Here is a 72,089-nt window from a genome sequence, read left to right on the forward strand (position 1 = left end):
ACTTTTTATATTTTATGTACAGTATGTCATATATATTTACTGTACTTTTTCAAAATTCATTTACAGTATATAAAATGTATTTGGTGTACTTTCAGTTAATATTATATGTACAATATATGAAATATCTTTACTGTACTTTTTGATATTTTCTGTACAGTATATAAGATATATTTGGTGTCCTTTTGATATTTTATGTAAATTATATAATACATATTTGGTGTAGTTTCTGATATTTTACATAGGGTGCGTCGTATATATTGACTGTCCTTTTTGATATTTTATTTACAGTATATAATATACATTTGGTGTAATTTTTGATATTTTATGTACAGTATATTAAATATAATTACTGTAGTATTTGATAGTGTATTTACAGTATATATAACACATATTTGGTGTACTTTTTGATATTTTATGTACAGTATGTCATATATATTTACTGTACTTTTTGATATTTTATTTACAGTATATAAAATGTATTTGGTGTACTTTCAGTTAATATTATATGTACAATATATGAAATATATTTACTGTACTTTTTGATATTTTATGTGGAGTATATAAAATATATTTGGTGTCCTTTTGATATTTTATGTAAATTATATAATTCATATTTGGTGTAGTTTTTGATATTTTACATAGGGTGTGTCATATATATTGACTGTCTTTTTGATATTTTATTTACAGTATATAATATACATTTGGTGTAATTTTTGATATTTTAGGTACAGTATATTAAATATAATTACTGTAGTTTTTGATAGTTTATTTACAGTATATATAACACATATTTGGAGCACTTTTTGATATTTTATGTACAGTATGTCATATATATTTACTGTACTTTTTCAAACTTTATTTACAGTATATAAAATGTTTTTGGTGTACTTTCAGTTAATATTATATGTACAATATATGAAATATATTTACTGTACTTTTTGATATTTTCTGTACAGTATATAAGATATAGTTGGTGTCCTTTTGATATTTTATGTAAATTATATAATTCATATTTGGTGTAGTTTTTGATATTTTACATAGGGTGTGTCATATATATTGACTGTCTTTTTGATATTTTATTTACAGTATATAATATACATTTGGTGTAATTTTTGATATTTTAGGTACAGTATATTAAATATAATTACTGTAGTTTTTGATAGTTTATTTACAGTATATATAACACATATTTGGAGAACTTTTTGATATTTTATGTACAGTATGTCATATATATTTACTGTACTTTTTCAAACTTTATTTACAGTATATAAAATGTTTTTGGTGTACTTTCAGTTAATATTATATGTACAATATATGAAATATATTTACTGTACTTTTTGATATTTTCTGTACAGTATATAAGATATATTTGGTGTCCTTTTGATATTTTATGTAAATTATATAATTCATATTTGGTGTAGTTTTTGATATTTTACATAGGGTGTGTCATATATATTGACTGTCTTTTTCATATTTTATTTACAGTATATAATATACATTTGGTGTAATTTTTGATATTTTATGTACACTATATTAAATATAATTACTGTAGTTTTTGATAGTTTATTTACAGTATATATAACACATATTTGGAGCACTTTTTGATATTTTATGTACAGTATGTAATATATATTTACTGTACTTTTTCAAACTTTATTTACAGTATATAAAATGTATTTGGTGTACTTTCAGTTAATATTATATGTACAATATATGAAATATATTTACTGTACTTTTTGATATATTATGTACAGCATATAAGATATATTTGGTGTCCTTTTGATATTTTATGTAAATTATATAATACATATTTGGTGTAGTTTCTGATATTTTACATAGGGTGCGTCGTATATATTGACTGTGCTTTTTGATATTTTATTTACAGTATATAATATACATTTGGTGTAATTTTTGATATTTTATGTACAGTATATTAAATATAATTACTGTAGTATTTGATAGTTTATTTACAGTATATATAACACATATTTGGTGTACTTTTTGATATTTTATGTACAATATGTAATATATATTTACTGTACTTTTTGATATTTTATTTACAGTATATAAAATGTATTTGGTGTACTTTCAGTTAATATTATATGTACAATATATGAAATATATTTACTGTACTTTTTGATATTTTATGTAGAGTATATATGATATATTTGGTGTCCTTTTGATATTTTATGTAAATTATATAATTCATATTTGGTGTAGTTTTTGATATTTTACATAGGGTGTGTCATATATATTGACTGTCTTTTTGATATTTTATTTACAGTATATAATATACATTTGGTGTAATTTTTGATATTTTATGTACAGTATATTAAATGTAACTTTTTCAAACTTTATTTACAGTATATAAAATGTATTTGGTGTACTTTCAGTTAATATTATATGTACAATATATGAAATATATTTACTGTACTTTTTGATATTTTATGTAGAGTATATAAGATATATTTGGTGTCCTTTTGATATTTTATGAAAATTATATAATTCATATTTGGTGTAGTTTTTGATATTTTACATAGGGTGTGTCATATATATTGACTGTCTTTTTGATATTTTATTTACAGTATATAATATACATTTGGTGTAATTTTTGATATTTTAGGTACAGTATATTAAATATAATTACTGTAGTTTTTGATAGTTTATTTACAGTATATATAACACATATTTGGAGCACTTTTTGATATTTTATGTACAGTATGTAATATATATTTACTGTACTTTTTCAAACTTTATTTACAGTATATAAAATGTATTTGGTGTATTTTAGTTAATATTATATGTACAATATATGAAATATATTTACTGTACTTTTTGATATTTTATGTACAGTATATAAGATATATTTGGTGTCCTTTTGATATTTTATGTAAATTATATAATACATATTTGGTGTAGTTTCTGATATTTTACATAGGGTGCGTCGTATATATTGACTGTCCTTTTTGATATTTTATTTGCAGTATATAATATTCATTTGGTGTAATTTTTAATATTTTATGTACAGTATATTAAATATAATTACTGTAGTATATGATAGTTTATTTACAGTATATATAACACATATTTGGTGTACTTTTTGATATTTTATGTACAGTATGTAATATATATTTACTGTACTTTTTGATATTTTATTTACAGTATATAAAATGTATTTGGTGTACTTTCAGTTAATATTATATGTACAATATATGAAATATATTTACTGTACTTTTTCATATTTTATGTACAGTATATAAGATATATTTGGTGTCCTTTTGATATTTTATGTAAATTATATAATTCATATTTGGTGTAGTTTTTGATATTTTACATAGGGTGTGTCATATATATTGACTGTCTTTTTGATATTTTATTTACAGTATATAATATACATTTGGTGTAATTTTTGATATTTTATGTACAGTATATTAAATATAATTACTGTAGTTTTTGATAGTTTATTTACAGTATATATAACACATATTTGCTGCACTTTTTGATATTTTATGTACAGTATGTCATATATCTTTACTGTACTTTTTCAAATTTTATTTACAGTATATAAAATGTTTTTGGTGTACTTTTAGTTAATATTATATGTACAATATATGAAATATATTTACTGTACTTTTTGATATTTTCTGTACAGTATATAAGATATATTAGGTGTCCTTTTGATATTTTATGTAAATTATATAATACATATTTGGTGTAGTTTTTGATATTTTACATAGGGTGTGTCATATATATTGACTGTCCTTTTTGATATTTTATTTACAGTATATAATATACTTTTGGTGTAATTTTTGATATTTTATGTACAGTATATTAAATATAATTACTGTAGTTTTTGATAGTTTATTTACAGTATATATTACACATATTTGGTGTACTTTTTGATATTTTATGTACAGTATGTAATATATATTTACTGTACTTTTTCAAACTTTATTTACAGTATATAAAATGTATTTGGTGTACTTTTAGTTAATATTATATGTATAATATATGAAATATATTTACTGTACTTTTTGATATTTTCTGTACAGTATATAAGATATATTTGGTGTCCTTTTGATATTTTACGTAAATTATATAATACATATTTGGTGTAGTTTCTGATATTTTACCTAGGGTGCGTCGTATATATTGACTGTCCTTTTTGATATTTTATTTACAGTATATAATATACATTTGGTGTAATTTTTGATATTTTATGTACAGTATATTAAATATAATTACTGTAGTATTTGATAGTTTATTTACAGTATATATAACACATATTTGGTGTACTTTTTGATATTTTATGTACAATATGTAATATATATTTACTGTACTTTTTGATATTTTATTTACAGTATATAAAATGTATTTGGTGTACTTTCAGTTAATATTATATGTACAATATATGAAATATATTTACTGTACTTTTTGATATTTTATGTAGAGTATATATGATATATTTGGTGTCCTTTTGATATTTTATGTAAATTATATAATTCATATTTGGTGTAGTTTTTGATATTTTACATAGGGTGTGTCATATATATTGACTGTCTTTTTGATATTTTATTTACAGTATATAATATACATTTGGTGTAATTTTTGATATTTTATGTACAGTATATTAAATGTAACTTTTTCAAACTTTATTTACAGTATATAAAATGTATTTGGTGTACTTTCAGTTAATATTATATGTACAATATATGAAATATATTTACTGTACTTTTTGATATTTTATGTAGAGTATATAAGATATATTTGGTGTCCTTTTGATATTTTATGAAAATTATATAATTCATATTTGGTGTAGTTTTTGATATTTTACATAGGGTGTGTCATATATATTGACTGTCTTTTTGATATTTTATTTACAGTATATAATATACATTTTGTGTAATTTTTGATATTTTAGGTACAGTATATTAAATATAATTACTGTAGTTTTTGATAGTTTATTTACAGTATATATAACACATATTTGGAGCACTTTTTGATATTTTATGTACAGTATGTAATATATATTTACTGTACTTTTTCAAACTTTATTTACAGTATATAAAATGTATTTGGTGTATTTTAGTTAATATTATATGTACAATATATGAAATATATTTACTGTACTTTTTGATATTTTATGTACAGTATATAAGATATATTTGGTGTCCTTTTGATATTTTATGTAAATTATATAATACATATTTGGTGTAGTTTCTGATATTTTACATAGGGTGCGTCGTATATATTGACTGTCCTTTTTGATATTTTATTTGCAGTATATAATATTCATTTGGTGTAATTTTTAATATTTTATGTACAGTATATTAAATATAATTACTGTAGTATATGATAGTTTATTTACAGTATATATAACACATATTTGGTGTACTTTTTGATATTTTATGTACAGTATGTAATATATATTTACTGTACTTTTTGATATTTTATTTACAGTATATAAAATGTATTTGGTGTACTTTCAGTTAATATTATATGTACAATATATGAAATATATTTACTGTACTTTTTCATATTTTATGTACAGTATATAAGATATATTTGGTGTCCTTTTGATATTTTATGTAAATTATATAATTCATATTTGGTGTAGTTTTTGATATTTTACATAGGGTGTGTCATATATATTGACTGTCTTTTTGATATTTTATTTACAGTATATAATATACATTTGGTGTAATTTTTGATATTTTATGTACAGTATATTAAATATAATTACTGTAGTTTTTGATAGTTTATTTACAGTATATATAACACATATTTGCTGCACTTTTTGATATTTTATGTACAGTATGTCATATATCTTTACTGTACTTTTTCAAATTTTATTTACAGTATATAAAATGTTTTTGGTGTACTTTTAGTTAATATTATATGTACAATATATGAAATATATTTACTGTACTTTTTGATATTTTCTGTACAGTATATAAGATATATTAGGTGTCCTTTTGATATTTTATGTAAATTATATAATACATATTTGGTGTAGTTTTTGATATTTTACATAGGGTGTGTCATATATATTGACTGTCCTTTTTGATATTTTATTTACAGTATATAATATACTTTTGGTGTAATTTTTGATATTTTATGTACAGTATATTAAATATAATTACTGTAGTTTTTGATAGTTTATTTACAGTATATATTACACATATTTGGTGTACTTTTTGATATTTTATGTACAGTATGTAATATATATTTACTGTACTTTTTCAAACTTTATTTACAGTATATAAAATGTATTTGGTGTACTTTTAGTTAATATTATATGTATAATATATGAAATATATTTACTGTACTTTTTGATATTTTCTGTACAGTATATAAGATATATTTGGTGTCCTTTTGATATTTTACGTAAATTATATAATACATATTTGGTGTAGTTTCTGATATTTTACCTAGGGTGCGTCGTATATATTGACTGTCCTTTTTGATATTTTATTTACAGTATATAATATACATTTGGTGTAATTTTTGATATTTTATGTACAGTATATTAAATATAATTACTGTAGTATTTGATAGTTTATTTACAGTATATATAACACATATTTGGTGTACTTTTTGATATTTTATGTACAGTATGTCATATATATTTACTGTACTTTTTGATATTTTATTTACAGTATATAAAATGTATTTGGTGTACTTTCAGTTAATATTATATGTACAATATATGAAATATATTTACTGTACTTTTTGATATTTTATGTGGAGTATATAAAATATATTTGGTGTCCTTTTGATATTTTATGTAAATTATATAATTCATATTTGGTGTAGTTTTTGATATTTTACATAGGGTGTGTCATATATATTGACTGTCTTTTTGATATTTTATTTACAGTATATAATATACATTTGGTGTAATTTTTGATATTTTAGGTACAGTATATTAAATATAATTACTGTAGTTTTTGATAGTTTATTTACAGTATATATAAGACATATTTGGAGCACTTTTTGATATTTTATGTACAGTATGTCATATATATTTACTGTACTTTTTCAAACTTTATTTACAGTATATAAAATGTTTTTGTTGTAATTTCAGTTAATATTATATGTACAATATATGAAATATATTTAATGTACTTTTTGATATTTTCTGTACAGTATATAAGATATATTTGGTGTTCTTTTGATATTTTATGTAAATTATATAATTCATAGTTGGTGTAGTTTTTGATATTTTACATAGGGTGTGTCATATATATTGACTGTCTTTTTGATATTTTATTTACAGCATATAATATACATTTGTTGTAATTTTTGATATTTTATGTACAGTATATTAAATATAATTACTGTAGTATTTGATAGTTTATTTACAGTATATATAACACATATTTGGTGTACTTTTTGATATTTTATGTACAGTATGTAATATATATTTACTGTACTTTTTGATATTTTATTTACAGTATATAAAATGTATTTGGTGTACTTTCAGTTAATATTATATGTACAATATATGAAATATATTTACTGTACTTTTTGATATTTTATGTAGAGTATATATGATATATTTGGTGTCCTTTTGATATTTTATGTAAATTATATAATTCATATTTGGTGTAGTTTTTGATATTTTACATAGGGTGTGTCATATATATTGACTGTCTTTTTGATATTTTATTTACAGTATATAATATACATTTGGTGTAATTTTTGATATTTTATGTACAGTATATTAAATGTAACTTTTTCAAACTTTATTTACAGTATATAAAATGTATTTGGTGTACTTTCAGTTAATATTATATGTACAATATATGAAATATATTTACTGTACTTTTTGATATTTTATGTAGAGTATATAAGATATATTTGGTGTCCTTTTGATATTTTATGTAAATTATATAATTCATATTTGGTGTAGTTTTTGATATTTTACATAGGGTGTGTCATATATATTGACTGTCTTTTTCATATTTTATTTACAGTATATAATATACATTTGGTGTAATTTTTGATATTTTATGTACAGTATATTAAATATAATTACTGTAGATTTTGATAGTTTATTTACAGTATATATAACACATATTTGGAGCACTTTTTGATATTTTATGTACAGTATGTAATATATATTTACTGTACTTTTTCAAACTTTATTTACAGTATATAAAATGTATTTGGTGTACTTTCAGTTAATATTATATGTACAATATATGAAATATATTTACTGTACTTTTTGATATTTTATGTACAGTATATAAGATATATTTGGTGTCCTTTTGATATTTTATGTAAATTATATAATACATATTTGGTGTAGTTTTTGATATTTTACATAGGGTGTGTCATATATATTGACTGTCTTTTTGATATTTTATTTACAGTATATAATATACATTTGGTGTAATTTTTGATATTTTATGTACAGTATATTAAATATAATTACTGTAGTATTTGATAGTTTATTTACAGTATATATAACACATATTTGGTGTACTTTTTGATATTTTATGTACAATATGTAATATATATTTACTGTATTTTTGATATTTTATTTACAGTATATAAAATGTATTTGGTGTACTTTCAGTTAATATTATATGTACAATATATGAAATATATTTACTGTACTTTTTGATATTTTATGTAGAGTATATAAGATATATTTGGTGTCCTTTTGATATTTTATGTAAATTATAAAATTCATAGTTGGTGTAGTTTTTGATATTTTACATAGGGTGTGTCATATATATTGACTGTCTTTTTCATATTTTATTTACAGTATATAATATACATTTGGTGTAATTTTTGATATTTTATGTACAGTATATTAAATATAATTACTGTAGTATTTGATAGTTTATTTACAGTATATATAACACATATTTGGTGTACTTTTTGATATTTTATGTACAGTATGTAATATATATTTACTGTACTTTTTGAAATTTTATTTACAGTATATAAAATGTATTTGGTGTACTTTCAGTTAATATTATATGTACAATATATGAAATATATTTACTGTACTTTTTGATATTTTATGTAGAGTATATATGATATATTTGGTGTCCTTTTGATATTTTATGTAAATTATATAATTCATATTTGGTGTAGTTTTTGATATTTTACATAGGGTGTGTCATATATATTGACTGTCTTTTTGATATTTTATTTACAGTATATAATATACATTTGGTGTAATTTTTGATATTTTATGTACAGTATATTAAATGTAACTTTTTCAAACTTTATTTACAGTATATAAAATGTATTTGGTGTACTTTCAGTTAATATTATATGTACAATATATGAAATATATTTACTGTACTTTTTGATATTTTATGTAGAGTATATAAGATATATGTGGTGTCCTTTTGATATTTTATGTAAATTATATAATTCATATTTGGTGTAGTTTTTGATATTTTACATAGGGTGTGTCATATATTTTGACTGTCTTTTTGATATTTTATTTACAGTATATAATATACATTTGGTGTAATTCTTGATATTTTATGTACAGTATATTAAATATAATTACTGTAGTTTTTGATAGTTTATTTACAGTATATATAAAACATATTTGGAGCACTTTTTGATATTTTATGTACAGTATGTATTATATATTTACTGTACTTTTTCAAACTTCATTTACAGTATATAAAATGTATTTGGTGTACTTTCAGTTAATATTATATGTACAATATATGAAATATATTTACTGTACTTTTTGATATTTTCTGTACAGTATATAAGATATATTTGGTGTCCTTTTGATATTTTATGTAAATTTTATAATTCATATTTGGTGTAGTTTTTGATATTTTACATAGGGTGTGTCATATATATTGACTGTCTTTTTGATATTTTATTTACAGTATATAATATACATTTGGTGTAATTTTTGATATTTTATGTACAGTATATTAAATATAATTACTGTAGTTTTTGATAGTTTATTTACAGTATATATAACACATATTTGGAGCACTTTTTGATATTTTATGTACAGTATGTAATATATATTTATTGTACTTTTTCAAACTTTATTTACAGTATATAAAATGTATTTGGTGTACATTTAGTTAATATTATATGTACAATATATGAAATATATTTACTGTACTTTTTGATATTTTATGTACAGTATATAAGATATATTTGGTGTCCTTTTGATATTTTATGTAAATTATATAATACATATTTGGTGTAGTTTCTGATATTTTCCATAGGGTGCGTCGTATATATTGACTGTCCTTTTTGATATTTTATTTGCAGTATATAATATACATTTGGTGTAATTTTTGATATTTTATGTACAGTATATTAAATATAATTACTGTAGTATTTGATAGTTTATTTACAGTATATATAACACATATTTGGTGTACTTTTTGATATTTTATGTACAGTACGTAATATATATTTACTGTAGTTTTTGATATTTTATTTACAGTATATAAAATGTATTTGGTGTACTTTCAGTTAATATTATATGTACAATATATGAAATGTATTTACTGTACTTTTTGATATTTTATGTAGAGTATATAAGATATATTTGGTGTCCTTTTGATATTTTATGTAAATTATATAATTCATATTTGGTGTAGTTTTTGATATTTTACATAGGGTGTGTCATATATATTGACTGTCTTTTTGATATTTTATTTACAGTATATAATATACATTTGGTGTAATTTTTGATATTTTATGTACACTATATTAAATATAATTACTGTAGTTTTTGATAGTTTATTCACAGTATATATAACACATATTTGGAGCACTTTTTGATATTTTATGTACAGTATGTGATATATATTTACTGTACTTTTTCAAACTTCATTTACAGTATATAAAATGTATTTGGTGTACTTTCAGTTAATATTATATGTACAATATATGAAATATATTTACTGTACTTTTTGATATTTTCTGTACAGTATATAAGATATATTTGGTGTCCTTTTGATATTTTATGTAAATTATATAATACATATTTGGTGTAGTTTCTGATATTTTACATAGGGTGCGTCGTATATATTGACTGTCCTTTTTGATATTTTATTTACAGTATATAATATACATTTGGTGTAATTTTTGATATTTTATGTGCAGTATATTAAATATAATTACTGTAGTATTTGATAGTTTATTTACAGTATATATAACACATATTTGGTGTACTTTTTGATATTTTATGTACAGTATGTCATATATATTTACTGTACTTTTTGATATTTTATTTACAGTATATAAAATGTATTTGGTGTACTTTCAGTTAATATTATATGTACAATATATGAAATATATTTACTGTACTTTTTGATATTTTATGTGGAGTATATAAAATATATTTGGTGTCCTTTTGATATTTTATGTAAATTATATAATTCATATTTGGTGTAGTTTTTGATATTTTACATAGGGTGTGTCATATATATTGACTGTCTTTTTGATATTTTATTTAGAGTATATAATATACATTTGGTGTAATTTTTGATATTTTAGGTACAGTATATTAAATATAATTACTGTAGTTTTTGATAGTTTATTTACAGTATCTATAACACATATATGGAGCACTTTTTGATATTTTATGTACAGTATGTCATATATATTTACTGTACTTTTTCAAACTTTATTTACAGTATATAAAATGTTTTTGGTGTAATTTCAGTTAATATTATATGTACAATATATGAAATATATTTACTGTACTTTTTGATATTTTCTGTACAGTATATAAGATATATTTGGTGTCCTTTTGATATTTTATGTAAATTATATAATTCATATTTGGTGTAGTTTTTGATATTTTACATAGGGTGTGTCATATATATTGACTGTCTTTTTGATATTTTATTTACAGTATATAATATACATTTGGTGTAATTTTTGATATTTTATGTACAGTATATTAAATATAATTACTGTAGTTTTTGATAGTTTATTTATAGTATATATAACACATATTTGGAGCACTTTTTGATATTTTATGTACAGTATGTAATATATATTTACTGTACTTTTTCAAACTTTATTTACAGTATATAAAATGTATTTGGTGTACTTTTAGTTAATATTATATGTACAATATATGAAATATATTTACTGTACTTTTTGATATTTTCTGTACAGTATATAAGATATATTTGGTGTCCTTTTGATATTTTATGTAAATTATATAATACATATTTGGTGTAGTTTCTGATATTTTACATAGGGTGCGTCGTATATATTGACTGTCCTTTTTGATATTTTATTTACAGTATATAATATACATTTGGTGTAATTTTTGATATTTTATGTACAGTATATTAAATATAATTACTGTAGTATTTGATAGTTTATTTACAGTATATATAACACATATTTGGTGTACTTTTTGATATTTTATGTACAGTATGTCATATATATTTACTGTATTTTGATATTTTATTTACAGTATATAAAATGTATTTGGTGTACTTTCAGTTAATATTATATGTACAATATATGAAATATATTTACTGTACTTTTTGATATTTTATGTGGAGTATATAAAATATATTTGGTGTCCTTTTGATATTTTATGTAAATTATATAATTCATATTTGGTGTAGTTTTTGATATTTTACATAGGGTGTGTCATATATATTGACTGTCTTTTTGATATTTTATTTACAGTATATAATATACATTTGGTGTAATTTTTGATATTTTAGGTACAGTATATTAAATATAATTACTGTAGTTTTTGATAGTTTATTTACAGTATATATAACACATATTTGGAGCACTTTTTGATATTTTATGTACAGTATGTCATATATATTTACTGTACTTTTTCAAACTTTATTTACAGTATATAAAATGTTTTTGGTGTACTTTCAGTTAATATTATATGTACAATATATGAAATATATTTACTGTACTTTTTGATATTTTCTGTACAGTATATAAGATATATTTGGTGTCCTTTTGATATTTTATGTAAATTATATAATTCATATTTGGTGTAGTTTTTGATATTTTACATAGGGTGTGTCATATATATTGACTGTCTTTTTCATATTTTATTTACAGTATATAATATACATTTGGTGTAATTTTTGATATTTTATGTACAGTATATTAAATATAATTACTGTAGTTTTTGATAGTTTATTTACAGTATATATAACACATATTTGGAGCACTTTTTGATATTTTATGTACAGTATGTAATATATATTTACTGTACTTTTTCAAACTTTATTTACAGTATATAAAATGTATTTGGTGTACTTTCAGTTAATATTATATGTACAATATATGAAATATATTTACTGTACTTTTTGATATTTTATGTACAGTGTATAAGATATATTTGGTGTCCTTTTGATATTTTATGTAAATTATATAATACATATTTGGTGTAGTTTTTGATATTTTACATAGGGTGTGTCATATATATTGACTGTCTTTTTGATATTTTATTTACAGTATATAATATACATTTGGTGTAATTTTTGATATTTTATGTACAGTATATTAAATATAATTACTGTAGTATTTGATAGTTTATTTACAGTATATATAACACATATTTGGTGTACTTTTTGATATTTTATGTACAATATGTAATATATATTTACTGTACTTTTTCAAACTTTATTTACAGTATATAAAATGTATTTGGTGTACTTTCAGTTAATATTATATGTACAATATATGAAATATATTTACTGTACTTTTTGATATTTTATGTAGAGTATATAAGATATATTTGGTGTCCTTTTGATATTTTATGTAAATTATATAATTCATAGTTGGTGTAGTTTTTGATATTTTACATAGGGTGTGTCATATATATTGACTGTCTTTTTGATATTTTATTTACAGTATATAATATACATTTGGTGTAATTTTTGATATTTTATGTACAGTATATTAAATATAATTACTGTAGTATTTGATAGTTTATTTACAGTATATATAACACATATTTGGTGTACTTTTTGATATTTTATGTGCAGTATGTAATATATATTTACTGTACTTTTTGATATTTTATTTACAGTATATAAAATGTATTTGGTGTACTTTCAGTTAATATTATATGTACAATATATGAAATATATTTACTGTACTTTTTGATATTTTATGTAGAGTATATATGATATATTTGGTGTCCTTTTGATATTTTATGTAAATTATATAATTCATATTTGGTGTAGTTTTTGATATTTTACATAGGGTGTGTCATATATATTGACTGTCTTTTTGATATTTTATTTACAGTATATAATATACATTTGGTGTAATTTTTGATATTTTATGTACAGTATATTAAATGTAACTTTTTCAAACTTTATTTACAGTATATAAAATGTATTTGGTGTACTTTCAGTTAATATTATATGTACAATATATGAAATATATTTACTGTACTTTTTGATATTTTATGTAGAGTATATAAGATATATGTGGTGTCCTTTTGATATTTTATGTAAATTATATAATTCATATTTGGTGTAGTTTTTGATATTTTACATAGGGTGTGTCATATATATTGACTGTCTTTTTGATATTTTATTTACAGTATATAATATACATTTGGTGTAATTTTTGATATTTTATGTACAGTATATTAAATATAATTACTGTAGTTTTTGATAGTTTACAGTATATATAACACATATTTGGAGCACTTTTTGATATTTTATGTACAGTATGTATTATATATTTCCTGTACTTTTTCAAACATTATTTACAGTATATAAAATGTATTTGGTGTACTTTCAGTTAATATTATATGTACAATATATGAAATATATTTACTGTACTTTTTGATATTTTCTGTACAGTATATAAGATATATTTGGTGTCCTTTTGATATTTTATGTAAATTTTATAATTCATATTTGGTGTAGTTTCTGATATTTTACATAGGGTGCGTCGTATATATTGACTGTCTTTTTGATATTTTATTTACAGTATATAATATACATTTGGTGTAATTTTTGATATTTTATGTACAGTATATTAAATATAATCACTGTAGTTTTTGATAGTTTATTTACAGTATATATAACACATATTTGGTGCACTTTTTGATATTTTATGTACAGTATGTCATATATCTTTACTGTACTTTTTCAAATTTTATTTACAGTATATAAAATGTTTTTGGTGTACTTTTAGTTAATATTATATGTACAATATATGAAATATATTTACTGTACTTTTTGATATTTTCTGTACAGTATATAAGATATATTTGGTGTCCTTTTGATATTTTATGTAAATTATAAAATACATATTTGCTGTAGTTTTTGATATTTTACATAGGCTGTGTCATATATATTGACTGTCCTTTTTGATATTTTATTTACAGTATATAATATACATTTGGTGTAATTTATGATATTTTATGTACAGTATATTAAATATAATTACTGTAGTTTTTGATAGTTTATTTACAGTATATATCACACATATTTGGAGCACATTTTGTTATTTTATGTACAGTATGTAATATATATTTACTGTACTTTTTCAACCTTTATTAACAGTATATAAAATGTATTTGGTGTACTTTTAGTTAATATTATATGTACAATATATGAAATATATTTACTGTACTTTTTGATATTTTCTGTACAGTATATAAGCTATATTTGGTGTCCATTTGATATTTTATGTAAATTATATAATACATATTTGGTGTAGTTTCTGATATTTTACATAGGGTGCGTCGTATATATTGACTGTCCTTTTTGATATTTTATTTACAGTATATAATATACATTTGGTGTAATTTTTCATATTTTATGTACAGTATATTAAATATAATTACTGTAGTATTTGAGTTTATTTACAGTATATATAACACATATTTGGTGTACTTTTTGATATTTTATGTACAGTATGTAATATATATTTACTGTACTTTTTGATATTTTATTTACAGTATATAAAATGTATTTGGTGTACTTTCAGTTAATATTATATGTACAATATATGAAATATATTTACTGTACTTTTTGATATTTTATGTAGAGTATATAAGATATATTTGGTGTCCTTTTGATATTTTATGTAAATTATATAATTCATAGTTGGTGTAGTTTTTGATATTTTACATAGGGTGTGTCATATATATTGACTGTCTTTTTGATATTTTATTTACAGTATATAATATACATTTGGTGTAACTTTTGATATTTTATGTACAGTATATTAAATATCATCACTGTAGTTTTTGATAGTTTATTTACAGTATATATAACACATATTTGGTGCACTTTTTGATATTTTATGTACAGTATGTCATATATCTTTACTGTACTTTTTCAAATTTTATTTACAGTATATAAAATGTTTTTGGTGTACTTTTAGTTAATATTATATGTACAATATATGAAATATATTTACTGTACTTTTTGATATTTTCTGTACAGTATATAAGATATATTTGGTGTCCTTTTGATATTTTATGTAAATTATAAAATACATATTTGCTGTAGTTTTTGATATTTTACATAGGCTGTGTCATATATATTGACTGTCCTTTTTGATATTTTATTTACAGTATATAATATACATTTGGTGTAATTTATGATATTTTATGTACAGTATATTAAATATAATTACTGTAGTTTTTGATAGTTTATTTACAGTATATATCACACATATTTGGAGCACTTTTTGATATTTTATGTACAGTATGTAATATATATTTACTGTACTTTTTCAACCTTTATTAACAGTATATAAAATGTATTTGGTGTACTTTATTTAATATTATATGTACAATATATGAAATATATTTACTGTACTTTTTGATATTTTCTGTACAGTATATAAGCTATATTTGGTGTCCATTTGATATTTTATGTAAATTATATAATACATATTTGGTGTAGTTTCTGATATTTTACATAGGGTGCGTCGTATATATTGACTGTCCTTTTTGATATTTTATTTACAGTATATAATATACATTTGGTGTAATTTTTCATATTTTATGTACAGTATATTAAATATAATTACTGTAGTATTTGATAGTTTATTTACAGTATATATAACACATATTTGGTGTACTTTTTGATATTTTATGTACAGTATGTAATATATATTTACTGTACTTTTTGATATTTTATTTATAGTATATAAAATGTATTTGGTGTACTTTCAGTTAATTTTATATGTACAATATATGAAATATATTTACTGTACTTTTTGATATTTTATGTAGAGTATATAAGATATATTTGGTGTCCTTTTGATATTTTATGTAAATTATATAATTCATATTTGGTGTAGTTTTTGATATTTTACATAGGGTGTGTCATATATATTGACTGTCTTTTTGATATTTTATTTACAGTATATAATATACATTTGGTGTAATTTTTGATATTTTATGTACAGTATATTAAATATAATTACTGTAGTATTTGATAGTTTATTTACAGTATATATAACACATATTTGGTGTACTTTTTGATATTTTATGTACAATATGTAATATATATTTACTGTACTTTTTGATATTTTATTTACAGTATATAAAATGTATTTGGTGTACTTTCAGTTAATATTATATGTACAATATATGAAATATATTTACTGTACTTTTTGATATTTTATGTAGAGTATATAAGATATATTTGGTGTCCTTTTGATATTTTATGTAAATTATATAATTCATAGTTGGTGTAGTTTTTGATATTTTACATAGGGTGTGTCATATATATTGACTGTCTTTTTGATATTTTATTTACAGTATATAATATACATTTGGTGTAACTTTTGATATTTTATGTACAGTATATTAAATATAATTACTGTAGTATTTGATAGTTTATTTACAGTATATATAACACATATTTGGTGTACTTTTTGATATTTTATGTACAGTATGTAATATATATTTACTGTACTTTTTGATATTTTATTTACAGTATATAAAATGTATTTGGTGTACTTTCAGTTAGTATTATATGTACAATATATGAAATATATTTACTGTACTTTTTGATATTTTATGTAGAGTATATATGATATATTTGGTGTCCTTTTGATATTTTATGTAAATTATATAATTCATATTTGGTGTAGTTTTTGATATTTTACATAGGGTGTGTCATATATATTGACTGTCTTTTTGATATTTTATTTACAGTATATAATATACATTTGGTGTAATTTTTGATATTTTATGTACAGTATATTAAATGTAACTTTTTCAAACTTTATTTACAGTATATAAAATGTATTTGGTGTACTTTCAGTTAATATTATATGTACAATATATGAAATATATTTACTGTACTTTTTGATATTTTATGTAGAGTATATAAGATATATGTGGTGTCCTTTTGATATTTTATGTAAATTATATAATTCATATTTGGTGTAGTTTTTGATATTTTACATAGGGTGTGTCATATATATTGACTGTCTTTTTGATATTTTATTTACAGTATATAATATACATTTGGTGTAATTTTTGTTATTTTATGTACAGTATATTAAATATAATTACTGTAGTTTTTGATAGTTTATTTACAGTATATATAACACATATTTGGAGCACTTTTTGATATTTTATGTACAGTATGTATTATATATTTACTGTACTTTTTCAAACTTTATTTACAGTATATAAAATGTATTTGGTGTACTTTCAGTTAATATTATATGTACAATATATGAAATATATTTACTGTACTTTTTGATATTTTCTGTACAGTATATAAGATATATTTGGTGTCCTTTTGATATTTTATGTAAATTTTATAATTCATATTTGGTGTAGTTTTTGATATTTTACATAGGGTGTGTCATATATATTGACTGTCTTGTTGATATTTTATTTACAGTATATAATATACATTTGGTGTAATTTTTGATATTTTATTTACAGTATATTAAATATAATTACTGTAGTTTTTGATAGTTTATTTACAGTATATATAACACATATTTGGAGCACTTTTTGATATTTTATGTACAGTATGTAATATATATTTACTGTACTTTTTCAAACTTTATTTACAGTATATAAAATGTATTTGGTGTACTTTTAGTTAATATTATATGTACAATATATGAAATATATTTACTGTACTTTTTGATATTTTATGTACAGTATATAAGATATATTTGGTGTCCTTTTGATATTTTATGTAAATTATATAATACATATTTGGTGTAGTTTCTGATATTTTCCATAGGGTGCGTCGTATATATTGACTGTCCTTTTTGATATTTTATTTGCAGTATATAATATTCATTTGGTGTAATTTTTGATATTTTATGTACAGTATATTAAATATAATTACTGTAGTATTTGATAGTTTATTTACAGTATATATAACACATATTTGGTGTACTTTTTGATATTTTATGTACAGTATGTAATATATATTTACTGTACTTTTTGATATTTTATTTACAGTATATAAAATGTATTTGGTGTACTTTCAGTTAATATTATATGTACAATATATGAAATATATTTACTGTACTTTTTCATATTTTATGTACAGTATATAAGATATATTTGGTGTCCTTTTGATATTTTATGTAAATTATATAATTCATATTTGGTGTAGTTTTTGATATTTTACATAGGGTGTGTCATATATATTGACTGTCTTTTTGATATTTTATTTACAGTATATAATATACATTTGGTGTAATTTTTGATATTTTATGTACAGTATATTAAATATAATTACTGTAGTTTTTGATAGTTTATTTACAGTATATATAACACATATTTGGTGCACTTTTTGATATTTTATGTACAGTATGTCATATATCTTTACTGTACTTTTTCAAATTTTATTTACAGTATATAAAATGTTTTTGGTGTACTTTTACTTAATATTATATGTACAATATATGAAATATATTTACTGTACTTTTTGATATTTTCTGTACAGTATATAAGATATATTTGGTGTCCTTTTGATATTTTATGTAAATTATATAATACATATTTGGTGTAGTTTTTGATATTTTACATAGGGTGTGTCATATATATTGACTGTCCTTTTTGATATTTTATTTACAGTATATAATATACTTTTGGAGTAATTTTTGATATTTTATGTACAGTATATTAAATATAATTACTGTAGTTTTTGATAGTTTATGTACAGTATATATTACACATATTTGGTGTACTTTTTGATATTTTATGTACAGTATGTAATATATATTTACTGTACTTTTTCAAACTTTATTTACAGTATATAAAATGTATTTGGTGTACTTTTAGTTAATATTATATGTACAATATATGAAATATATTTGCTGTACTTTTTGATATTTTATGTACAGTATATAAGATATATTTGGTGTCCTTTTGATATTTTATGTAAATTATATAATACATATTTGGTGTAGTTTCTGATATTTTACATAGGGTGCGTCGCATATATTGACTGTCCTTTTTGATATATTATTTGCAGTATATAATATTCATTTGGTGTAATTTTTGATATTTTATGTACAGTATATTAAATATAATTACTGTAGTATTTGATAGTTTATTTACAGTATATATAACACATATTTGGTGTACTTTTTGATATTTTATGTACAGTATGTAATATATATTTACTGTACTTTTCGATATTTTATTTACAGTATATAAAATGTATTTGGTGTACTTTCAGTTAATATTATATGTACAATATATGAAATATATTTACTGTACTTTTTCATATTTTATGTACAGTATATAAGATATACTTGGTGTCCTTTTGATATTTTATGTAAATTATATAATTCATATTTGGTGTAGTTTTTGATATTTTACATAGGGTGTGTCATATATATTGACTGTCTTTTTGATATTTTATTTACAGTATATAATATACATTTGGTGTAATTTTTGATATTTTATGTACAGTATATTAAATATAATTACTGTAGTTTTTGATAGTTTATTTACAGTATATATAACACATATTTGGTGCACTTTTTGATATTTTATCTACAGTATGTCATATATCTTTACTGTACTTTTTCAAATTTTATTTACAGTATATAAAATGTTTTTGATGTACTTTTAGTTAATATTATATGTACAATATATGAAATATATTTACTGTACTTTTTGATATTTTCTGTACAGTATATAAGATATATTAGGTGTCCTTTTGATATTTTATGTAAATTATATAATACATATTTGGTGTAGTTTTTGATATTTTACATAGGGTGTGTCATATATATTGACTGTCCTTTTTGATATTTTATTTACAGTATATAATATACTTTTGGTGTAATTTTTGATATTTTATGTACAGTATATTAAATATAATTACTGTAGTTTTTGATAGTTTATTTACAGTATATATAACACATATTTGGTGCACTTTTTGATATTTTATGTACAGTATGTCATATATCTTTACTGTACTTTTTCAAATTTTATTTACAGTATATAAAATGTTTTTGGTGTACTTTTGGTTAATATATGTACAATATATGAAATATATTTACTGAACTTTTTGATATTTTCTGTACAGTATATAAGATATATTTGGTGTCCTTTTGATATTTTATGTAAATTATATAATACATATTTGGTGTAGTTTCTGATATTTTACATAGGGTGCGTCGTATATATTGACTGTCCTTTTTGATATTTTATTTACAGTATATAATATACATTTGGTGTAATTTTTGATATTTTATGTACAGTATATTAAATATAATTACTGTAGTTTTTGATAGTTTATTTACAGTATATATAACACATATTTGGAACACTTTTTGATATTTTATGTACAGTATGTATTATATATTTACTGTACTTTTTCAAACTTTATTTACAGTATATAAAATGTATTTGGTGTACTTTCAGTTAATATTATATGTACAATATATGAAATATATCTACTGTACTTTTTGATATTTTCTGTACAGTATATAAGATATATTTGGTGTCCTTTTGATATTTTATGTAAATTTTATAATTCATATTTGGTGTAGTTTTTGATATTTTACATAGGGTGTGTCATATATATTGACTGTCTTTTTGATATTTTATTTACAGTATATAATATACATTTGGTGTAATTTTTGATATTTTATGTACAGTATATTAAATATAATTACTGTAGTTTTTGATAGTTTATTTACAGTATATATAACACATATTTGGAGCACTTTTTGATATTTTATGTACAGTATGTAATATATATTTACTGTACTTTTTCAAACTTTATTTACAGTATATAAAATGTATTTGGTGTACTTTTAGTTAATATTATATGTACAATATATGAAATATATTTACTGTACTTTTTGATATTTTCTGTACAGTATATAAGATATATTTGGTGTCCTTTTGATATTTTATGTAAATTATATAATACATATTTGGTGTAGTTTCTGATATTTTACATAGGGTGCGTCGTATATATTGACTGTCCTTTTTGATATTTTATTTACAGTATATAATATACATTTGGTGTAATTTTTGATATTTTATGTACAGTATATTAAATATAATTACTGTAGTATTTGATAGTTTATTTACAGTATATATAACACATATTTGGTGTACTTTTTGATATTTTATGTACAGTATGTCATATATATTTACTGTATTTTTGATATTTTATTTACAGTATATAAAATGTATTTGGTGTACTTTCAGTTAATATTATATGTACAATATATGAAATATATTTACTGTACTTTTTGATATTTTATGTGGAGTATATAAAATATATTTGGTGTCCTTTTGATATTTTATATAAATTATATAATTCATATTTGGTGTAGTTTTTGATATTTTACATAGGGTGTGTCATATATATTGACTGTCTTTTTGATATTTTATTTACAGTATATAATATACATTTGGTGTAATTTTTGATATTTTAGGTACAGTATATTAAATATAATTACTGTAGTTTTTGATAGTTTATTTACAGTATATATAACACATATTTGGAGCACTTTTTGATATTTTATGTACAGTATGTCATATATATTTACTGTACTTTTTCAAACTTTATTTACAGTATATAAAATGTTTTTGGTGTACTTTCAGTTAATATTATATGTACAATATATGAAATATATTTACTGTACTTTTTGATATTTTCTGTACAGTATATAAATATATTTGGTGTCCTTTTGATATTTTATGTAAATTATATAATTCATATTTGGTGTAGTTTTTGATATTTTACATAGGGTGTGTCATATATATTGACTGTCTTTTTCATATTTTATTTACAGTATATAATATACATTTGGTGTAATTTTTGATATTTTATGTACAGTATATTAAATATAATTACTGTAGTTTTTGATAGTTTATTTACAGTATATATAACACATATTTGGAGCACTTTTTGATATTTTATGTACAGTATGTAATATATATTTACTGTACTTTTTCAAACTTTATTTACAGTATATAAAATGTATTTGGTGTACTTTCAGTTAATATTATATGTACAATATATGAAATATATTTACTGTACTTTTTGATATTTTATGTACAGTGTATAAGATATATTTGGTGTCCTTTTGATATTTTATGTAAATTATATAATACATATTTGGTGTAGTTTTTGATATTTTACATAGGGTGTGTCATATATATTGACTGTCTTTTTGATATTTTATTTACAGTATATAATATACATTTGGTGTAATTTTTGATATTTTATGTACAGTATATTAAATATAATTACTGTAGTATTTGATAGTTTATTTACAGTATATATAACACATATTTGGTGTACTTATTGATATTTTATGTACAATATGTAATATATATTTACTGTACTTTTTGATATTTTATTTACAGTATATAAAATGTATTTGGTGTACTTTCAGTTAATATTATATGTACAATATATGAAATATATTTACTGTACTTTTTGATATTTTATGTAGAGTATATAAGATATATTTGGTGTCCTTTTGATATTTTATGTAAATTATATAATTCATATTTGGTGTCGTTTTTGATATTTTACATAGGGTGTGTCATATATATTGACTGTCTTTTTGATATTTTATTTACAGTATATAATATACATTTGGTGTAATTTTTGATATTTTATGTACAGTATATTAAATATAATTACTGTAGTTTTTGATAGTTTATTTACAGTATATATAACACATATTTGGAGCACTTTTTGATATTTTATGTACAGTATGTATTATATATTTACTGTACTTTTTCAAACATTATTTACAGTATATAAAATGTATTTGGTGTACTTTCAGTTAATATTATATGTACAATATATGAAATATATTTACTGTACTTTTTGATATTTTCTGTACAGTATATAAGATATATTTGGTGTCCTTTTGATATTTTATGTAAATTTTATAATTCATATTTGGTGTAGTTTCTGATATTTTACATAGGGTGCGTCGTATATATTGACTGTCTTTTTGATATTTTATTTACAGTATATAATATACATTTGGTGTAATTTTTGATATTTTATGTACAGTATATTAAATATAATCACTGTAGTTTTTGATAGTTTATTTACAGTATATATAACACATATTTGGTGCACTTTTTGATATTTTATGTACAGTATGTCATATATCTTTACTGTACTTTTTCAAATTTTATTTACAGTATATAAAATGTTTTTGGTGTACTTTTAGTTAATATTATATGTACAATATATGAAATATATTTACTGTACTTTTTGATATTTTCTGTACAGTATATAAGATATATTTGGTGTCCTTTTGATATTTTATGTAAATTATAAAATACATATTTGCTGTAGTTTTTGATATTTTACATAGGCTGTGTCATATATATTGACTGCCCTTTTTGATATTTTATTTACAGTATATAATATACATTTGGTGTAATTTATGATATTTTATGTACAGTATATTAAATATAATTACTGTAGTTTTTGATAGTTTATTTACAGTATATATCACACATATTTGGAGCACTTTTTGATATTTTATGTACAGTATGTAATATATATTTACTGTACTTTTTCAACCTTTATTAACAGTATATAAAATGTATTTGGTGTACTTTTAGTTAATATTATATGTACAATATATGAAATATATTTACTGTACTTTTTGATATTTTCTGTACAGTATATAAGATATATTTGGTGTCCATTTGATATTTTATGTAAATTATATAATACATATTTGGTGTAGTTTCTGATATTTTACATAGGGTGCGTCGTATATATTGACTGTCCTTTTTGATATTTTATTTACAGTATATAATATACATTTGGTGTAATTTTTCATATTTTATGTACAGTATATTAAATATAATTACTGTAGTATTTGATAGTTTATTTACAGTATATATAACACATATTTGGTGTACTTTTTGATATTTTATGTACAGTATGTAATATATATTTACTGTACTTTTTGATATTTTATTTACAGTATATAAAATGTATTTGGTGTACTTTCAGTTAATATTATATGTACAATATATGAAATATATTTACTGTACTTTTTGATATTTTATGTAGAGTATATAAGATATATTTGGTGTCCTTTTGATATTTTATGTAAATTATATAATTCATATTTGGTGTAGTTTTTGATATTTTACATAGGGTGTGTCATATATATTGACTGTCTTTTTGATATTTTATTTACAGTATATAATATACATTTGGTGTAATTTTTGATATTTTATGTACACTATATTAAATATAATTACTGTAGTTTTTGATAGTTTATTTACAGTATATATAACACATATTTGGAGCACTTTTTCATATTTTATGTACAGTATGTCATATATATTTACTGTACTTTTTCAAACTTTATTTACAGTATATAAAATGTTTTTGGTGTACTTTCAGTTAATATTATATGTACAATATATGAAATATATTTACTGTACTTTTTGATATTTTCTGTACAGTATATAAATATATTTGGTGTCCTTTTGATATTTTATGTAAATTATATAATTCATATTTGGTGTAGTTTTTGATATTTTACATAGGGTGTGTCATATATATTGACTGTCTTTTTCATATTTTATTTACAGTATATAATATACATTTGGTGTAATTTTTGATATTTTATGTACAGTATATTAAATATAATTACTGTAGTTTTTGATAGTTTATTTACAGTATATATAACACATATTTGGAGCACTTTTTGATATTTTATGTACAGTATGTAATATATATTTACTGTACTTTTTCAAACTTTATTTACAGTATATAAAATGTATTTGGTGTACTTTCAGTTAATATTATATGTACAATATATGAAATATATTTACTGTACTTTTTGATATTTTATGTACAGTGTATAAGATATATTAGGTGTCCTTTTGATATTTTATGTAAATTATATAATACATATTTGGTGTAGTTTTTGATATTTTACATAGGGTGTGTCATATATATTGACTGTCTTTTTGATATTTTATTTACAGTATATAATATACATTTGGTGTAATTTTTGATATTTTATGTACAGTATATTAAATATAATTACTGTAGTATTTGATAGTTTATTTACAGTATATATAACACATATTTGGTGTACTTTTTGATATTTTATGTACAATATGTAATATATATTTACTGTACTTTTTGATATTTTATTTACAGTATATAAAATGTATTTGGTGTACTTTCAGTTAATATTATATGTACAATATATGAAATATATTTACTGTACTTTTTGATATTTTATGTAGAGTATATAAGATATATTTGGTGTCCTTTTGATATTTTATGTAAATTATATAATTCATAGTTGGTGTAGTTTTTGATATTTTACATAGGGTGTGTCATATATATTGACTGTCTTTTTGATATTTTATTTACAGTATATAATATACATTTGGTGTAATTTTTGATATTTTATGTACAGTATATTAAATATAATTACTGTAGTATTTGATAGTTTATTTACAGTATATATAACACATATTTGGTGTACTTTTTGATATTTTATGTACAGTATGTAATATATATTTACTGTACTTTTTGATATTTTATTTACAGTATATAAAATGTATTTGGTGTACTTTCAGTTAATATTATATGTACAATATATGAAATATATTTACTGTACTTTTTGATATTTTATGTAGAGTATATATGATATATTTGGTGTCCTTTTGATATTTTATGTAAATTATATAATTCATATTTGGTGTAGTTTTTGATATTTTACATAGGGTGTGTCATATATATTGACTGTCTTTTTGATATTTTATTTACAGTATATAATATACATTTGGTGTAATTTTTGATATTTTATGTACAGCATATTAAATGTAACTTTTTCAAACTTTATTTACAGTATATAAAATGTATTTGGTGTACTTTCAGTTAATATTATATGTACAATATATGAAATATATTTACTGTACTTTTTGATATTTTATGTAGAGTATATAAGATATATTTGGTGTCCTTTTGATATTTTATGTAAATTATATAATTCATATTTGGTGTAGTTTTTGATATTTTACATAGGGTGTGTCATATATATTGACTGTCTTTTTGATATTTTATTTACAGTATATAATATACATTTGGTGTAATTTTTGATATTTTATGTACAGTATATTAAATATAATTACTGTAGTTTTTGATAGTTTATTTACAGTATATATAACACATATTTGGAGCACTTTTTGATATTTTATGTACAGTATGTATTATATATTTACTGTACTTTTTCAAACATTATTTACAGTATATAAAATGTATTTGGTGTACTTTCAGTTAATATTATATGTACAATATATGAAATATATTTACTGTACTTTTTGATATTTTCTGTACAGTATATAAGATATATTTGGTGTCCTTTTGATATTTTATGTAAATTTTATAATTCATATTTGGTGTAGTTTCTGATATTTTACATAGGGTGCGTCGTATATATTGACTGTCTTTTTGATATTTTATTTACAGTATATAATATACATTTGGTGTAATTTTTGATATTTTATGTACAGTATATTAAATATAATCACTGTAGTTTTTGATAGTTTATTTACAGTATATATAACACATATTTGGTGCACTTTTTGATATTTTATGTACAGTATGTCATATATCTTTACTGTACTTTTTCAAATTTTATTTACAGTATATAAAATGTTTTTGGTGTACTTTTAGTTAATATTATATGTACAATATATGAAATATATTTACTGTACTTTTTGATATTTTCTGTACAGTATATAAGATATATTTGGTGTCCTTTTGATATTTTATGTAAATTATAAAATACATATTTGCTGTAGTTTTTGATATTTTACATAGGCTGTGTCATATATATTGACTGCCCTTTTTGATATTTTATTTACAGTATATAATATACATTTGGTGTAATTTATGATATTTTATGTACAGTATATTAAATATAATTACTGTAGTTTTTGATAGTTTATTTACAGTATATATCACACATATTTGGAGCACTTTTTGATATTTTATGTACAGTATGTAATATATATTTACTGTACTTTTTCAACCTTTATTAACAGTATATAAAATGTATTTGGTGTACTTTTAGTTAATATTATATGTACAATATATGAAATATATTTACTGTACTTTTTGATATTTTCTGTACAGTATATAAGATATATTTGGTGTCCATTTGATATTTTATGTAAATTATATAATACATATTTGGTGTAGTTTCTGATATTTTACATAGGGTGCGTCGTATATATTGACTGTCCTTTTTGATATTTTATTTACAGTATATAATATACATTTGGTGTAATTTTTCATATTTTATGTACAGTATATTAAATATAATTACTGTAGTATTTGATAGTTTATTTACAGTATATATAACACATATTTGGTGTACTTTTTGATATTTTATGTACAGTATGTAATATATATTTACTGTACTTTTTGATATTTTATTTACAGTATATAAAATGTATTTGGTGTACTTTCAGTTAATATTATATGTACAATATATGAAATATATTTACTGTACTTTTTGATATTTTATGTAGAGTATATAAGATATATTTGGTGTCCTTTTGATATTTTATGTAAATTATATAAGTCATATTTGGTGTAGTTTTTGATATTTTACATAGGGTGTGTCATATATATTGACTGTCTTTTTGATATTTTATTTACAGTATATAATATACATTTGGTGTAATTTTTGATATTTTATGTACACTATATTAAATATAATTACTGAAGTTTTTGATAGTTTATTTACAGTATATATAACACATATTTGGAGCACTTTTTCATATTTTATGTACAGTATGTAATATATATTTACTGTACTTTTTCAAACTTTATTAACAGTATATAAAATGTATTTGGTGTACTTTTAGTTAATATTATATGTACAATATATGAAATATATTTACTGTACTTTTTGATATTTTCTGTACAGTATATAAGATATATTTGGTGTCCTTTTGATATTTTATGTAAATTATATAATTCATATTTGGTGTAGTTTTTGATATTTTACATAGGGTGTGTCATATATATTGACTGTCTTTTTGATATTTTATTTATAGTATATAACATACATTTGGTGTAATTTTTGATATTTTATGTACAGTATATTAAATATAATTACTGTAGTTTTTGATAGTTTATTTACAGTATATATAACACATATTTGGAGCACTTTTTGATATTTTATGTACAGTATGTAATATATATTTACTGTACTTTTTCAAACTTTATTAACAGTATATAAAATGTATTTCGTGTACTTTTAGTTAATATTATATGTACAATATATGAAATATATTTACTGTACTTTTTGATATTTTCTGTACAGTATATAAGATATATTTGGTGTCCTTTTGATATTTTATGTAAATTATATAATACATATTTGGTGTAGTTTCTGATATTTTACATAGGGTCCGTCGTATATATTGACTGTCCTTTTTGATATTTTATTTACAGTATATAATATACATTTGGTGTAATTTTTGATATTTTATGTACAGTATATGAAATATAATTACTATAGTATTTGATAGTTTATTTACAGTATATATAACACATATTTGGTGTACTTTTTGATATTTTATGTACAGTATGTAATATATATTTACTCTACTTTTTGATATTTTATTTTCAGTATATAAAATGTATTTGGTGTACTTTCAGTTAATATTATATGTACAATATATGAAATATATTTACTGTACTTTTTGATATTTTATGTAGAGAATATAAGATATATTTGGTGTCCTTTTGATATTTTATGTAACTTATATAATTCATATTTGGTGTAGTTTTTGATATTTTACATAGGGTGTGTCATATATATTGACTGTCTTTTTGATATTTTATTTACAGTATATAATATACATTTGGTGTAATTTTTGATATTTTATGTACAGTATATTAAATATAATTACTGTAGTTTTTGATAGTTTATTTACAGTATATATAACACATATTTGGTGCACTTTTTGATATTTTATGTACAGTATGTCATATATCTTTACTGAACTTTTTCAAATTTTATTTACAGTATATAAAATATTTTTGGTGTACTTTTAGTTAATATTATATATACAATATATGAAATATATTTACTGTACTTTTTGATATTTTATGTACAGTATATAAGATATATTTGGTGTCCTTTTGATATTTTATGTAAATTATATAATACATATTTGGTGTTGTTTTTCATATTTTACATAGGGTGTGTCATATATATTGACTGTCCTTTTTGATATTTTATTTACAGTATATAATATACTTTTGGTGTAATTTTTGATATTTTATGTACAGTATATTAAATATAATTACTGTAGTTTTTGATAGTTTATTTACAGTATATATAACACATATTTGGAGCACTTTTTGATATTTTATGTACAGTATGTAATATATATTTACTGTACTTTTTCAAACTTTATTAACAGTATATAAAATGTATTTCGTGTACTTTTAGTTAATATTATATGTACAATATATGAAATATATTTACTGTACTTTTTGACATTTTCTGTACAGTATATAAGATATATTTGGTGTCCTTTTGATATTTTATGTAAATTATATAATACATATTTGGTGTAGTTTCTGATATTTTACATAGGGTCCGTCGTATATATTGACTGTCCTTTTTGATATTTTATTTACAGTATATAATATACATTTGGTGTAATTTTTGATATTTTATGTACAGTATATGAAATATAATTACTATAGTATTTGATAGTTTATTTAGAGTATATATAACACATATTTGGTGTACTTTTTGATATTTTATGTACAGTATGTAATATATATTTACTGTACTTTTTGATATTTTATTTACAGTATATAAAATGTATTTGGTGTACTTTCAGTTAATATTATATGTACAATATATGAAATATATTTACTGTACTTTTTGATATTTTATGTAGAGAATATAAGATATATTTGGTGTCCTTTTGATATTTTATGTAAATTATATAATTCATATTTGGTGTAGTTTTTGATATTTTACATAGGGTGTGTCATATATATTGACTGTCTTTTTGATATTTTATTTACAGTATATAATATACATTTGGTGTAATTTTTGATATTTTATGTACAGTATATTAAATATAATTACTGTAGATTTTGATAGTTTATTTACAGTATATATAACACATATTTGGTGCACTTTTTGATATTTTATGTACAGTATGTCATATATCTTTACTGTACTTTTTCAAATTTTATTTACAGTATATAAAATATTTTTGGTGTACTTTTAGTTAATATTATATGTACAATATATGAAATATATTTACTGTACTTTTTGATATATTCTGTACAGTATATAAGATATATTTGGTGTCCTTTTGATATTTTATGTAAATTATATAATACATATTTGGTGTTGTTTTTCATATTTTACATAGGGTGTGTCATATATATTGACTGTCCTTTTTGATATTTTATTTACAGTATATAATATACTTTTGGTGTAATTTTTGATATTTTATGTACAGTATATTAAATATAATTACTGTAGTTTTTGATAGTTTATTTACAGTATATATTACACATATTTGGTGTACTTTTTGATATTTTATGTACAGTATGTAATATATACTGTACTTTATCAAACTTTATTTACAGTATATAAAATGTATTTGGTGTACATTTAGTTAATATTATAAGTACAATATATGAAATATATTTACTGTACTTTTTGATATTTTCTGTACAGTATATAAGATATATTTGGTGTCCTTTTGATATTTTATGTAAATTATATAATACATATTTGGTGTAGTTTCTGATATTTTACATAGGGTGCGTCGTATATATTGACTGTCCTTTTTGATATTTTATTTACAGTATATAATATACATTTGGTGTAATTTTTCATATTTTATGTACAGTATATTAAATATAATTACTGTAGTATTTGATAGTTTATTTACAGTATATATAACACATATTTGGTGTACTTTTTGATATTTTATGTACAGTATGTAATATATATTTACTGTACTTTTTGATATTTTATTTACAGTATATAAAATGTATTTGGTGTACTTTCAGTTAATATTATATGTACAATATATGAAATATATTTACTGTACTTTTTGATATTTTATGTAGAGTATATAAGATATATTTGGTGTCCTTTTGATATTTTATGTAAATTATATAATTCATATTTGGTGTAGTTTTTGATATTTTACATAGGGTGTGTCATATATATTGACTGTCTTTTTGATATTTTATTTACAGTATATAATATACATTTCGTGTAATTTTTGATATTTTATGTACACTATATTAAATATAATTACTGTAGTTTTTGATAGTTTATTTACAGTATATATAACACATATTTGGAGCACTTTTTCATATTTTATGTACAGTATGTAATATATATTTACTGTACTTTTTCAAACTTTATTAACAGTATATAAAATGTATTTGGTGTACTTTTAGTTAATATTATATGTACAATATATGAAATATATTTACTGTACTTTTTGATATTTTCTGTACAGTATATAAGATATATTTGGTGTCCTTTTGATATTTTATGTAAATTATATAATTCATATTTGGTGTAGTTTTTGATATTTTACATAGGGTGTGTCATATATATTGACTGTCTTTTTGATATTTTATTTATAGTATATAACATACATTTGGTGTAATTTTTGATATTTTATGTACAGTATATTAAATATAATTACTGTAGTTTTTGAGAGTTTATTTACAGTATATATAACACATATTTGGAGCACTTTTTGATATTTTATGTACAGTATGTAATATATATTTACTGTACTTTTTCAAACTTTATTAACAGTATATAAAATGTATTTCGTGTACTTTTAGTTAATATTATATGTACAATATATGAAATATATTTACTGTACTTTTTGATATTTTCTGTACAGTATATAAGATATATTTGGTGTCCTTTTGATATTTTATGTAAATTATATAATACATATTTGGTGTAGTTTCTGATATTTTACATAGGGTCCGTCGTATATATTGACTGTCCTTTTTGATATTTTATTTACAGTATATAATATACATTTGGTGTAATTTTTGATATTTTATGTACAGTATATGAAATATAATTACTATAGTATTTGATAGTTTATTTACAGTATATATAACACATATTTGGTGTACTTTTTGATATTTTATGTACAGTATGTAATATATATTTACTGTACTTTTTGATATTTTATTTTCAGTATATAAAATGTATTTGGTGTACTTTCAGTTAATATTATATGTACAATATATGAAATATATTTACTGTACTTTTTGATATTTTATGTAGAGAATATAAGATATATTTGGTGTCCTTTTGATATTTTATGTAACTTATATAATTCATATTTGGTGTAGTTTTTGATATTTTACATAGGGTGTGTCATATATATTGACTGTCTTTTTGATATTTTATTTACAGTATATAATATACATTTGGTGTAATTTTTGATATTTTATGTACAGTATATTAAATATAATTACTGTAGTTTTTGATAGTTTATTTACAGTATATATAACACATATTTGGTGCACTTTTTGATATTTTATGTACAGTATGTCATATATCTTTACTGAACTTTTTCAAATTTTATTTACAGTATATAAAATATTTTTGGTGTACTTTTAGTTAATATTATATATACAATATATGAAATATATTTACTGTACTTTTTGATATTTTATGTACAGTATATAAGATATATTTGGTGTCCTTTTGATATTTTATGTAAATTATATAATACATATTTGGTGTTGTTTTTCATATTTTACATAGGGTGTGTCATATATATTGACTGTCCTTTTTGATATTTTATTTACAGTATATAATATACTTTTGGTGTAATTTTTGATATTTTATGTACAGTATATTAAATATAATTACTGTAGTTTTTGATAGTTTATTTACAGTATATATAACACATATTTGGAGCACTTTTTGATATTTTATGTACAGTATGTAATATATATTTACTGTACTTTTTCAAACTTTATTAACAGTATATAAAATATATTTCGTGTACTTTTAGTTAATATTATATGTACAATATATGAAATATATTTACTGTACTTTTTGACATTTTCTGTACAGTATATAAGATATATTTGGTGTCCTTTTGATATTTTATGTAAATTATATAATACATATTTGGTGTAGTTTCTGATATTTTACATAGGGTCCGTCGTATATATTGACTGTCCTTTTTGATATTTTATTTACAGTATATAATATACATTTGGTGTAATTTTTGATATTTTATGTACAGTATATGAAATATAATTACTATAGTATTTGATAGTTTATTTAGAGTATATATAACACATATTTGGTGTACTTTTTGATATTTTATGTACAGTATGTAATATATATTTACTGTACTTTTTGATATTTTATTTTCAGTATATAAAATGTATTTGGTGTACTTTCAGTTAATATTATATGTACAATATATGAAATATATTTACTGTACTTTTTGATATTTTATGTAGAGAATATAAGATATATTTGGTGTCCTTTTGATATTTTATGTAACTTATATAATTCATATTTGGTGTAGTTTTTGATATTTTACATAGGGTGTGTCATATATATTGACTGTCTTTTTGATATTTTATTTACAGTATATAATATACATTTGGTGTAATTTTTGATATTTTATGTACAGTATATTAAATATAATTACTGTAGTTTTTGATAGTTTATTTACAGTATATATAACACATATTTGGTGCACTTTTTGATATTTTATGTACAGTATGTCATATATCTTTACTGAACTTTTTCAAATTTTATTTACAGTATATAAAATATTTTTGGTGTACTTTTAGTTAATATTATATATACAATATATGAAATATATTTACTGTACTTTTTGCTATTTTATGTACAGTATATAAGATATATTTGGTGTCCTTTTGATATTTTATGTAAATTATATAATACATATTTGGTGTTGTTTTTCATATTTTACATAGGGTGTGTCATATATATTGACTGTCCTTTTTGATATTTTATTTACAGTATATAATATACTTTTGGTGTAATTTTTGATATTTTATGTACAGTATATTAAATATAATTACTGTAGTTTTTGATAGTTTATTTACAGTATATATAACACATATTTGGAGCACTTTTTGATATTTTATGTACAGTATGTAATATATATTTACTGTACTTTTTCAAACTTTATTAACAGTATATAAAATGTATTTCGTGTACTTTTAGTTAATATTATATGTACAATATATGAAATATATTTACTGTACTTTTTGACATTTTCTGTACAGTATATAAGATATATTTGGTGTCCTTTTGATATTTTATGTAAATTATATAATACATATTTGGTGTAGTTTCTGATATTTTACATAGGGTCCGTCGTATATATTGACTGTCCTTTTTGATATTTTATTTACAGTATATAATATACATTTGGTGTAATTTTTGATATTTTATGTACAGTATATGAAATATAATTACTATAGTATTTGATAGTTTATTTAGAGTATATATAACACATATTTGGTGTACTTTTTGATATTTTATGTACAGTATGTAATATATATTTACTGTACTTTTTGATATTTTATTTACAGTATATAAAATGTATTTGGTGTACTTTCAGTTAATATTATATGTACAATATATGAAATATATTTACTGTACTTTTTGATATTTTATGTAGAGAATATAAGATATATTTGGTGTCCTTTTGATATTTTATGTAAATTATATAATTCATATTTGGTGTAGTTTTTGATATTTTACATAGGGTGTGTCATATATATTGACTGTCTTTTTGATATTTTATTTACAGTATATAATATACATTTGGTGTAATTTTTGATATTTTATGTACAGTATATTAAATATAATTACTGTAGATTTTGATAGTTTATTTACAGTATATATAACACATATTTGGTGCACTTTTTGATATTTTATGTACAGTATGTCATATATCTTTACTGTAATTTTTCAAATTTTATTTACAGTATATAAAATATTTTTGGTGTACTTTTAGTTAATATTATATGTACAATATATGAAATATATTTACTGTACTTTTTGATATTTTCTGTACAGTATATAAGATATATTTGGTGTCCTTTTGATATTTTATGTAAATTATATAATACATATTTGGTGTTGTTTTTCATATTTTACATAGGGTGTGTCATATATATTGACTGTCCTTTTTGATATTTTATTTACAGTATATAATATACTTTTGGTGTAATTTTTGATATTTTATGTACAGTATATTAAATATAATTACTGTAGTTTTTGATAGTTTATTTACAGTATATATTACACATATTTGGTGTACTTTTTGATATTTTATGTACAGTATGTAATATATACTGTACTTTATCAAACTTTATTTACAGTATATAAAATGTATTTGGTGTACATTTAGTTAATATTATAAGTACAATATATGAAATATATTTACTGTACTTTTTGATATTTTCTGTACAGTATATAAGATATATTTGGTGTCCTTTTGATATTTTATGTAAATTATATAATACATATTTGGTGTAGTTTCTGATATTTTACATAGGGTGCGTCGTATATATTGACTGTCCTTTTTGATATTTTATTTACAGTATATAATATACATTTGGTGTAATTTTTCATATTTTATGTACAGTATATTAAATATAATTACTGTAGTATTTGATAGTTTATTTACAGTATATATAACACATATTTGGTGTACTTTTTGATATTTTATGTACAGTATGTAATATATATTTACTGTACTTTTTGATATTTTATTTACAGTATATAAAATGTATTTGGTGTACTTTCAGTTAATATTATATGTACAATATATGAAATATATTTACTGTACTTTTTGATATTTTATGTAGAGTATATAAGATATATTTGGTGTCCTTTTGATATTTTATGTAAATTATATAATTCATATTTGGTGTAGTTTTTGATATTTTACATAGGGTGTGTCATATATATTGACTGTCTTTTTGATATTTTATTTACAGTATATAATATACATTTCGTGTAATTTTTGATATTTTATGTACACTATATTAAATATAATTACTGTAGTTTTTGATAGTTTATTTACAGTATATATAACACATATTTGGAGCACTTTTTCATATTTTATGTACAGTATGTAATATATATTTACTGTACTTTTTCAAACTTTATTAACAGTATATAAAATGTATTTGGTGTACTTTTAGTTAATATTATATGTACAATATATGAAATATATTTACTGTACTTTTTGATATTTTCTGTACAGTATATAAGATATATTTGGTGTCCTTTTGATATTTTATGTAAATTATATAATTCATATTTGGTGTAGTTTTTGATATTTTACATAGGGTGTGTCATATATATTGACTGTCTTTTTGATATTTTATTTATAGTATATAACATACATTTGGTGTAATTTTTGATATTTTATGTACAGTATATTAAATATAATTACTGTAGTTTTTGAGAGTTTATTTACAGTATATATAACACATATTTGGAGCACTTTTTGATATTTTATGTACAGTATGTAATATATATTTACTGTACTTTTTCAAACTTTATTAACAGTATATAAAATGTATTTCGTGTACTTTTAGTTAATATTATATGTACAATATATGAAATATATTTACTGTACTTTTTGATATTTTCTGTACAGTATATAAGATATATTTGGTGTCCTTTTGATATTTTATGTAAATTATATAATACATATTTGGTGTAGTTTCTGATATTTTACATAGGGTCCGTCGTATATATTGACTGTCCTTTTTGATATTTTATTTACAGTATATAATATACATTTGGTGTAATTTTTGATATTTTATGTACAGTATATGAAATATAATTACTATAGTATTTGATAGTTTATTTACAGTATATATAACACATATTTGGTGTACTTTTTGATATTTTATGTACAGTATGTAATATATATTTACTGTACTTTTTGATATTTTATTTTCAGTATATAAAATGTATTTGGTGTACTTTCAGTTAATATTATATGTACAATATATGAAATATATTTACTGTACTTTTTGATATTTTATGTAGAGAATATAAGATATATTTGGTGTCCTTTTGATATTTTATGTAACTTATATAATTCATATTTGGTGTAGTTTTTGATACTTTACATAGGGTGTGTCATATATATTGACTGTCTTTTTGATATTTTATTTACAGTATATAATATACATTTGGTGTAATTTTTGATATTTTATGTACAGTATATTAAATATAATTACTGTAGTTTTTGATAGTTTATTTACAGTATATATAACACATATTTGGTGCACTTTTTGATATTTTATGTACAGTATGTCATATATCTTTACTGAACTTTTTCAAATTTTATTTACAGTATATAAAATATTTTTGGTGTACTTTTAGTTAATATTATATATACAATATATGAAATATATTTACTGTACTTTTTGATATTTTATGTACAGTATATAAGATATATTTGGTGTCCTTTTGATATTTTATGTAAATTATATAATACATATTTGGTGTTGTTTTTCATATTTTACATAGGGTGTGTCATATATATTGACTGTCCTTTTTGATATTTTATTTACAGTATATAATATACTTTTGGTGTAATTTTTGATATTTTATGTACAGTATATTAAATATAATTACTGTAGTTTTTGATAGTTTATTTACAGTATATATAACACATATTTGGAGCACTTTTTGATATTTTATGTACAGTATGTAATATATATTTACTGTACTTTTTCAAACTTTATTAACAGTATATAAAATGTATTTCGTGTACTTTTAGTTAATATTATATGTACAATATATGAAATATATTTACTGTACTTTTTGACATTTTCTGTACAGTATATAAGATATATTTGGTGTCCTTTTGATATTTTATGTAAATTATATAATACATATTTGGTGTAGTTTCTGATATTTTACATAGGGTCCGTCGTATATATTGACTGTCCTTTTTGATATTTTATTTACAGTATATAATATACATTTGGTGTAATTTTTGATATTTTATGTACAGTATATGAAATATACTTACTATAGTATTTGATAGTTTATTTAGAGTATATATAACACATATTTGGTGTACTTTTTGATATTTTATGTACAGTATGTAATATATATTTACTGTACTTTTTGATATTTTATTTACAGTATATAAAATGTATTTGGTGTACTTTCAGTTAATATTATATGTACAATATATGAAATATATTTACTGTACTTTTTGATATTTTATGTAGAGAATACAAGATATATTTGGTGTCCTTTTGATATTTTATGTAAATTATATAATTCATATTTGGTGTAGTTTTTGATATTTTACATAGGGTGTGTCATATATATTGACTGTCTTTTTGATATTTTATTTACAGTATATAATATACATTTGGTGTAATTTTTGATATTTTATGTACAGTATATTAAATATAATTACTGTAGATTTTGATAGTTTCTTTACAGTATATATAACACATATTTGGTGCACTTTTTGATATTTTATGTACAGTATGTCATATATCTTTACTGTACTTTTTCAAATTTTATTTACAGTATATAAAATATTTTTGGTGTACTTTTAGTTAATATTATATGTACAATATATGAAATATATTTACTGTACTTTTTGATATTTTCTGTACAGTATATAAGATATATTTGGTGTCCTTTTGATATTTTATGTAAATTATATAATACATATTTGGTGTTGTTTTTCATATTTTACATAGGGTGTGTCATATATATTGAGTGTCCTTTTTGATATTTTATTTACAGTATATAATATACTTTTGGTGTAATTTTTGATATTTTATGTACAGTATATTAAATATAATTACTGTAGTTTTTGATAGTTTATTTACAGTATATATTACACATATTTGGTGTACTTTTTGATATTTTATGTACAGTATGTAATATATACTGTACTTTATCAAACTTTATTTACAGTATATAAAATGTATTTGGTGTACATTTAGTTAATATTATAAGTACAATATATGAAATATATTTACTGTACTTTTTGATATTTTCTGTACAGTATATAAGATATATTTGGTGTCCTTTTGATATTTTATGTAAATTATATAATACATATTTGGTGTAGTTTCTGATATTTTACATAGGGTGCGTCGTATATATTGACTGTCCTTTTTGATATTTTATTTACAGTATATAATATACATTTGGTGTAATTTTTCATATTTTATGTACAGTATATTAAATATAATTACTGTAGTATTTGATAGTTTATTTACAGTATATATAACACATATTTGGTGTACTTTTTGATATTTTATGTACAGTATGTAATATATATTTACTGTACTTTTTGATATTTTATTTACAGTATATAAAATGTATTTGGTGTACTTTCAGTTAATATTATATGTACAATATATGAAATATATTTACTGTACTTTTTGATATTTTATGTAGAGTATATAAGATATATTTGGTGTCCTTTTGATATTTTATGTAAATTATATAATTCATATTTGGTGTAGTTTTTGATATTTTACATAGGGTGTGTCATATATATTGACTGTCTTTTTGATATTTTATTTACAGTATATAATATACATTTGGTGTAATTTTTGATATTTTATGTACACTATATTAAATATAATTACTGTAGTTTTTGATAGTTTATTTACAGTATATATAACACATATTTGGAGCACTTTTTCATATTTTATGTACAGTATGTAATATATATTTACTGTACTTTTTGAAACTTTATTAACAGTATATAAAATGTATTTGGTGTACTTTTAGTTAATATTATATGTACAATATATGAAATATATTTACTGTACTTTTTGATATTTTCTGTACAGTATATAAGATATATTTGGTGTCCTTTTGATATTTTATGTAAATTATATAATTCATATTTGGTGTAGTTTTTGATATTTTACATAGGGTGTGTCATATATATTGACTGTCTTTTTGATATTTTATTTATAGTATATAACATACATTTGGTGTAATTTTTGATATTTTATGTACAGTATATTAAATATAATTACTGTAGTTTTTGAGAGTTTATTTACAGTATATATAACACATATTTGGAGCACTTTTTGATATTTTATGTACAGTATGTAATATATATTTACTGTACTTTTTCAAACTTTATTAACAGTATATAAAATGTATTTCGTGTACTTTTAGTTAATATTACATGTACAATATATGAAATATATTTACTGTACTTTTTGATATTTTCTGTACAGTATATAAGATATATTTGGTGTCCTTTTGATATTTTATGTAAATTATATAATACATATTTGGTGTAGTTTCTGATATTTTACATAGGGTCCGTCGTATATATTGACTGTCCTTTTTGATATTTTATTTACAGTATATAATATACATTTGGTGTAATTTTTGATATTTTATGTACAGTATATGAAATATAATTACTATAGTATTTGATAGTTTATTTACAGTATATATAACACATATTTGGTGTACTTTTTGATATTTTATGTACAGTATGTAATATATATTTACTGTACTTTTTGATATTTTATTTACAGTATATAAAATGTATTTGGTGTACTTTCAGTTAATATTATATGTACAATATATGAAATATATTTACTGTACTTTTTGATATTTTATGTATAGAATATAAGATATATTTGTTGTCCTTTTGATATTTTATGTAAATTATATAATTCATATTTGGTGTAGTTTTTGATATTTTACATAGGGTGTGTCATATATATTGACTGTCTTTTTGATATTTTATTTACAGTATATAATATACATTTGGTGTAATTTTTGATATTTTATGTACAGTATATTAAATATAATTACTGTAGTTTTTGATAGTTTATTTACAGTATATATAACACATATTTGGTGCACTTTTTGATATTTTATGTACAGTATGTCATATATCTTTACTGAACTTTTTCAAATTTTATTTACAGTATATAAAATATTTTTGGTGTACTTTTAGTTAATATTATATATACAATATATGAAATATATTTACTGTACTTTTTGATATTTTATGTACAGTATATAAGATATATTTGGTGTCCTTTTGATATTTTATGTAAATTATATAATACATATTTGGTGTTGTTTTTCATATTTAACATAGGGTGTGTCATATATATTGACTGTCCTATTTGATATTTTATTTACAGTATATAATATACTTTTGGTGTAATTTTTGATATTTTATGTACAGTATATTAAATATAATTACTGTAGTTTTGATAGTTTATTTACAGTATATATAACACATATTTGGAGCACTTTTTGATATTTTATGTACAGTATGTAATATATATTTACTGTACTTTTTCAAACTTTATTAACTGTATATAAAATGTATTTCGTGTACTTTTAGTTAATATTATATGTACAATATATGAAATATATTTACTGTACTTTTTGACATTTTCTGTACAGTATATAAGATATATTTGGTGTCCTTTTGATATTTTATGTAAATTATATAATACATATTTGGTGTAGTTTCTGATATTTTACATAGGGTCCGTCGTATATATTGACTGTCCTTTTTGATATTTTATTTACAGTATATAATGTACATTTGGTGTAATTTTTGATATTTTATGTACAGTATATTAAATATAATTACTATAGTATTTGATAGTTTATTTACAGTATATATAACACATATTTGGTGTACTTTTTGATATTTTATGTACAGTATGTAATATATATTTACTGTATTTTTGATATTTTATTTACAGTATATAAAATGTATTTGGTGTACTTTCAGTTAATATTATATGTACAATATATGAAATATATTTACTGTACTTTTTGATATTTTATGTAGAGAATATAAGATATATTTGGTGTCCTTTTGATATTTTATGTAAATTATATAATTCATATTTGGTGTAGTTTTTGATATTTTACATAGGGTGTGTCATATATATTGACTGTCTTTTTGATATTTTATTTACAGTATATAATATACATTTGGTGTAATTTTTGATATTTTATGTACAGTATATTAAATATAATTACTGTAGTTTTTGATAGTTTATTTACAGTATATATAACACATATTTGGTGCACTTTTTGATATTTTATGTACAGTATGTCATATATCTTTACTGTACTTTTTCAAATTTTATTTACAGTATATAAAATATTTTTGGTGTACTTTTAGTTAATATTATATATACATTATATGAAATATATTTACTGTACTTTTTGATATTTTATGTACAGTATATAAGATATATTTGGTGTCCTTTTGATATTTTATGTAAATTATATAATACATATTTGGTGTTGTTTTTCATATTTTACATAGGGTGTGTCATATATATTGACTGTCCTTTTTGATATTTTATTTACAGTATATAATATACTTTTGGTGTAATTTTTGATATTTTATGTACAGTATATTAAATATAATTACTGTAGTTTTTGATAGTTTATTTACAGTATATATTACACATATTTGGTGTACTTTTTGATATTTTATGTACAGTATGTAATATATACTGTACTTTATCAAACTTTATTTACAGTATATAAAATGTATTTGGTTTACTTTTAGTTAATATTATAAGTACAATATATGAAATATATTTACTGTTCTTTTTGATATTTTCTGTACAGTATATAAGATATATTTGGTGTCCTTTTGATATTTTATGTAAATTATATAATACATATTTGGTGTAGTTTCTGATATTTTACATAGGGTGCGTCGTATATATTGACTGTCCTTTTTGATATTTTATTTACAGTATATAATATACATTTGGTGTAATTTTTGATATTTTATGTACAGTATATTAAATATAATCACTGTAGATTTTGATTGTTTATTTACAGTATATATAACACATATTTGGTGCACTTTTTGATATTTTATGTACAGTATGTCATATATCTTTACTGTACTTTTTCAAATTTTATTTACAGTATATAAAATGATTTTGGTGTACTTTTAGTTAATATTATATGTACAATATATGAAATATATTTACTGTACTTTTTGATATTTTCTGTACAGTATATAAGATATATTTGGTGTCCTTTTGATATTTTATGTAAATTATATAATTCATATTTGGTGTAGTTTTTGATATTTTACATAGTGTGTGTCATATATATTGACTGTCTTTTTGATATTTTATTTACAGTATATAATATACATTTGGTGTAATTTATGATATTTTATGTACAGTATATTAAATATAATTACTGTAGTTTTTGATAGTTTATTTACAGTATATATAACACATATTTGGAGCACTTTTTGATATTTTATGTACAGTATGTAATATATATTTACTGTACTTTTTCAACCTTTATTAACAGTATATAAAATGTATTTGGTGTACTTTTAGTTAATATTATATGTACAATATATGAAATATATTTACTGTACTTTTTGATATTTTCTGTACAGTATATAAGATATATTTGGTGTCCTTTTGATATTTTATGTTAATTATATAATACATATTTGGTGTAGTTTCTGATATTTTACATAGGGTGCGTCGTATATATTGACTGTGCTTTTTGATATTTTATTTACAGTATATAATATACATTTGGTGTAATTTTTCATATTTTATGTACAGTATATTAAATATAATTACTGTAGTATTTGATAGTTTATTTACAGTATATATAACACATATTTGGTGTACTTTTTGATATTTTATGTACAGTATGTAATATATATTTACTGTACTTTTTGATATTTTATTTACAGTATATAAAATGTTTTTGGTGTACTTTCAGTTAATATTATATGTACAATATATGAAATATATTTACTGTACTTTTTGATATTTTCTGTACAGTATATAAGATATATTTGGTGTCCTTTTGATATTTTATGTAAATTATATAATTCATATTTGGTGTAGTTTTTGATATTTTATATAGGGTGTGTCATATATATTGACTGTCTTTTTGATATTTTATTTACAGTATATAATATACATTTGGTGTAATTTTTGATATTTTATGTACAGTATATTAAATATAATTACTGTAGTTTTTGATAGTTTATTTACAGTATATATAACACATATTTGGAGCACTTTTTGATATTTTATGTACAGTATGTAATATATATTTACTGTACTTTTTCAAACTTTATTAACAGTATATAAAATGTATTTGGTGTACTTTTAGTTAATATTATATGTACAATATATGAAATATATTTACTGTACTTTTTGATATTTTCTGTACAGTATATAAGATATATTTGGTGTCCTTTTGATATTTTATGTAAATTATATAATACATATTTGGTGTAGTTTCTGATATTTTACATAGGGTGCGTCGCATATATTGACTGTCCTTTTTGATATTTTATTTACAGTATATAAAATACATTTGGTGTAATTTTTCATATTTTATGTACAGTATATTAAATATAATTACTGTAGTATTTGATAGTTTATTTACAGTATATATAACACATATTTGGTGTACTTTTTGATATTTTATGTACAGTATGTAATATATATTTACTGTACTTTTTGATATTTTATTTACAGTATATAAAATGTATTTGGTGTACTTTCAGTTAATATTATATGTACAATATATGAAATACATTTACTGTACTTTTTGATATTTTATGTAGACTATATAATATATATTTGGTGTCCTTTTGATATTTTATGTAAATTATATAATACATATTTGGTGTAGTTTTTGATATTTTACATAGGGTGTGTCATATATATTGACTGTACTTTTTGATATTTTATTTACAGTATATAATATACTTTTGGTGTAATTTTTGATATTTTATGTACAGTATATTAAATATAACTACTGTAGTTTTTGATACTTTATTTACAGTATATATTACACATGTTTGGTGTACTTTTTGATATTTTATGTACAGCATGTAATATATATTTACTGTACTTTATCAAACTTTATTTACAGTATATAAAATGTATTTGGTGTACTTTTAGTTAATATTATAAGTACAATATATGAAATATATTTACTGTAATTTTTGATATTTTCTGTACAGTATATAAGATATATTTGGTGTCCTTTTGATATTTTATGTAAATTATATAATACATATTTGGTGTAGTTTCTGATATTTTACATAGGGTGCGTCGTATATATTGACTGTCCTTTTTGATATTTTATTTACAGTATATGATATACATTTGGTGTAATTTTTGATATTTTATGTACAGTATATTAAATATAATCACTGTAGTTTTTCATAGTTTATTTACAGTATATATAACACATATTTGGTGCACTTTTTGATATTTTATGTACAGTATGTAATATATATTTTCTGTAGTTTTTGATATTTTATTTACAGTATATAAAATGTATTTGGTGTACTTTCAGTTAATATTATATGTACAATATATGAAATATATTTACTGTACTTTTTGATATTTTCTGTACAGTATATAAGATATATTTGGTGTCCTTTTGATATTTTATGTAAATTATATAACACATATTTGGTGTAGTTTCTGATATTTTACATAGGGTGCGTCGTATATATTGACTGTCTTTTTGATATTTTATTTACAGTATATAATATACATTTGGTGTAATTTTTGATATTTTATGTACAGTATATTAAATATAATTACTGTAGTATTTGATAGTTTATTTACAGTATATATAACACATATTTGGTGTACTTTTTGATATTTTATGTACAGTATGTAATATATATTTACTGTACTTTTTGATATTTTATTTACAGTATATAAAATGTATTTGGTGTACTTTCAGTTAATATTATATGTACAATACATGAAATATATTTACTGTACTTTTTGATATTTTATGTAGAGTATATAAGATATATTTGGTGTCCTTTTGATATTTTATGTAAATTATATAATTCATATTTGGTGTAGTTTTTGATATTTTACATAGGGTGTGTCATATATATTGACTGTCTTTTTGATATTTTATTTACAGTATATAATATACATTTGGTGTAATTTTTGATATTTTATGTACAGTATATTAAATATAATTACTGTAGTTTTTGATAGTTTATTTACAGTATATATAACACATATTTGGAGCACTTTTTGATATTTTATGTACAGTATGTGATATATCTTTACTGTACTTTTTCAAATTTTATTTACAGTATATAAAATGTTTTTGGTGTACTTTTAGTTAATATTATATGTACAATATATGAAATATATTTACTGTACTTTTTGATATTTTCTGTACAGTATATACGATATATTTGGTGTCCTTTTGATATTTTATGTAAATTATATAATACATATTTGGTGTAGTTTTTGATATTTTACCTAGGGTGTGTCATATATATTGACTGTCCTTTTTGATATTTTATTTACAGTATATAATATACTTTTGGTGTAATTTTTGATATTTTATGTACAGTATATTAAATATAATTACTGTAGTTTTTGATAGTTTACTTACAGTATATATTACACATATTTGGTGTACTTTTTGATATTTTATGTACAGTATGTAATATATATTTACTGTAATTTTTCAAACTTTATTTACAGTATATAAAATGTATTTGGTGTACTTTTAGTTAATATTATATGTACAATATATGAAATATATTTACTGTACTTTTTGATATTTTCTGTACAGTATATAAGATATATTTGGTGTCCCCTTGATATTTTATGTAAATTATATAATACATATTTGGTGTAGTTTCTGATATTTTACATAGGGTGCGTCGTATATATTGACTGTCCTTTTTGATATTTTATTTACAGTATATAATATACATTTTGTGTAATTTTTGATATTTTATGTACAGTATATTAAATATAATTACTATAGTATTTGATAGTTTACTTACAGTATATATTACACATATTTGGTGTACTTTTTGATATTTTATGTACAGTATGTAATATATATTTACTGTACTTTTTCAAACTTTATTTACAGTATATAAAATGTATTTGGTGTACTTTTAGTTATTATTATATGTACAATATATGAAATATATATACTGTACTTTTTGATATTTTATGTACAGTATATAAGATATATTTGGTGTCCTTTTGATATTTGATGTAAATTATATAATACATATTTCGTGTAGTTTTTGATATTTTACATAGGGTGTGTAGTATATAGTTACTGTCCTTTTTGATATTTTATTTACAGTATATAATATACATTTGGTGTATTTTTTGATACTTTATGTACAGTGTATTAAATATAAATACTGTAGTTTTTGATAGTTTATTTACAGTATATATTACACATATTTGGTGTACTTTTTGATATTTTATGTACAGTATGTCATATATATTTACTGTATTTTTATATTTTATTTTCAGTATATAAAATGTATTTGGTGTACTTTTAGTTAATATTATATGTACAATATATGAAATATATTTACTGTACGTTTTGATATTTTCTGTACAGTATATAAGATATATTTGGTGTCCTTTTGATATTTTATATAAATTAGATAATATATATTTGGTGTAGTTTTTGATATTTTACATAGGGTGTGTAGTATATATTTGCTGTCCTTTTTGATATTTTATTTACAGTATATAATGTACAATTGGTGTAATTTTTGATATTTTATGAACAGTATATTAAATATAAATACTGTAGTTTTTGATACTTTATTTACAGTACATATTACACATATTTGGTGTACTTTTTGATATTTTATGTACAGTATGTCATATATATTTACTGTACTTTTTGATATTTTATTTACAGTATATAAAATGTATTTGGTGTACTTTCAGTTAATATTATATGTACAATATATGAAATATATTTACTGTACTTTTTGATATTTTCTGTACAGTATATAAGATATATTTGGTGTCCTTTTGATATTTTATGTAAATTATATAATTCATATTTGGTGTAGTTTTTGATCTTTTACATAGGGTGTGTCATATATATTGACTGTCTTTTTGATATTTTATTTACAGTATGTAATATACATTGGGTGTAATTTTTGATATTTTATGTACAGTATATTAAATATAATTACTGTAGTTTTTGATAGTTTATTTACGGTATATATAACACATATTTGGTGCACTTTTTGATATTTTATGTACAGTATGTCGTATATCTTTACTGTACTTTTTCAAATTTTATTTACAGTATATAAAATGTTTTTGGTGTACTTTTAGTTAATATTATATGTACAATATATGAAATATATTTACTGTACTTTTTGATATTTTCTGTACAGTATATAAGATATATTTGGTGTCCTTTTGATATTTTACGTAAATTATATAGTACATATTTGCTGTAGTTTTTGATATTTTACATAGGGTGTGTCATATATATTGACTGTCCTTTTTGATATTTTATTTACAGTATATAATATACTTTTGGTGTAATTTTTGATATTTTATGTACAGTATATTAAATATAATTACTGTAGTATTTGATAGTTTATTTACAGTATATATAACACATATTTGGTGTACTTTTTGATATTTTATGTACAGTATGTAATATATATTTACTGTACATTTTGATATTTTATTTACAGTATATAAACTGTATTTGGTGTACTTTCAGTTAATATTATATGTACAATATATGAAATATATTTACTGTACTTTTTGATATTTTATGTAGAATATATAAGATATATTTGGTGTACTTTTGATATTTTATATAAATTATATAATTCATATTTGGTGTAGTTTTTGATATTTTACATAGGGTGTGTCATATATATTGACTATCTTTTTGATATTTTATTTACAGTATGTAATATACATTTGGTGTAATTTTTGATATTTTATGTACAGTATATTAAATATAATTACTGTAGTTTTTGATAGTTTATTTACAGTATATATAACACATATTTGGTGCACTTTTTGATATTTTATGTACAGTATGTCATATATCTTTACTGTACTTTTTCAAATTTTATTTACAGTATATAAAACGTTTTTGGTGTACTTTTAGTTAATATTATATGTACAATATATGAAATATATTTACTGTACTTTTTGATATTTTCTGTACAGTATATAAGATATATTTGGTGTCCTTTTGATATTTTATGTAAATTATATAATACATATTTGGTGTACTTTCTGATATTTTACATAGGGTGTGTCATATATATTGACTGTCCTTTTTGATATTTTATTTACAGTATACAATATACTTTTGGTGTAATTTTTGATATTTTATGTACAGTATATTAAATATAATTACTGTAGTTTTTTATAGTTTATTTACAGTATATATTACACATATTTGGTGTACTTTTTGATATTTTATGTACAGTATGTAATATATATTTACTGTACTTTTTCAAACTATATTTACAGTATATAAAATGTATTTGGTGTACTTTTAGTTAATATTATATGTACAATAGATGAAATATATTTACTGTACTTTTTGATATTTTCTGTACAGTATATAAGTTATATTTGGTGTCCTTTTGATATTTTATGTAAATTATATAATACATATTTCGTGTAGTTTTTGGTATTTTACATAGGGTGTGTAGTATATAGTTACTGTCCTTTTTGATATTTTATTTACAGTATATAATATACATTTTGTGTAATTTTTGATATTTTATGTACAGTATATTAAATATAAATACTGTAGTTTTTGATAGTTTATTTACAGTATATATTACACATATTTGGTGTACTTTTAGATATTTTATGTACATTAGGTCATATATATTTACTGTACTTTTTGATATTTTATTTACAGTATATAAAATGTATTTGGTGTACTTTTAGTTAATATTATATGTACAATATATGAAATATATTTACTGTACTTTTTGATATTTTATGTACAGTATATAAGATATATTTGGTGTCCTTTTGATATTTTATATAAACTATATAATATATATTTCGTGTAGCTTTTGATATTTTACATACGGTGTGTAATATACATTGACTATAGTTTTTGATATTTTATTTAGAGTATATAATATACATTTGGTGTAATTTTTGATATTTTATGTACAGTATATTAAATATAATTACTGTAGTTTTTGATAGTTTATTTACAGTATATATAATACATATTTGGTGTACTTTTTGATATTTTATGTACAGTATGTAATATATATTTACTGTACTTTTTCATATTTTATTTACAGTATATAAAATGTATTTGGTGTACTTTTAGTTATTATTATATGTACAATATATGAAATATATTTACTGTACTTTTTGATATTTTATGTAGAGTATATAAGATATATCTGGTGTCCTTTAGTTATTTTATGTAAATTATATAATACATTTTTCGTGTAGTTTTGATATTTTACATAGGGTGTGTAGTATATAGTTACTGTCCTTTTTGATATTTTATTTACAGTATATAATATACATTTGGTGTATTTTTTGATATTTTATGTACAGTATATTAAATATAAATACTGTAGTTTTTGATAGTTTATTTACAGTATATATTACACATATTTGGTGTACTTTTTGATATTTTATGTACATTACGTCATATATATTTACTGTAGTTTTTGATATTTTATTTACAGTATATAAAATGTATTTGGTGTACTTTTAGTTAATATTATATGTACAATATATGAAATATATTTACTGTACTTTTTGATATTTTATGTACAGTATATAAGATATATTTGGTGTCCTTTTGATATTTCATGTAAATTATATAATCCATATTTGGTGTAGTTTTTGATATTTTACATAGGGTGTGTCATATATATTGACTGTCTTTTTGATATTTTATTTACAGTATATAATATACATTTGGTGTAATTTTTGATATTTTATGTACAGTATATTAAATATAATTACTGTAGTTTTTGATAGTTTATTTACAGTATATATTACACATATTTGGTGTACTTTTTGATATTTTATGTACAGTATGTAATATATATTTACTGTACTATTTCATATTTTATTTACAGTATATAAAATGCATTTGGTGTGCTTTTAGTTATTATTATATGTACAATATATGAAATATATATACTGTACTTTTTGATATTTTATGTACAGTATATAAGATATATTTGGTGTCCTTTTGATATTTTATGTAAATTATATAATACATATTTCGTGTAGTTTTTGATATTTTACATAGGGTGTGTAGTATATAGTTACTGTCCTTTTTGATATTTTATTTACAGTATATAATATACATTTGGTGTATTTTTTGATATTTTATGTACAGTATATTAAATATAAATACTGTAGTTTTTGATAGTTTATTTACAGTATATATTACACATATTTGGTGTACTTTTTGATATTTTATGTACAGTATGTCATATATATTTACTGTACTTTTTGATATTTTATTTTCAGTATATAAAATGTATTTGGTGTACTTTTAGTTAATATTATATGTACAATATATGAAATATATTTACTGTACGTTTTGATATTTTCTGTACAGTATATAAGATATATTTGGTGTCCTTTTGATATTTTATATAAATTAGATAATATATATTTGGTGTAGTTTTTGATATTTTACATAGGGTGTGTAGTATATATTTGCTGTCCTTTTTGATATTTTATTTACAGTATATAATGTACATTTGGTGTAATTTTTGATATTTTATGTACAGTATATTAAATATAAATACTGTAGTTTTTGATACTTTATTTACAGTACATATTACACATATTTGGTGTACTTTTTGATACTTTATGTACAGTATGTCATATATATTTACTGTACTTTTTGATATTTTATTTACAGTATATAAAATGTATTTGGTGTACTTTCAGTTAATATTATATGTACAATATATGAAATATATTTACTGTACTTTTTGATATTTTCTGTACAGTATATAAGATATATTTGGTGTCCTTTTGATATTTTATGTAAATTATATAATTCATATTTGGTGTAGTTTTTGATCTTTTACATAGGGTGTGTCATATATATTGACTGTCTTTTTGATATTTTATTTACAGTATGTAATATACATTTGGTGTAATTTTTGATATTTTATGTACAGTATATTAAATATAATTACTGTAGTTTTTGATAGTTTATTTACGGTATATATAACACATATTTGGTGCACTTTTTGATATTTTATGTACAGTATGTCGAATATCTTTACTGTACTTTTTCAAATTTTATTTACAGTATATAAAATGTTTTTGGTGTACTTTTAGTTAATATTATATGTACAATATATGAAATATATTTACTGTACTTTTTGATATTTTCTGTACAGTATATAAGATATATTTGGTGTCCTTTTGATATTTTACGTAAATTATATAGTACATATTTGCTGTAGTTTTTGATATTTTACATAGGGTGTGTCATATATATTGACTGTCCTTTTTGATATTTTATTTACAGTATATAATATACTTTTGGTGTAATTTTTGATATTTTATGAACAGTATATTAAATATAATTACTGTGGTATTTGATAGTTTATTTACAGTATATATAACACATATTTGGTGTACTTTTTGATATTTTATGTACAGTATGTAATATATATTTACTGTAGTTTTTGATATTTTATTTACAGTATATAAAATGTATTTGGTGTACTTTTAGTTAATATTATATGTACAATATATGAAATATATTTACTGTACTTTTTGATATTTTATGTACAGTATATAAGATATATTTGGTGTCCTTTTGATATTTCATGTAAATTATATAATCCATATTTGGTGTAGTTTTTGATATTTTACATAGGGTGTGTCATATATATTGACTGTCTTTTTGATATTTTATTTACAGTATATAATATACATTTGGTGTAATTTTTGATATTTTATGTACAGTATATTAAATATAATTACTGTAGTTTTTGATAGTTTATTTACAGTATATATTACACATATTTGGTGTACTTTTTGATATTTTATGTACAGTATGTAATATATATTTACTGTACTATTTCATATTTTATTTACAGTATATAAAATGCATTTGGTGTGCTTTTAGTTATTATTATATGTACAATATATGAAATATATATACTGTACTTTTTGATATTTTATGTACAGTATATAAGATATATTTGGTGTCCTTTTGATATTTTATGTAAATTATATAATACATATTTCGTGTAGTTTTTGATATTTTACATAGGGTGTGTAGTATATAGTTACTGTCCTTTTTGATATTTTATTTACAGTATATAATATACATTTGGTGTATTTTTTGATATTTTATGTACAGTATATTAAATATAAATACTGTAGTTTTTGATAGTTTATTTACAGTATATATTACACATATTTGGTGTACTTTTTGATATTTTATGTACAGTATGTCATATATATTTACTGTACTTTTTGATATTTTATTTTCAGTATATAAAATGTATTTGGTGTACTTTTAGTTAATATTATATGTACAATATATGAAATATATTTACTGTACGTTTTGATATTTTCTGTACAGTATATAAGATATATTTGGTGTCCTTTTGATATTTTATATAAATTAGATAATATATATTTGGTGTAGTTTTTGATATTTTACATAGGGTGTGTAGTATATATTTGCTGTCCTTTTTGATATTTTATTTACAGTATATAATGTACATTTGGTGTAATTTTTGATATTTTATGTACAGTATATTAAATATAAATACTGTAGTTTTTGATACTTTATTTACAGTACATATTACACATATTTGGTGTACTTTTTGATACTTTATGTACAGTATGTCATATATATTTACTGTACTTTTTGATATTTTATTTACAGTATATAAAATGTATTTGGTGTACTTTCAGTTAATATTATATGTACAATATATGAAATATATTTACTGTACTTTTTGATATTTTCTGTACAGTATATAAGATATATTTGGTGTCCTTTTGATATTTTATGTAAATTATATAATTCATATTTGGTGTAGTTTTTGATCTTTTACATAGGGTGTGTCATATATATTGACTGTCTTTTTGATATTTTATTTACAGTATGTAATATACATTTGGTGTAATTTTTGATATTTTATGTACAGTATATTAAATATAATTACTGTAGTTTTTGATAGTTTATTTACGGTATATATAACACATATTTGGTGCACTTTTTGATATTTTATGTACAGTATGTCGAATATCTTTACTGTACTTTTTCAAATTTTATTTACAGTATATAAAATGTTTTTGGTGTACTTTTAGTTAATATTATATGTACAATATATGAAATATATTTACTGTACTTTTTGATATTTTCTGTACAGTATATAAGATATATTTGGTGTCCTTTTGATATTTTACGTAAATTATATAGTACATATTTGCTGTAGTTTTTGATATTTTACATAGGGTGTGTCATATATATTGACTGTCCTTTTTGATATTTTATTTACAGTATATAATATACTTTTGGTGTAATTTTTGATATTTTATGAACAGTATATTAAATATAATTACTGTGGTATTTGATAGTTTATTTACAGTATATATAACACATATTTGGTGTACTTTTTGATATTTTATGTACAGTATGTAATATATATTTACTGTACATTTTGATATTTTATTTACAGTATATAAAATGTATTTGGTGTACTTTCAGTTAATATTATATATACAATATATGAAATATATTTACTGTACTTTTTGATATTTTATGTAGAGTATATAAGATATACTTGGTGTACTTTTGATATTTTATATAAATTATATAATTCATATTTGGTGTAGTTTTTGATATTTTACATAGGGTGTGTCATATATATTGACTATCTTTTTGATATTTTATTTACAGTATGTAATATACATTTGGTGTAATTTTTGATATTTTATGTACAGTATATTAAATATAATTACTGTAGTTTTTGATAGTTTATTTACAGTATATATAACACATATTTGGTGCACTTTTTGATATTTTATGTACAGTATGTCATATATCTTTACTGTACTTTTTCAAATTTTATTTACAGTATATAAAACGTTTTTGGTGTACTTTTAGTTAATATTATATGTACAATATATGAAATATATTTACTGTACTTTTTGATATTTTCTGTACAGTATATAAGATATATTTGGTGTCCTTTTGATATTTTATGTAAATTATATAATACATATTTGGTGTACTTTCTGATATTTTACATAGGGTGTGTCATATATATTGACTGTCCTTTTTGATATTTTATTTACAGTATACAAGATACTTTTCGTGTAATTTTTGATATTTTATGTACAGTATATTAAATATAATTACTGTAGTTTTTTATAGTTTATTTACAGTATATATTACACATATTTGGTGTACTTTTTGATATTTTATGTACAGTATGTAATATATATTTACTGTACTTTTTCAAACTATATTTACAGTATATAAAATGTATTTGGTGTACTTTTAGTTAATATTATATGTACAATATATGAAATATATTTACTGTACTTTTTGATATTTTCTGTACAGTATATAAGTTATATTTGGTGTCCTTTTGATATTTTATGTAAATTATATAATACATATTTCGTGTAGTTTTTGGTATTTTACATAGGGTGTGTAGTATATAGTTACTGTCCTTTTTGATATTTTATTTACAGTATATAATATACATTTTGTGTAATTTTTGATATTTTATGTACAGTATATTAAATATAAATACTGTAGTTTTTGATAGTTTATTTACAGTATATATTACACATATTTGGTGTACTTTTAGATATTTTATGTACATTAGGTCATATATATTTACTGTACTTTTTGATATTTTATTGACCGTATATAAAATGTATTTGGTGTACTTTCAGTTAATATTATATGTACAATATATGAAATATATTTACTGTACATTTTGATATTTTCTGTACAGTATATAAGATATATTTGGTGTCCTTTTGATATTTTATGTAAATTATATAATACATATTTGGTGTAGTTTTTGATATTTTACATAGGGTGTGTCATATATATTGACTGTCCTTTTTGATATTTTATTTAGAGTATATAATATACATTTGGTGTAATTTTTGATATTTTATGAACAGTATATTAAATATAAATACTGTAGTTTTTGATAGTTTGTTTACAATATATATTACACATATTTGGTGTACTTTTTGATATTTTATGTACATTATGTCATATATATTTACTGTACTTTTTGATATTTTATTTACAGTATATAAAATGTATTTGGTGTACTTTTAGTTAATATTATATGTACAATATATGAAATATATTTACTGTACTTTTTGATATTTTCTGTACAGTATATAAGATATATTTGGTGTCCTTTTGATATTTTATGTAAATTATATAATACATATTTGGTGTTGTTTTTCATATTTTACATAGGGTGTGTCATATATATTGACTGTCCTTTTTGATATTTTATTTACAGTATATAATATACATTTGGTGAAATTTTTGATATTTTATGTACAGTATATTAAATATAATTACTGTAGTTTTTGATAGTTTATTTACAGTATATATTACACATATTTGGTGTACATTTTGATATTTTATGTACCGTATGTAATATATATTTACTGTATTTTTCAAATTTTATTTACAGTATATAAAATGTATTTGGTGTACTTTTAGTTAATATTATACGTACAATATATGAAATATATTTACTGTACTTTTTGATATATTCTTTACAGTATATAAGATATATGTGGTGCCTTTTTGATATTTTATATAAATTACATAATATATATTTGGTGTAGTTTTTGATATTTTACATAGGGTGTGTAGTATATATTTGCTGTCCTTTTTGATATTTTATTTACAGTATATAATATACATTTGGTGTAATTTTTGATATTTTATGTACAGTATATTAAATATAATTACTGTAGTATTTGATAGTTTATTTAGAGTATATATAACACATTTTTGGGGTACTTTTTGATATTTTATGTACAGTATGTCATATATATTTACTGTACTTTTTGGTATTTTATTTACAGTATTAAAATGTATTTGGTGTACTTTCAGTTAATATTATAGGTACAATATATGAAATATATTTACTGTACTTTTTGATATTTTCTGTACAGTATATAAGATATATTTGATGTCCTTTTGATATTTTATGTAAATTATATAATACATATTTGGTGTAGTTTTTGATATTTTACATAGGGTGTGTCATATATATTGACTGTCCTTTTTGATATTTTATTTACAGTATATAAGATATATTTGGTGTCCTTTTGATATTTTATATAAATTATATAATATATATTTGGTGTAATTTTTGATATTTTACATAGGGTGTGTCATATATGACTGTCCTTTTTGATATTTTATTTAGAGTATATAATATACATTTGGTGTAATTTTTGATATTTTATGTACAGTATATTACATATAATTACTGTAGTTTTTGATAGTTTATTTACAGTATATATAACACATATTTGCTGTACTTTTGGATATTTTATGTACAGTATGTCATATATATTTACTGTACTTTTTGATATTTTATTTACAGTATATAAAATGTATTTGGTGTACTTTCAGTTAATATTATATGTACAATATATGACATATATTTACTGTACTTTCTGATATTTTCTGTACAGTATATAAGATATATTTGGTGTCCTTTTGATATTTTATGTAAATTATATAATACATATTTGGTGTAGTTTTTGATATTTTACATAGGGTGTGTCATATATATTGACTGTCCTTTTTGATAATTTATTTAGAGTATATAATATACATTTGGTGTAATTTTTGGTATTTTATGTACAGTATATTAAATATAAATACTGTAGTTTTTGATAGTTTATTTACAGTATATATTACACATATTTGGTGTACTTTTTGATATTTTATGTACATTATGTCATATATATTTACTGTACTTTTTGATATTATATTTACAGTATATAAAATGTATTTGGTGTAGTTTTAGTTAATGTTATATGTACAATATAGGTAATATATTTACTGTAATTTTTGATATTTTATGTACAGTATATAAGATATATTTGGTGTCCTTTTGATATTTTATAGAAATTATATAATATATATTTGGTGTATTTTTTGATATTTTACGTAAGGTGTGTAGTATATCTTTGCTGTCCTTTTTGATATTTTATTTACAGTATATAATATACATTTGGTGTAATTTTTGATATTTTATATACAGTATATTAAATATAAATACTGTAGTTTTTGATAGTTTATTTACAGTATATATTACACATATTTGGTGTACTTTCTGATATTTTATGTACATTATGTCATATATATTTACTGTACTTTTTGATATTTTATTTACAGTATATAAAATGTATTTGGTGTACTTTTAGTTAATATTATATGTACAATATATGAAATATATTTACTGTACTTTTTGATATTTTCTGTACAGTATATAAGATATATTTGGTGTCCTTTCGATATTTTATGTAAATTATATAATATATATTTGGTGTAGTTTTTGATATTTTACATAGGGTGCGTAATATATATATACTGTCTTTTTGATATTTTATTTACAGTATATAATATACATTAGGTGAAATTTTTGATACTTTATGTACAGTATATTAAATATAATTACTGTAGTTTTTGATAGTTTATTTACAGTATATATCACACATATTTGGTGTACTTTTTGATATTTTATTTACAGTATGTAATATATATTTACTGTACTTTTTCAAATTTTATTTACAGTATATAAAATGCATTTGGTGTACTTTTAGTTAATATTATATATACAATATATGAAATATATTTACTGTAATTTTTGATATTTTATGTACAGTATATAAGATGTATTTGGTGTCCTTTTGATATTTTATATAAATTATATAATATATATTTGCTGTAGTTTTTGATATTTTACATAGGGTGTGTCGTATATATTTGCTGTCCTTTTTGATATTTTATTAACAGTATATAATATACATTTGGTGTAATTTTTGATATTTTATGTACAGTATATTAAATATAATTACTATAGTATTTGATAGTTTATTTACAGTATATGTAACACATATTTGGTGTACTTTTTGATATTTTATGTACAGTATGTCATATATATTTACTGTACTTTTTGATATTGTATTTACAGTATATAAAATGTATTTGGTGTACTTTCAGTTAATATTATATGTACAATATATGAAATATATTTACTGTACTTTTTGATATTTTATGTACAGTATATAAGATATCTTTTGTGTACTTTTGATATTTTATGTAAATTATATTATATATTTGGTGTAGTATTTGATATTTTACATAGGGTGTGTCATACATATTGACTGTCCTTTTTGATATTTTATTTAGAGTATATAATATATATTTGGTGTAATTTTTGATATTTTATGTACAGTATATTAAATATAATTACTGTAGTTTTTGATAGTTTATTTACAGTATATATAACAAATATTTGGTGTACTTTTTGATATTTTATGTACAGTATGTCATATATTTACTGTAATTTTTCATACTTTATTTACAGTATATAAAATGTATTTGGTGTACTTTTAGTTAATATTATATGTACAATATAGGAAATATATTTACTGTACTTTTTGATATTTTATGTGCAGTATATAAGATATATTTGGTGTACTTTTGATATTTTATGTAAATTATATTATATATATGGTGTAGTATTTGATATTTTACATAGGGTGTGTCATATATATTGACTGTCATTTTGATATTTTATTTAGAGGATATAATATATATTTGGTGTAATTTTTGATATTTTATGTACAGTATATTAAATATAATTACTGTAGTTTTTGATAGTTTATTTACAGTATATATTACACCTATTTGGTGTACTTTTTGATATTTTATGTACAGTATGTCATATATCTTTACTGTACTTTTTCAAATTTTATTTACAGTATATAAAATGTATTTGGTGTACTTTTAGTTAATATTACATGTACAATATATGAAATATATTTACTCTACTTTTTGATATTTTCTGTACAGTATATAAGATATATTTGGTGTCCTTTTGTTATTTTATGTAAATTATATAATACATATTTGGTGTAGTTTTTGATATTTTACATAGGGTGTGTCATATATATTGACTGTGCTTTTTGATATTTCATTCACAGTATATAATATACATTTGGTGTAATTTTTGATATTTTATGTACAGTATATTAAATATAATTACTGTAGTTTTTGATAGTTTATTTACAGTATATATTACACATATTTGGTGTACTTTTTATATTTTATGTACAGTATGTAATATATATTTACTGTACTTTTTCAAATATTATTTACAGTATATAAAATGCATTTGGTGTACTTTTAGTTAATATTATATATACAATATATGAAATATATTTACTGTACTTTTTGATATTTTATGTAAAGTATATAAGATGTATTTGGTGTCCTTTTGATATTTTATATAAATTATGTAATATTTATTTGCTGTAGTTTTTGATATTTTACATAGGTTGTGTAGTATACATTTGCTGTCCTTTTTGATATTTTATTAACAGTATATAATATACATTTGGTGTAATTTTTGATATTTTATGTACAGTACATTAAATATAATTACTGTAGTATTTGATAATTTATTTACAGTATATATAACACATATTTGGTGTACTTTTTGATATTTTATGTACAGTATGTCAGATATATTTACCGTAATTTTTCATACTTTATTTACAGTATATAAAATGTATTTGGTGTTCTTTTAGTTAATATTATATATACAATATATGAAATATATTTACTGTACTTTTTGATATTTTATGTACAGTATATAAGATATCTTTGGTGTACATTTGATATTTTATGTAAATTATATTATATATTTGGTGTAGTATTTGATATTTTACATACGTTGTGTCATATATATTGACTGTCGTTTTTGATATTTTATTTAGAGTATATAATATATATTTGGTGTAATTTTTGATATTTTATGTACAGTATATTAAATATAATTACTGTAGTTTTTGATAGTTTATTTACAGTATATATAACACATATTTGGTGTACTTTTTGATATTTTATGTACAGTATGTCATATATCTTTACTGTAATTTTTCAAGTTTTATTTACAGTATATAAAATGTATTTGGCGTACTTTTAGTTAATATTATATGTACAATATATGAAATATATTTACTGTACTTTTTGATATTTTCTGTACAATATATAAGATATATTTGGTGTCCTTTTGATATTTTATGTAAATTATATAATACATATTTGGTGTAGTTTTTGATATTTTACATAGGGTGTGTCATATATATTGACTGTCCTTTTTGATATTTTATTTATAGTATATAATATACATTTAGTGTAATTTTTGATATTTTATGTACAGTATATTAAATATAATTACTGTAGTATTTGATAGTTTATTTACAGTATATATTACACATATTTGGTGTACTTTTTGATATTTTATGTACAGTATGTAATATACATTTACTGTATTTTTGATATTTTATTTACAGTATATAAAATGTATTTGGTGTACTTTCAGTTAATATTATATGTACAATATATGAAATATATTTACTGTACTTTTTGATATTTTATGTACAGTATATAAGATATATTTGGTGTCCTTTTGATATTTTATGTAAATTATATAATACATATTTGGTGTAGTTTTTGATATTTTATATAGGGTGTTTCATATATATTGACTGTCCTTTTTGATATTTTATTTACAGTATATAATATACATTTGGTGTAATTTTTGATGTTTTATGTACAGTATATTAAATATAATTACTGTAGTTTTTGATAGTTAATTTAAAGTATATATTACACATATTTGGTGTACTTTTTGATATTTTATGTACAGTATGTAATATATATTTACTGTAATTTTTCATATTTTATTTACAGTATATAAAATGTATTTGGTGTACTTTCAGTTAATATTATATGTACAATAAGTGAAATATATTTACTGTACTTTTTGATATTTTATGTACAGTATATAAGAAGTATTTGATGTCCTTTTGATATTTTATGTAAATTATATAATACATATTTCGTGTAGTTTTTGATATTTTACATAGGGTGTGTAGTATATAGTTACTGTCCTTTTTGAGATTTTATTTACAGTATATAATATACATTTGGTGTAATTTTTGATATTTTATGTACAGTATATTAAATATAAATACTGTAGTTTTTGATAGTTTATTTACAGTATATATTACACATATTTGGTGTACTTTTTGATATTTTCTGTACATTATGTCATATATATTTACTGTACTTTTTGATATTTTATTTACAGTATATAAAATGTATTTGGTGTACTTTTAGTTAATATTATATGTACAATATATGAAATATATTTACTGTACTTTTTGATATTTTATGTAGAGTATATAAGATATATTTGGTGTCATTTTGATATTTTATATAAATTATATAATATATATTTGTTGTAGTTTTTGATATTTTACGTAGGGTGTGTCATATATATTGACTGTCCTTTTTGATATTTTATTTATAGTATATAATATACATTTGGTGTAATTTTTGATATTTTATATACAGTATATTAAATATAATTACTGTAGTTTTTGATAGTTTATTTACAGTATATATTACACATATTTGGTGTACTTTTTATATTTAATGTACAGTATGTCATATATATTTACTGTACTTTTTGATATTTTATTTACAGTATATAAAATGTATTTGGTGTACTTTCAGTTAATATTATATGTACAATATATGAAATATATTTACTGTACTTTTTGATATTTTCTGTACAGTATATAAGATATATTTGGTGTCCTTTTGATATTTTATGTAAATTATATAATACATATTTGGTGTAGGTTAAATATTTTACATAGGGTGTATCATATATATTGACTGTCCTTTTTGATATTTTATTTTGAGCATATAATATACATTTGGTGTAATTTTTGATATTTTATATACAGTATATTAAATATAAATACTGTAGTTTTTGATACTTTATTTACTGTATATATTACACATATTTGGTGTAGTTTTTGATATTTTATGTACAGTATGTAATATATATTTACTGTACTTTTTCAAAATTTATTTACAGTATATAAAATGTATTTGGTGTACTTTCAGTTAATATTATATGTACAATATATGAAATATATTTACTGTACTTTTTGATATTTTCTGTACACTATATAAGATATATTTGGTGTCCATTTGATATTTTATGTAAATTATATAATACATATTTGGTGTAGTTTTTGATATTTTACATAGGGTGTGTCATATATATTGACTGTCCTTTTTGATATTTTATTTAGAGTATATAATATACATTTGGTGTAATTTTTGATATTTTATGTACAGTATATTAAATATAAATACTGTAGTTTTTGATAGTTTATTTACAGTATATATTACACATATTTGGTGTACTTTTTGATATTTTATGTACATTATGTCACATATATTTACTGTACTTTTTGATATTTTATTTACAGTATATAAAATGTATTTGGTGTCCTTTTAGTTAATATTATATGTACAATATATGAAATATATTTACTGTACTTTTTGATATTTTCTGTACAGTATATAAGATATATTTGGTGTCCTTTTGATATTTTATGTAAATTATATAATACATATTTGGTGTACTTTTTTATATTTTACATAGGGTGTGTCATATATATTGACTGTCTTTTTGATATTTTATTTAGAGTATATAAAATACATTTGGTGTAATTTTTGTTATTTTATGTACAGTATATTAAATATAAATACTGTAGTTTTTGATAGTTTGTTTACAGTATATATTACACATATTTGGTGTACTTTTTGATATTTTATGTACATTATGTCATATATATTTACTGTACTTTTTTATATTTTATTTACAGTATATAAAATGTATTTGGTGTACTTTTAGTTAATATTATATGTACAATATATGAAATATATTTACTGTACTTTTTGATATTTTCTGTACAGTATATAAGATATATTTGGTGTTCTTTTGATATCTTATGTAAATTATATAATACATATTTGGTGTAGTTTTTGATATTTTACATAGGGTGTGTCATATATATTGACTGTCCTTTTTGATATTTTATTTACAGTATATAATATACATTTGGTGTAATTTTTGATATTTTATGTACAGTATATTAAATATAATTACTGTAGTTTTTGATACTTTATTTACAGTATATATTACACATATTTGGTGTACTTTTTGATATTTTATGTACAGTGTGTAATATATATTTACTGTAGTTTTTCAAATTTTATTTACAGTATATAAAATGTATTTGGTGTACTTTTAGTTAATATTATATGTACAATATATGAAATATATTTACTGTACTTTTTGATATTTTATGTACAGTATATAAGATGTATTTGGTGTCCTTTTGATATTTTATATAAATTATATAATATATATTTGGTGTAGTTTTTGATATTTTACATAGGGTGTGTAGTATATATTTGCTGTCCTTTTTGATATTTTTTTACAGTGTATAATATCCATTTGGGGTTATTTTTGATATTTTATGTACAGTATATTAAATATAATTACTGTAGATTTTGATAGTTTATTTACAGTATATATTACACATATTTGGTGTACTTTTTGATATTTTATGTACAATATGTCATATATATTTACTGTACTTTTTCAAATTTTATTTACAGTATATAAAATGTATTTGGTGTACTTTCAGTTAATATTATATGTACAATATATGAAATATATTTACTGTACATTTTGATATTTTATGTACAGTATATAAGATATATTTGGTGTCCTTTTGATATTTTATTTAAATTATATAATACATATTTGGTGTAGTTTTTGATATTTTACATAGGGTGTGTCATATATATTGACTGTCCTTTTTGATATTTTATTTAGAGTATATAATATACATTTGGTGTAATTTTTGATATTTTATGAACAGTATATTAAATATAAATACTGTAGTTTTTGATAGTTTGTTTACAGTATATATTACACATATATGGTACTTTTTGATATTTTATGTACTTTATGTCATATATATTTACTGTACTTTTTGATATTTTATTTACAGTATATAAAATATATTTGGTGTACTTTCAGTTAATATTATATGTACAACATATGAAATATATTTACCGTACTTTTTGATATTTTCTGTGCAGTATATAAGATATATTTGGTGTCCGTTTGATATTTTATGTAAATTATATGATACATATTTGGTGTAGATTTTCATACTTTACATAGGGTGTGTCATATATATTGACTGTCCTTTTTGGTATTTTATTTACAGTATATAATATATATTTGGTGTAACTTTTTATATTTTATGTACAGTATATTAAATATAATTACTGTAGTTTTTAATAGTTTATTTACAGTATATATTACACATATTTGGTGTACTTTTTGATATTTTATGTACAGTATGTAATATATATTTACTGTACTTTTCAAATTTTATTTAAAATATATAAAATGTATTTGGTGTACTTTAAGATAATATTATATGTACAATATATGAAATATATTTACTGTACTTTTTGATATTTTATGTACAGTATATAAGATATATTTTGTGTCCTTTGATATTTTATATAAATTATAAAATATATATTTGGTGTAGTTTTTGATATTTCACATAGGGTGTGTTGTATATATTTGCTGTCCTTTTTGATATTTTATTTACAGTGTATAATATACATTTCGTGTAATTTTTGATATTTTATGTACAGTATATTAAATATAATTACTGTAGTATTTGATAGTTTATTTACAGTATATATAACACTTATTTGGTGTACTTTTTGATATTTTATGTACAGTATGTCATATATATTTACTGTAATTTTTGATATTTTATTTACAGTATATAAAATGTATTTGGTGTACTTTCAGTTAATATTATATGTACAATATATGAAATATATTTACTGTACTTTTTGATATTTTATGTACAGTATATAAGATATATTTGGTGTCCTTTTGATATTTTATGTAAATTATATAATACATATTTGGTGTAGTTTTTCATATTTTACATAGGGTGTGTCACATATATTGACTGTCCTTTTTGATATTTTATTTAGAGTATATAATATACATTTGGTGTAATTTTTGATATTTTATGAACAGTATATTAAATATTAATACTCTAGTTTTTGATAGTTTGTTTACAGTATATATTACACATATATGGTACTTTTTGATATTTTATGTACATTGTGTCATATATATTTACTGTACTTTTTGATATTTTATTTATAGTATATAAAATGTATTTGGTGTACTTTTAGTTAATATTATATGTACAATATATGAAATATATTTACTGTACTTTTTGATATCTTATGTACAGTATATAAGATATATTTGGTGTCCTTTTGATATTTTATGTAAATTATATAATACATATTTGGTGTAGTTTTTGATATTTTACATAGGGTGTGTCATATATATTCACTGTCCTTTTTGATATTTTATTTACAGTATATAATATACATTTGGTGTAATTTTTGATATTTTATGTACAGTATATTAAATATAATTACTGTAGTTTTTGATACTTTATTTACAGTATATATTACACATATTTGGTGTACTTTTTGATATTTTATGTACATTATGTAATATATATTTACTGTAATTTTTCAAATTTTATTTACAGTATATAAAATGTATTTGGTGTACTTTTAGTTAATATTATATGTGCAATATATGAAATATATTTACTGTACATTTTGATATTTTATGTACAGTATATAAGATGTATTTGGTGTCCTTTTGATATTTTATATAAATTATATAATATATATTTGGTGTAGTTTTTGATATTTTACATAGGGTGTGTAGTATATATTTGCTGTACTTTTTGATATTTTTTTACAGTGTATAATATACATTTGGTGTAATTTTTGATATTTTATGTACAGTATATTAAATATAATTACTGTAGTTTTTGATAGTTTATTTACAGTATATATACCACATATTTGGTGTACTTTTTGATATTTTATGTACAGTATGTATTATATATTTACTGTACTTTTTGATATTTTATTTACTGTATACAAAATGTATTTGTTGTACTTTTAGTTAATATTATAGGCACAATATATGAAATATATTTACTGTACTTTTTGATATATTATGTACAGTATATAAGATATATTTGGTGTCCTTTTGATATTTTATGTAAATTATATAATATATATTTGGTGTAGCTTTTGATATTTTACATAGGGTGTGTAATATACATTTACTGTAGTTTTTGATATTTTATTTACAGTATAAAATATTCATTTGGTGTAATTTTTATATTTTATGTACAGTATACTAAATATAATTAATGTAGTTTTTGATAGTTTATTTACAGTATATATACCACATATTTGGTGTACTTTTTGATATTTTATGTACAGTATGTAATATATATTTACTGTACTTTTGCATATTTTATTTACAGTATATAAAATGTATTTGTTGTACTTTTAGTTAATATTATATATACAATATATGCAATATATTTACTGTACTTTTTGATATTTTATGTACAGTATATAATATATATTTGGTGTACTTTTGATATTTTATGTAAATTATATAATATATATTTGGTGTAGCTTTTGATATTTTACATAGGATGTGTAATATATATTTACTGTACATTTTATATTTTATTAAGAGTATATAATATACATTTGGTGTAATTTTTGATATTTTATATACAGTATATTAAATATAATTACTGTAGATTTTGACAGTTTATTTACAGTATATATAACACATATTTGGTGTACTTTTTGATATTTTATATACAGTATGTAATATATATTTACTGTACATTTGGATATTTTATTTACAATATATAAAATATATTTGTTGTACTTTTAGTTAATATTATATGTACAATATATGAAATATATTTACTGTACTTTTTGATATTTTATGTACAGTATATAATATATGTTTGGTGTACTGTTGATATTTTACGTAAATTATATAATATATATTTCGTGTAGCTTTTGATATTTTACAGAGGGTGTGTAATATACATTTACTGTAGTTTTTGATATTTTATTTATAGTATATAATATACATTTGGTGTAATTTTTGATATTTTATGTACAGTATATTAAATATAATTACTGTGGTTTTTGACAGTTTATTTACAGTATATATACCACATATTTGGTGTACTTTTTGATATTTTATGTACAGTATGTAATATATATTTACTGTACTTTTTGATAATTTATTTACAGTATATACAATGTATTTGTTGTACTTTTAGTTAATATTATAGGCACAATATATGAAATATATTTACTGTAATTTTTGATATTTTATGTACATTATATAAGATATATTTGGTGTCGTTTTGATATTTTATGTAAATTATATAATATATATTTGGTGTAGCTTTTGATATTTTATGTAAATTATATAATATTTATTTTGTGTAGCTTTTGATATTTTACATAGGCTGTGTAATATATATTTACTGTAATTTTTGATATTTTATTTACAGTATATACTATACACTTGGTGTAATTTTTGATATTTTATGTACAGTATATTAAATATAATTACTGTAGTTTTTGATAGTTTATTTACAGTATATATAACACATATTTGGTGCACTTTTTGATATTTTACGTACAGTATGTCATATATCTTTAATGTACTTTTTCAAATTTTATTCACAGTATATAAAATGTATTTGGTGTACTTTTAGTTAATATTATATGTGCAATATATGAAATATATTTACTGTACTTTTTGATATTTTATGTAGATTATATAAGATATATTTGGTGTCCTTTTGATATTTTATGTAAATTATATAATACATATATGGTGTAGTTTCAGATATTTTACATAGGGTGCGTCGTATATATTGACTGTCCTTTTTGATATTTTATTTACAGTATATAATCTACATTTGGTGTAATTTTTGATATTTTATTTACAGTAAATTAAATATAATTACTGTAGTATTTGATAGTTTATTTACAGTATATATAACACTTATTTGGTCTACTTTTTGATATTTTATGTACAGTATGTAATATATATTTTCTGTAGTTTTTGATATTTTATTTACAGTATATAAAATGTATTTGGTGTACTTTCAGTTAATATTATATGTACAATATATGAAATATATCTACTGTACATTTTGATATTTTATGTAGAGTATATAAGATATATTTGGTGTCCTTTTGATATTTTATGTAAATTATACAATTCATATTTGGTGTAGTTTTTGATATTTTACATAGGGTGTGTCATATATATTGACTGTCTTTTTGATATTTTATTTACAGTATATAATATACATTTGGTGTAATTTTTGATATTTTATGTACAATATATTAAATATAATTACTGTAGTTTTTGATAGTTTATTTACAGTATATATAACACATATTTGGTGCACTTTTTGATATTTTATGTACAGTATGTAATATATATTTACTGTACTTTTTGATATTTTATTTACAGTATATAAAATGTATTTGGTGTACTTTCAGTTAATATTATATGTACAATATATGAAATATATTTACTGTACTTTTTGATATTTTCTGTACAGTATATAAGATATATTTGGTGTCCTTTTGATATTTTATGTAAATTATATAACACATATTTGGTGTAGTTTCTGATATTTTACATAGGGTGCGTCGTATATATTGACTGTCTTTTTGATATTTTATTTACAGTATATAATATACATTTGGTGTAATTTTTGATATTTTATGTACAGTATATTAAATATAATTACTGTAGTATTTGATAGTTTATTTACAGTATATATAACACATATTTGGTGTACTTTTTGATATTTTATGTACAGTATGTAATATATATTTACTGTACTTTTTGATATTTTATTTACAGTATATAAAATGTATTTGGTGTACTTTCAGTTAATATTATATGTACAATATATGAAATATATTTACTGTACATTTTGATATTTTATGTAGAGTATATAAGATATATTTGGTGTCCTTTTGATATTTTATGTAAATTATATAATTCATATTTGGTGTAGTTTTTGATCTTTTACATAGGGTGTGTCATATATATTGACTGTCTTTTTGATATTTTATTTACAGTATATAATATACATTTGGTGTAATTTTTGATATTTTATGTACAGTATATTAAATATAATTACTGTAGTTTTTGATAGTTTATTTACAGTATATATAACACATATTTGGTGCACTTTTTGATATTTTATGTACAGTATGTCATATATCTTTACTGTACTTTTTCAAATTTTATTTACAGTATATAAAATGTTTTTGGTGTACTTTTAGTTAATATTATATGTACAATATATGAAATATATTTACTGTACTTTTTGATATTTTCTGTACAGTATATAAGATATATTTGGTGTCCTTTTGATATTTTATGTAAATTATATAATACATATTTGGTGTAGTTTTTTATATTTTACATAGGGTGTGTCATATATATTGACTGTCCTTTTTGATATTTTATTTACAGTATATAATATACTTTTGGTGTAATTTTTGATATTTTATGTACAGTATATTAAATATAATTA

This window comes from Pan troglodytes, chromosome 15 (assembly GCF_028858775.2).
Source record: "Pan troglodytes isolate AG18354 chromosome 15, NHGRI_mPanTro3-v2.0_pri, whole genome shotgun sequence".
Classification (NCBI taxonomy): Eukaryota; Metazoa; Chordata; class Mammalia; order Primates; family Hominidae; genus Pan; species Pan troglodytes.